At 37.1% G+C, this 72,089-nt stretch overlaps 3 protein-coding genes and 1 long non-coding RNA gene across 7 annotated transcripts; 3 read left to right on the top strand and 1 right to left on the bottom strand.

Annotated features, from left to right (window-relative positions):
* Nucleotides 1-2,604: 2,604 nt before the first annotated feature.
* Nucleotides 2,605-18,504, top strand: LOC127643830 (sodium/hydrogen exchanger 9B2-like). 4 transcript variants are annotated; one of them, XM_052126740.1, is made up of 13 exons: nucleotides 2,605-2,764; nucleotides 5,573-5,751; nucleotides 7,286-7,499; nucleotides 7,644-7,814; nucleotides 9,269-9,411; nucleotides 10,639-10,766; nucleotides 10,854-11,029; nucleotides 11,174-11,280; nucleotides 11,417-11,566; nucleotides 13,069-13,177; nucleotides 13,461-13,597; nucleotides 13,838-14,021; nucleotides 17,505-18,504. In XM_052126740.1, the coding sequence occupies exons 2-13, from the start codon at nucleotides 5,659-5,661 to the stop codon at nucleotides 17,564-17,566; spliced, it is 1,674 nt and encodes a 557-aa protein (XP_051982700.1). In that variant the 5' UTR covers nucleotides 2,605-2,764; nucleotides 5,573-5,658; the 3' UTR covers nucleotides 17,567-18,504. The 4 variants fall into 4 exon arrangements, with proteins under 4 accessions (XP_051982700.1, XP_051982698.1, XP_051982701.1 ...); XM_052126738.1 differs by having other exon boundaries at nucleotides 2,605-2,777; XM_052126741.1 differs by lacking the exon at nucleotides 2,605-2,764 and adding an exon at nucleotides 4,478-4,890.
* Nucleotides 18,505-19,890: 1,386 nt separating this feature from the next.
* Nucleotides 19,891-24,398, bottom strand: LOC127643847 (CDGSH iron-sulfur domain-containing protein 2B-like). The gene is made up of 3 exons (XM_052126763.1): nucleotides 24,247-24,398; nucleotides 20,988-21,202; nucleotides 19,891-20,265 (listed from the first exon to the last, which is right to left on the bottom strand). Exons 1-3 carry the CDS (start codon nucleotides 24,347-24,349, stop codon nucleotides 20,176-20,178), a joined length of 408 nt encoding a protein of 135 aa, XP_051982723.1. The 5' UTR covers nucleotides 24,350-24,398; the 3' UTR covers nucleotides 19,891-20,175.
* A 1,902-nt stretch (nucleotides 24,399-26,300) lies between these two features.
* On the top strand, nucleotides 26,301-68,442 carry LOC127643838 (succinate--CoA ligase [ADP/GDP-forming] subunit alpha, mitochondrial). The gene is made up of 9 exons (XM_052126749.1): nucleotides 26,301-26,394; nucleotides 33,824-33,924; nucleotides 45,760-45,876; nucleotides 46,243-46,455; nucleotides 50,196-50,253; nucleotides 52,385-52,468; nucleotides 52,554-52,705; nucleotides 61,826-62,014; nucleotides 68,062-68,442. Exons 1-9 carry the CDS (start codon nucleotides 26,361-26,363, stop codon nucleotides 68,086-68,088), a joined length of 975 nt encoding a protein of 324 aa, XP_051982709.1. The 5' UTR covers nucleotides 26,301-26,360; the 3' UTR covers nucleotides 68,089-68,442.
* LOC127643851 (uncharacterized) lies at nucleotides 27,851-28,418 on the top strand. Its single transcript, XR_007970578.1, has 3 exons — nucleotides 27,851-27,969; nucleotides 28,056-28,186; nucleotides 28,354-28,418. It is a non-coding gene; the product is annotated as an uncharacterized LOC127643851 (long non-coding RNA).
* Nucleotides 68,443-72,089: the final 3,647 nt, after the last annotated feature.

Raw genomic sequence — 72,089 nt, 5'->3', positions numbered from 1 at the left:
TATTAAGTCAGTAAGTGAAATACTGTCTCCATACTACAAGATCAGAGATGAAGTCTCAGTCAAGAATAACTACATCCTGAGAGGTTCAAGGCTCATTGCACCACTCTCCCTACGACCCACTCTGATCACACTCGCACACGAGAGTCACCAAGGGGTCGTCCGCACAAAGCAATGCCTGCGAGACCTGTACTGGTGGCCAAAAATGGACTTGCAAGTACAGTCTTGCATAGCTTCATGTGTACTTTGTCAGTCTAATGATAAAACGGCCAGAACTCACCCTGCTCCTCTACAACCTGTTCCACTGCCTGATGGGCCATGGAAGAAACTTGGCCTTGATATTGCTGGACCCTTCAACACAGCTGTTCCTGTCTGCAGGTATGCCATTCCTCTGACTGATTACTATTCCAAGTGGCCTGAGCTTGCTTTTTCACATACTGCCACTACTGCAGACGTTATTCAGTTCCTGACCTCTGTCTTCAGTTGTCATGGTAACCCAGAGAACACTGTCACAGACAATGGTGCACAGTTCACTTCTGCAGCTTTTGCAGTGTTTCTTCAGGACCGAGGTATATCTCACAGCAAAACATCAGTCTACTATCCAGCTGCTAATGGAGCTGTTGAGAAATTCCATCGCGTCCTCAGAAGTTGCATTCAAACCGCAATTCAACAGTCACTGCCGTGGAAAGAGACTGTATTGAACTGGCTTCAGGTGTACCGTGCAACACCACATGCAGCAACTTCCACCTCACCTCATGAACTCCTTTACGGAAGGAAAATGCGAACCAAACTGCATGTTCATCCCTTGCAGTCTGCCACATCACCATTGGCTGCTTTTGCTCATGATGCAGTCCAGAGACAACAGCATATAATGAAGCGTTACACTGATGCTAAACGTGGTGCATGCCACTGACGTGCGGTCTGGGTAGGCAAACTAGGCACTGCCTACCCTGCCAAAATTCAAAAATAAAATGTTTATTAAATAATAAACTTGTATTTATATTTTTACTTTTTATTCTTGTGATTTATATATGCAATATGTGTGTTATTCCAATTGTTTAGACGTTATGATGACAAATGTAGCAGTTACGCATAATCAACTAAAAACAAATGGTAGAATAAGCAGTGCTTTTACGGTCCATTCATTGCAGATGACAAGCGGAAAACCCATGTTGCACATGCGCACTTCGATCCTGTATTCTTTAACATGTACGGCAAAAAGCACAAATCTGCTGTGCCTTTTGACGTAAATGTTATGCCCGTAATCATCGCCGTTACGTATCAGACATGGACCAATTAAAATCGAGATATTCCTGGACATTTGCGTAGCTAACGTCATTACACCACAGCTAGCCAAATTCAAAATCAAAATGACAGCACCGGCCATAATCAGGGAATTAAGAAATTTTTCCAAGCTCGATTTTAATTCCAAATATGAGTTAATTGCAAGAGGGAGGTCTACGCCAGCCTTAGATGGACTAGTACAGCAAAAGGGCCCAAAAATTATCCGATCAACTGATTGGTATGTAAGAAAAGATTGGCTATGTGGCTGTGCGCTTGTGTGTGAGAGTGAGAGAGAGAGAGAGAGAGAGAGAGAGAGAGAGAGAGAGAGTACACGATATACATCCTGATTTGTACATTTCTTGATATGCCGCGCTTGTGCGTAACGTTCACTGTTTACGCGCTTGTGTGTGTGTGTGTGTGTGAGAGAGAGAGAGTGTACACTATATACATCCTGATTTGTACATTTCTTGATATGCCGCGCTTGTGCGTAACGTTCACTGTTATTACGTATTATTAGCTTAAACAATAAATCAGGTAATCTGGCTTTCATAACTCAGTGCCTAGCCTCTTTAAGACACCACCGCACGTCACTGGTGCATGCACACCTTCTTTCAAACCAGGAGAGAAAGTGAAAATAAGAAAACCTCAGCATGTACCTAAAGCACACCCCAGATTCACTCACCCAGTAATTGTGAGAACGAGAGTGGGGCCAAACTCTTTCTTACTAAGTGATGGGAAGATTTGGAATGCATCTCACCTTGCTCGCTTTTCCTCTGTGGCTGAACAAGAATGTGACACATCTAGTCTGCCACACTCTGACAACCTAGTCATTCCTGACCTCTCTAAAGAACAGCCACGTGTTAAATACAAGCCTAAGTGGTATAAGGACTATGTCATGCTGTAACTTGAAAATGAGAAACTGAGATGGTTGATTGTTATAGTTAAGAGTATTACTGATTATGCCCAAGACACCTTTAATATGTTAAGCGACGGATAATTCTTATGTTTACACTTAGGTGCGCTGTTACATGTTTAATGTGCCTTATGTAATGTTACTTTATAAACAATGTTCTGTTTTAATGCTACCTAGGAAATATGGGTATAATTTTGTTTAGTTCTACAGTATAAGACAACTAAAGTCTTGCCTTATTTTGATCTGCTCTTTACCGCTAACACTTATTTTATGAGTGTGTAAACTCATTACATACGTTTATGGGAGATGTTGTGTTCTATCTCTATATGCATGCTACATTCTACCACTAGGCGGCACTGTCGTACCGTAGGGATGAGTGAAGAGAGTAAGAGATGAAGAGAGGATGACGACTGAATGTACCAAGTTGCTACGATGTGTTGGTTAATAAGAACTGTTGTAATAATGTAAATGCTCCCTGTTGAATTAAACAGCCCTTGTTGAACTTTCTGGCGTTCTTCAACACTACAGTATCATCAACATCTCCTTGGATTAGAACAGAACTCAGGACAGGTAAATATCAATGGTAAGTATATCATTTCTTCAGAAGCAGGGATAAATGAATATCTCAAATGAGGAATGCAACTCAAACAGAAATGCATACTCAGGCTAGGTATAAACTCAGTCTCTTTACCCACAACAAGTGAATATTCTAGGAACAATTGAGAAATAACAGTCAGGAATCAAATAAGGAAAGTCTCTTTTTCAATATTAACAGAAATCGTAGAAAACACTTATCTGAAGTCCAATCTGAGACACAAACAACATCCAGGGAAACATAAGAAGAAGAGTCCTTCCATGAGTGCACAGAGAGGATGTATTACAACATTCAAGGCCAGACAAAGAATGATTGTCAATGCAGTGATTAGAAAGCACACCAAACGCTCCACTAACGAGCATCTGGTGTGGCTCTTTAATGCTCTGGGAAGCCCAAGCAGGCAAACGATGTAGATGAGTAATGGTGCGTTCACATACAATGCAAAGTAAACTTTTAGCGTGGCACGATTACATAAAAAGTCAATGCAATGATGCGAATAGGCGTGAAAGAAGCAAATGACGGGACACTAACACGCGAAATTGCTTCATTCGAGCGAGTTTTTTCAACTCGAGCAAGAAATTCGCATGTCTATCAGCATTGAGATTGTCCAGATGTCACTGATGTACTGACTTATTAGCAGAAGAAATATGGATGAATAAATTGTTGTAGCGGTTTGTGGGCACCCGGAATTGTATGACACAACCGAACGAAAAAACACATCACTTGTAGGAAAGTGAGCGAGTAAGTTGGACTACCTGGTAAGTTCTGAATATATGCGCGTGAACTTGATTCCAGCTACTGGTTGTACTTTACTATGAACCAAGTCGTAGAAGTCCCGCCTCCTGTCCTTTTCCAGAAGAAAAGGGGGAATACTGGTGGGTTCGCATTACTTAAGCGAACGTGAGTTCAAACACAAATTTATAATCTAGTGGTCAAACTCGTGTAAGCAATGCGAAAATTTTATTCACATTGAATGTGAACGCACCATAAGCCTAAATGTTTCCAATTTATGCAAGGAATACAAAAACCCCAACAAAAAGTGGATAGATTTAGTAGAAAGATGTATAGAGAGAAAAAAATTACCCCTCAAAAAAGTCAGTAAGAAGCTTTCTCTTCCCGACTGTGGGTGGAGGTTTATTATTTTCCATTTTTTAGCAAAAGTTAGCTTCACCGGAGCAGCGCCAAGCAAGCACTTGTCAACGAATTAATGCGATTAGAGGTCTTTAGATGTTGGGTTGGGCGTTACATTTTAAAGAGACATGACAATCTTAGCCTAATAACAATCTTAATATAAATTATTGTAAATAATTAATTGATGAAATGTACCGTATCCACTGCATGAATTAGTGCGTTACACGCATTAATCAGATTTGTCACTATTATTTTTACTAAAATATAAGTATCTTGGGGACCCCCCTAAGTCTATGCATTGCTTCTTATGGAGGTCCTTAATGCCTTATGGGGGGTGCTGGATCCCCCCAGCCCCCATCCCAATTCGAGCACTGCAGTCAGAGACACATCACTATACCTCAAATCACTTACGTTAATAAATGCGTTAACGTAACGCAACGTAATTGCACTTAGAACATTTCAAAGGAAATTTTCAATGCCTTTATATGCACTTACATGTATACAATTTTTAACCTTTTTTGCATAACCAATAATACAAAAAAAAATAAATAAATAAATAAATAATAATGAACGAGACAGCCTCGATGACGTATGCGACATCCGGAGCACACACAGCCTTCCAAACGAGACGCAGCCGTTGACTCGATGTTCATTTCAAACCCGAAAAATCCCTAAATTAGCCCTTTTCCTCTTGAAATTAAAAATAAAGAATGTTGACATTGCGTGAAAGACATATATACCTTTTAACATCTCAAAAAATGTGTTGCATTGTTTCATGACCCTTTAAGACAATTCTCTTGAAGACATCTTGTGATTGGTCGGTTACTGTGAAATCTAGCCAATCCTGCCTCAGAAGGCGGAGCTTCATCAGAAAACGCATCCGGTTGGACGATTTCTAAGTTTAAGGGTGGGACTTACGGTAAAACACCGCCTTCCATTTGTCATTTAAACTTCCGGGTTCCTCCAGCTGGTAAAACATTAACCTTTTAAAGAAATCTACAAATTAAGTGCGAATATTTTCAGTGTAATATTCTATTAAGATATTGAGATTTTCTATGCGCAGTCACTCTCAAGTGCTCCGAACTATAGATATGTCCGCATGAGATTTGATTTAATGACAGGTATGGACAGTTTCATTATAATTTTAATTACATCGCGATTTATCATCACAATTCTATTCTCGGATGTAATCTCAGAGAAAGACAATAGCAGCGGGAAAGAGATTCAAAGCATAGTGAGATTCATCATGAATAAATCACGTTATTACACATATTAACAAGTTGTTTATATGACGTTTTACTGTGTAAGTATGACGACACGATATCGTAATGTCAGTAATGATCGGTGTAGTTACAAGCAATCACCCTGTGTTTTTAAATGTTCAGGTGACACGTAAGAATGAGTGATTTACTACAGTCTTACAAACAGATACCATATGGCACGCCGCAAAAGTCAGATAAACCACCATATGGCCAAAGCGTCTCATTTAGTCCTTACACAATCCGATTAACCTGTTGAACAAACGACTCCGTTTCTTTCCCAGTACTCGTGTTTTTCTTACTCTAAATGGCATGAAGTTTATTGATAACACATTTTCAAGCTTGTATCGATAAACAGAAGCTTTAATAGAGACTAATATTTCCACATGTGAGATTTTGATGGAAAGCAGTCAAGAGTGGGCATGGGTATGTGCCATGGCTAGAAGAGTCCAGCGAAGATAGAGCAGAACTGCAGTGCCATGGAGGATGCCCAGTCCAGACCCCATTCATCTCACTCCATATTCTCACAGAGGACTGAGGATGGAGCCTCCACCCTTGGAAATCATGCTGAGGTAGGTTCAATAGTTGAACTTCCCCACTGTACTTTTGTTTTTCAGGCACTTCTTAATGAACATTGATGAAATAAATGTGGTTGTTCACTTTATTGAAGTCATAGAGGTGAAATGTTTAGCCTTTATGGGCAATATGAATCATATGCATCAATAAGTGATTAACAACAGTAATGCTGAACAGAGCAGTGGTTCATTAAAACAAGAATATATAAATACAAAACTGAAGATATTGTGATATTTCATAGTTAACATTTGCTTACTATTTGATACGTTTATGAATTATAATAATAATTAAATAGAGCAGAGATTTCCAACCTTTACAGACCAGGCAATCCAGAGACCTAGTATTAAATTTTTTTTATTATTTATTATTAAATTCTTTTTACAGTAAAACTACTTATAATACTGTTAAAGTTATTAGGCCTATATCATGTGCTTAAAGGGATAGTTCACTAAAAAATGAAAATTCGCTCATCATTTATTAACCCTTATGCCATCCCAGATATGTATGACTTTCCTTCTGCTAAACACAAAAAAAAAGATTTTTAGAAGAATATCTCAACTTTGTAGGTCCTTTCAATGCAAGTGCATGGTGTCTAGAAGTTGAAGGTCCAAAAAGCACATAAAAGGAATCAATAAGAATCCAGTGGTTAAATCCATGTCTGCAGAAGTGATATGATCGGTGTGGGTGTGAAAAAGATCAATATTTAAGTCATTTTTTTTTACTATTAATCTCCACCTTTGACCAGCCTTGACCTGTAGATGGTGATAAGATTGAAGAATGTGAACTGCCAAAAACAAAAGAAGGTGAAAGTGAAAGAGGAGATGATTAGTAAAAAATTGCTTCAATATTGAGCAGTTTCTCACCAACACTTATCATATCCCTTCTGAAGACATGGATTTAACCACTGGAGTGTTTTGATTTTTTTTTAATGCAACCTTTGTATGCTATTTGGACCTTCAAAGTTTTGGTCCCATTCACTTGCATTGTTTGGACCTACAGAGCTGAAATATTATTAAAAAATGATTTGCGTTCCGAAGAAAGAAAGTCATACAATTCTGGGATGGCATGAGGGTGAGTGGGTAATCTATCAATTTAACAGATTTTTTATGTATCACATTTAGAAATACATTTTTGCTTCAGTCCACAGACCCCCTGTTTAAAAAGCCTGGAAATAGTGTCATGATATAATGTTAGTATAAAGTGTTTTTATTAGGTCTGATTCATGGTTATTTTGCTGATAGATGGTTCTCTAGGCATTTGGTTATAAATAGAGGCTCAGTGTATAAAATTAATTTTTCAATCATAAGTTTTTTTTTAAATGTCAAATTTGTTGTAGCTTAGTATTTTAAGATTTAAAGTTATTAACTGAAGGAGCAAGCCACAAACATTTACCATATGCCCTTGAAAAAGAAACTTGTTCAAAACTGATGCTATGTAAAAAGTGTACTGTAAGCTGCATCCGATATAAATGTTAGCAAATTCTGGTTTTAGTTCACTTATTCTCTCTTTACTCTTCATTTCCTCTTACAGCATCACCTCACTATCAGTCAGACAGTTCTGGTGGTTGCCAAGCGCTCAGAAAGCCCCAGCCAGAGTTTGGCCGAAGAGACAATCCACATTCCTCAACCAGTGTCTTCGGTAGATGCGTGCACCAACACAGAACCTCCATACGAATGCTGTCCATGGCTGCGCAGAGTATGCCCGTGCCCACCCCGAGGCCTGTTGGCCACAATAATCACCAAAGGTTTTAATTGAGTCAATAATCTTCTAAATCTTCCTTATGCTTTAACCTAACTGGAAAAATATTTGCTAACCTGATGGTAAAGATTGTATTTCTGTACATGTACTTTGATGTACAAATGTTTGATAGTTCTTGTCCCCTTTGCAGTGACCATGGCTGCAGTGCTCTTTGGGGTGGTGTTGTCCATTACAGAGAAGGAATGCCTACCGGGTGGGAACCTCTTTGGCATTGTGACTCTGTTCATCTGTTCTGTGGCTGGAGGAAAGCTGTTTGGACGCATCCAATTCCCAAACCTGCCACCCTTACCTCCTCTTCTTGGTATGGGCCATTTGTGTATAGACTGTAGTAAGAAAATAATGACTATGTTTGGAATAGAAAATTAGCCTTCTGGTTATAGAATAAGGCACATTATAAAATGAATGCTGGTTACAATTTTATACTAAAAGTATGTGAAGTTGATAAAAAAAAAAAAGTGTCGCAAGTTCAAATCCAGGGTGTGCTGAGGGACTCCAGTCAGGCTTCCTAAGCAACCAATTGGCCCGGTTGCTAGGGTGGGTAGAGTCACGTTGGGTTAACCTCCTTGTGGTCGCTATAATGTGGTTCTCGCTCTCAGTGGGGCGTGTGGTGAATTGTGCTTGGATGCTGCAGAGAATTATGTGAGCCTCCACATGCACTACGTCTCCTTGGTAATGCGCTCAACAAGACACGTGATAAGATGTGCTTATTGACGCTGAAGCAACTGAGATTCATCCTCCGCCACCCGGATTGATGCTAGTCACTATGTAAACTGTAATTTTCTCTCGCGCAGTCAGAGCAAATCAGTCTCGTGCTTCATACGGACATCTGATCCCTCGCGCTGAAAAGGCACATCTTTCTCCCGCTGCTGGTTTCACTTTCAGTTTCTGCATTTTCAGACATAAACTCATTGTACAACAGCTGTGGCTGCTAGTTTGCAATGGTATTTTCCTTGAGTCCAATGAAGCGAAGCTAAAAAAAAAAAAGTCATACGTCAATGATATATTGTTTACCTGCTACTAAGGGCCTCATACAAACATACCTTGGATTACGGTAGAAAACAAAATTTTTCTAGCTTGTCTAGCTAATGCGCATGCGCGTTCTTGAGTCGATTGACAGGCTCTGCATGTTTGTAAAAGGTAATTGTCTCTTTTACCTGTAAGGCAGGACTTCCTTTCTACATCCGTTGACCATTCTAATTTCTCCCAATCGTTTTATTAGAAGAGGCCCATCTCTTCTAAATAGTCTCTGAATTTGTATAGCACCACAGAGACACGGTGATTACAGTTTTCAAGAAAATGAAACTATAAGTTAAAATAGGAGAAAGTATTTTAATACTGAAAAAGTTACACACTTCCGTTTTAATAGGTTGAGATGTTTTTTTCTTAATGATTAACTAGCTAATATCTGCTTGGGTGTTTTAAGTTTGTATTGACTTGAATGCTCTCTTACCAAAACAGCAAAATTACCTTAGCTGTAGAGAGTTCCCCAAACCACAATTAAAAAAAGTGACTGTGGTTTATACAATAGCCAATGTTAAACAGAATTGAAACTAATATTTAACTTTATTTTCACCACAGCTTAAAGATAAAATGTGTTGTTAGAGGTGTTAATGTGTGTTAATTCAGTGTTTTTTTGTAACTGTAGAGTGGTATGTTTCACCATCAGTGTGAGAAAAGTGTAATGTATAACCTTGGGATTTCTGTTTTCTGTTATTTCTGTTATTCAATTCTGTTATTTTTCTTGTGTGTCTGCAGGCATGCTGCTGGCAGGCTTTATTCTCAGAAACATCCCTGTGGTGACAGATGCGATTTACATTGATGTTAGATGGTCTGCCTCTCTGAGGAACATCGCCCTGGCTGTCATTCTGGTTAAAGCTGGGCTGGAATTAGACGGCAAGGTATGCAAAATGCTGGACCCCTTTAGAGTTATATCAAACACATATAGTGGTCCCAAAACTTAAGCCAAACTTAAAGGGATTGCTCATCAAAAAAAGAAAATTCTCTAATAATCAACTCACCCTCATGCCATCCCAGATGTGTATGACTTACTTTCTTCTGCTGAACACATACGAAGATTTTTAGAAGAATATCTCAGCTCTGTAGGTCCATACAATACAAGTGAATGATGGCCAGAATTTCGAAGGCCCAAAATGTGGGTGAGAAACAGATAAATATTTAAGTATTTTTTTTACTATAAATTCTCCACCCTGCTCAGTAGTAGGCTATATGCACAAAGAATGCAAATCGGCAAAAACAAAAGATGAAGAATGCAAACTGAAAAATTACTTCTGAAGATATGGATTTAACCACTTGAGTCATACGGATTATGCTGCCTTTATGTGCTTTTTGGACCTTCAAAGTTCTGGTCCCCATTCACTTGCATTGTATGGACTTACAGAGCAGATTTTTGTAAAAACTTGTTTGTGTTCAGCAGAAGAAGAAAGTCATACACACCTGGGATGCCATGAGGGTGCACAAATGATAAGAAATTTAAAATTTTTGGTTGAACTTCCTGTTAACATTACATGAAATATCAGTGCATTAAATAACAAAGTATCAAAATAAGTGTTTTTTTTTTTTATTTATATTTTTAATAGCACACTTTTCAAGCAAAACATTTCATAAGAAGATTGCTAAATTATAAAAATAATATAAATATGATATAGGAAAACATAATATCCATAGTTAATGTGATGAACTACACTTGTGCTTACTGTGTACTGTGAGAACTGACTTCATACATTCGCTAAAATGGCCATGGGACTATTTGATTAAAAGTAATTGCGTAAAAGGAAAGTGAGGTCAGTTCTGAGAAATAGTTTTGCATAATTTGTTTGCAGAAGTGACTTGGTTTCATTATTTAATACAATGACATTTATACATTTTTAAGTGAAGCTTAAATGTCCAAATACTATTTTGGGGCACTGTAGCAGCTGACCTGATGTGCTTTGATACCCCTTAGAATTATCTTTCAGCTAAAAGTCATATTGGTCTTTTGTTGTCCACTTTCATTTAATGAAGACTTTTGTAAAAAAAAAAAATTGGTCTCAATGGAATGCTTTTGTCTCAATATAATAGTTATTTTACTCAGCCGATGTTGCATTTTGTTTTTGTGTATGTTTCAGGCCCTGAGGAAGCTGAAAGCAGTGTGTTTACGTTTGTCCATATTGCCTCTCACCTTTGAGGCAACCACAATGGCCGTAGTCTCCTATTTATTATTGGGTCTTCCATGGGCCTGGGGCTTCATTCTAGGGTAAACCAATGTTTCTAATAATACAAGAAGCATCTTTGAAACGTCTACTGCCGCCATCCTAATTGCACACCTTTTCTACTCTACTAGTTTTGTTCTTGGGGCCGTCTCTCCTGCAGTAGTGGTTCCATCCATGCTGCTTCTACAGAAGCAAGGATATGGAGCAGAACAGGGTATACCTACTCTTCTCATGGCAGCATGCAGCACTGATGACATCGTTGCCATTACCTGCTTTACCACCTGCTTAGGTGTAGCTTTCGCCACAGGTAAGCCAAAAGGCTAAATGCATGTAGTGTATCCCTAAAAACACTGATAAAGTCCAGGTGTTTGTGCACTGTCTAGACCACAATATATGTCGTCAGCTGTATGGTGTTATCAGTACCGTTTGATATGTTCTATGTCCTCTGTAGGCACAGTGTGGTTAAATGTGCTGAGAGGACCACTGGAGGTGTTAGGTGGTTTGGTTGCTGGTGTGGCCTTAGGATACTTTCTGCGTTACTTCCCCAGCAGAGATCAGGTAATATAACTATGTGATTGAGAAATATTGTTGATGTTGAATGTTTGCAGGCCAGAAATGTACTGTATATAAAATAGTTTTTCTACAATGTCTGGTATGTTTGCTGTTGATAAACTGTGTCTTTCATGCAATGCAGGGAAACCTGGTGTTAAAGCGATCCTTCCTGGTGCTGGGGCTGTCTGTGTTCGCTTTGTTTGGCAGTAATGTGGCGGGGATTCCTGGCGCAGGAGGACTCTGTACACTGCTGCTGGCATTTGTGGCTGGAATAGGCTGGGGAAAAGATAAGGTTTGAATCTTCTTCCAAACACCCACACTCTGTAGAATCAAAAGGAGCTGTAAAGTGGCCTCTGACTCTTTATTTCTTTCTTTTTTTTTGTTCTTACACTACAGTCTCTTACACTTTTTCACACACTCATGGTTTCTGGCAACATCAAATAATAACGTTTAGAGACCAAGTCTTTCAGTGTAATAAATCTGTTGCCCTATTTCCTGAGGTTGCATGTTTAGTGTATTCTGCATCACGAGACATACAGCGTGACCAGTGTAGTTTGATTCCTGAATGAATGACTCTTGTGAGTTGGTACTTTTGAATCTACAGCATGAAAACTTCAGTGTTGTCCTTTTCCCAAATTAATGAATCCTATTAACCAGTTCTTTTGAATGTACAGCGCAAAACACACAGTGTGACAAGTAAAGTCTGATTCCTGAATGAATGACTCTTATGAGTTGGTTCATTTGAATCTACAGCTTGAAACATACAGCGTGACCAGTGTAGTCCGGTTCCCGAACTAATGAAGCCTATTAGCCAGTTTGTTTGAATGAACAGCGCAAAACAACAGCGTGACCAGTGTAGTCCGAATCCTCAACTAATGACTCTGCCGAGTCGTTTCTTTTGAATCTACAAGTTGAAACACACAGCAGGACCAGTGTAGTCTGATTCCCGAACTAATGAATCCTATTAGCCAGTTCCTTTTGAGTCTAGAGCACGACCAGTGTAGTCAGAATCCTGAATGAAGGACTCTTATGAGTTGTTTTATTTTTATCTACAGTGCGAAACATATAGGGTAACCACCAGTGTAGTCTGATTCCTGAACTAATTAATCATATTAGCCGGTTCATTTGAATCTACAGCGTGAAACACTGCGCGACCAGTGTAGTCCAATTTCTGAATTAATTAATCATATTAGCCAGTTCATTTGAATGTACAGTGCAAAACATACTGCTTGACCAGTGTGGTTTGAATCCTAAATGAATGACTCGTATGAGTCGGCTGTTTTTAATTTACAGTATGAAACAATCAGTGTGACCAGTTTATTCCTATTCCTAACCAAATGAGTCTTGTAAGGGGTTCTTTTGAATCTACACCGTAAACAGCACTACCTCTCGAACAAATTAACAGCTGGTTCTTTTTAGTGAATAAGATTAAACTTACTGAACCTTAATTTTGTCATGTCTGCCTCGAAATGAACCTAGAACTGTTACTGTATTATGTGTACTTAAGGCTTATGAGACTTAAAATCAGAGTAGTTACTGGATGAATGTTGACATTGCATTTTGTTGTAATTAGGGGTATTTTATAAAATTATTGATTTAATAATTGTTAATAACACAATAACACTTTTTGCACAAATCTGTTCTGTTAAAATATTAAATCCAATAAGAATCGCATTTCTTATTTCCAAATATTTCTACCTCAAAAACATTAAAAGAGTCATTAATTGTAATGAGGAATCCGAACCATCCTTAAGCATGTACAACACTAGATTCCTCTGTATCTATATGTTCCAGGATCCGGTGGTGGAGATAGTGGAAAGGTTCTGGGATGTGTTCCAGCCTCTTCTCTTTGGTCTCATCGGTGCTGAGATTGTCATTAGTGCTTTGGAGATCACCACTGTATGTGAGTATCAGATACACTCTCTGTCCTGCTTGTGCGTGTTATTGTCTGGACACATGAGTGAATAAATGGTGGATGGATGGATGGATGAATAAATGAAGTATGATGCCTTTTCTCAGAGACTCAAATAGTGTGGGGCATTGGCTAAAGCTCTGGGCTGAGAAATGGTATCCCCTGGCTGTCATTCAACAAAATGAATGGATTCCATGTGAGGCCTGATACTGTAAGTAATTTGAGGCATGTCTCAAACATGCATTTAATCATCTCCTCTCTAATGTGTCCTCAGCTCTAGGTATAGCATGTCTGTTCATGGCTCTCACTGTACGGCTGCTCATCACTTTTGCTGTGGTTCTGCGTGCTGGCTTCAACCTGAAAGAAAAAGTCTTTATCGCACTTGCTTGGATGCCTAAAGCCACAGTACAGGTAAACCTCTCCAGAACTACAATTAGAAACATATATAATACCCCCTTTGTCCCCCGTATTGTATCCTGTTGCATGTAAGTGAATAAGCTTGGATACATTCAACTTAATTGAATATAGGCTTTATTGGCTTGTTATTAAAGATGCTCAGTTTACTTGTGATTGGTGTTTTAGTCTTGTGATCAAAGAACTGGACTGATAACTGAAAAGTTCCTAACAGAGAACACTATGTGATTGGTTAAGGCTGCTATAGGTTCTACAGCTCTGGATATGGCCCGTTCTAAGAATGACCTTGAGCTGCAGAAATATGGTATGGATGTTCTCACCGTGGCTGTCCTGTCCATTCTCATCACCGCTCCTATTGGAGCCCTTGTTATCGGCCTGCTCGGACCTCGAATGCTGCAGAAACCAAAGAACCCTGAGTGGGGTAAGACATTTGCCCACACATACACACACATATTCATATGCAAAAAATTATTCTGCCTTTGCAGATACCCTGTTTTGAATAAAAAGCAGGGTTTAAAGGTAAGATATGCATGTAGATAGTGAAGTTCAACCACAATTTGGAGAATTTGCATGCTGGTATGGTACTCTTTGTCCTGGAGTTTGCTTCATTGTTTGTACAATGCTGACTCTTGTGCTAATGTGTAAGACTATTTAAAGTTAGGGGTGCACCGATATGGAATTTCTGGGCCGATGCTGATAACCTATAATTCACGGGTCACTGTGGCCGATACCGATAACTGATAATAAAAAATTAAGGAAGCTTTATTTTTAATCTTTGCACCTGGAACTGCTAGCTAATTAATTAAAAGCTACTCGTTTGAAAAGATGATGTCATTTAAATGTTTGGAAACTCTTAACTGCTGCTATTTAAGCTTTCCGATGAACCAAAAATGTGCCTATATTCAGTGGTGGTTCTGGCTTACTTGGTGCCCTAGGCGAGATCCGACGTGGCACCCCCCTTAACTTCCCAACCCCTGTCGATTATGGTTATCTTATGTTTGTTCAAAATGTAAGAATTAGGGATGCACCGAAATTTCGGCCGAAAGAAAAAAAGGCCAAAAATATATACACTCCTCGCCCCGCCCCTCAGTGCTCTGATTTCAATCTGGATCGATCTAGCCCTTATCACGGCGCTACCAAACAAAGGCCGATCATGTCAGCGGTGTGGAAATTCTTCAAAGTTTCTGATAAGGACATCAAATTTGGGATCTGCAGTGTTTATTCAGCAGAAATGTCAAGATATATATATATACACAGAGTACAGCAAGAGATTCTACAGGAAAGCGCCCCGATCCACAGCAGTGCCACAACTAGCGCAGCTACACCACAACTTGAGATGTATCTAGCTGAACCATTGCCAGAAGCGGCAATCCCCTTGACTACGGTCGCATAAACAAAGACCGCTTTCCTTTCGCGCGGATTGCGCACAGGTATTATCTGCCCAAGCACCAGCACAGAGAGTGAGAGACTGTTCAGTGCAGCATCTCATGTTCTTGATGAGTTTTCTGACAGGAGAGACTGTCAGAAAGTTTAGCAACTTTTGTTCTTGAAGAGAAACCGGTCACTTGTAGTTAAATAGAAAGCGGTCCAAATCTGATGTGTATAGCAATTACATTACACTTGTTCTTCACTTGAAGATACATCTGTCGTTTACAGTTGAGGTTGGATTTAGTTCAATTACTGCTGTTTTGCACTGTTGTTTTGCACAATAATGTTCACTTAAAGTGTACATACGTTTACATAAACAGAATAGAGCACTGATCTATATATATAATTATATATTATAGTTATATATATAGATCAGTGGAATAGAGGCCCTCTGCCATTCTGTGTTCTGCCTTTTGTTTCAATTAAAGTTACTCTTGCATATTTAAACGTTTTGAAAGATGCTAGCTAAGTTCATTACTTGACTGTTGTTTTGCATATAATAGTTTTCTAAAACTTTACATTATTTGGATAATTGTTAATAAAATCTGTAAAATTAGATTTTTACAGAACTGAATGAAGAATAATATTTAATAATGTTTTAATATATTTTTTGTCCAATATTGCTGTTACTTTCAATAAAAGTGTGATTTATTTTATTGGTTTGTAGTTTTTCAATTCAGATTCATAAAATTCATGAAATTAATGAAAAAGTATAATGTTAAAACATTTATACACAAATTATTATATATTTTGTTTCTTAAATAGGTGTAAAAAAAAAAAAAATGTACATTTTGGTTTCGGTTTTCGGCCAAGTGCATCCTGGATTTTCGGTTTCGGTTTTGGTCCAGAATTTTAATTTCGGTGCATCCCTAGTAAGAATGCATTATGAACATCTATAATCCTAACCATTTCGAGCCTTTTAGGCTGAGTAGCCTGTCAGGAACAACTTGGGGCACCTTTCCCCATCATGATCTTGTGAGCTCTGTGCGGGGGCTGGGTGGCACAATTTGGGGAAACTTTTCACCCATCGCGAGTCAGGGGCGGAGTGACACAATTCGTGGCACCTTTCTCCCATCGCGATCTTGCAAGCTCTGTGCAGGGGCGATCGATCAGTAACCCTGTCGTGCCGCCCCAGAGAGCATTGCCGGCTGTGGCTCAGTTGGTAGAGCGGGTTGGTGGTTCGATTCCCGGCCCACATCGACTCCACACGCCGAAGTGTCTCTGGGCAAGACACTGAACCCCAAGTTGATCCCAATGGCAGGCTAGCACCTTGCATGGCAGCTCTGCCGTCATTGGTGTGTGTGTGTGTGTGTGTGTGTGTGTGTGTGTGTGTGTGTGTGTGTGTGTGGGTGAATGGGTGAATGAGTCACAGTGTAAAGCGCTTTGAAAACCACTAAAGTTTTAAAAGCGCTATATAAATGCAGACCATTTTAGGTGCCTGCCTATATCTCATATGCCAGGATCCGCTACTGCCTATATTGCAGATGTATGCTGATTTGAATGAGAAATCATTGACAAAACACTTGCATAAATTGAGTCTTTACGATCCTGATGAATCACTTAGAGACAAAATAATAAACTTCTAAGAGACGTAGTAATCCATTAAAACAAAACAAGGCGATTAACAGCATGTAACTAAATATTTACGCTAGCGCTGGTTTGTGTGGTTTATGCATGTATGTGCTTAATGTGGACACGCATGTGTCATTCAAAGATGCTTATTAAGCACTCATCTGTGGCAGTTTCCTTGTGGAAACATCGAAAATCGATCAAGTTATATCTTTAGATAAAAGTGTACATCCGATGGACACTCAGAATCAGAATGCATTGTGGTTAAGAATGAGTGAATGAATGTAGGGAACAAGTAGCTCACTCAGTAGTTCACTCAGAATATCTGGCTATTATTACAAAATAGACGGCACCCAAAATAGTGCACTACATAGTGAATAGGGGTCGATTTCAGACACAGCAACATGCTGTGTGAGTGTAAGGCATGCACACTGCTGCTTAAGGCCACCCGAGTCTCTTGCTGAAGGAAAGAAGCCACAGGCAGTCAGATATTCTCAGCCACAGGCAAATAAACGTTAACAAATTATCTGCGAAGATATCTGCAGTTATTCCATTATTGGCCAATTATCAGCCAATAATATATGACATAAATCTCATGTGATGCATGTATGTAAACTGTTGGATATTGTTAGTAGGCAAATTAAAGAACAAAAAAACAACACTAGTGAAAGTTTGTCAAATGTTTTGATGAGACTTTACTTTCTAGAAATCCACAGTGCTAAAAGTGCCCAAAGTTGAAGAAACCCCCATGAATGGATGTAATATATAGTAGCTTACACATTCATTTAAAACTGATATCTCTGATATCTCTAACACTTGCTCAGCATTAACTTCTTTATTAGAATGCTCATTGAATGTGTGTTAAACTATTTGTACATTGTTTTAATTTTTATTTTCTTAATTGTAGCTGTCAGTCAAGGTGCTTTATCGGCATCGGGCACACCGGCGACATATGAGAGTGCTTTGTGATCCATGATAGAAGCTTTTGGATAGTTTTGGAATTGGGTTTCCAGGATCTTCGAAGGAATTGACACCCAATGTCTGAGGCTGCCCATAAACCAGTTTATCTTCTCAGTCATCTTTGTTACAACCCTCTGAAGTCAAAGTTCTGATATGGCAGATGTACTATTCAGAGCTGGATGGAAACAAGCATATCACTCACAGTATTTCTTGTACTTATTAAGATACAGACAATGATTGTACACTAAGTTATTATTCTCCTCCAAAACATTTACAGAGATTGTTTTAGTGCTGCTAAGTATATAATTTAAATAGTTGTTTCTGAAGATTTTTTTTTATGTCAGGCTGCTGATTTGATAGTATTTCTTACATTAGGCATCTTATAAATCAGTCTATAGACTGCATTTCCATGTTACAAAAAAAAACTAAAAAGACATCAGTGTCATCTCAACCTCCTGCATTCTTACATTTTGCATCAAGAGTTCCTGCACGTATCTTGTCAGCCCCTGTAGACATACAGCTAAATACTTCATACTTCTATAAATACAGTACAAGAAAATCTGCAAAATATGTTTTGTGTTTACAGTAGAAGTAATTTTAGGATGTAATGAAAGTTGATCATTATTATTTAGCGGTTTAATAATGCAAGCCATTATTGTCCAGTATCTTATCAACTATCTATTTAAATCCACATTTAAATTATGTCAGCATTGCAGAGCTAACGTGTTACTTTCCAAAGTACAAGTAATATTTATTTATCAGTTATTTGGGAGTTATTTTTTTAAAACTATTTTTAATCTGTTATCATACAAGGTCATGTGAATGGTTTAGATATTTTTTTTCTTCTAGTGAAATGAGTTTACTGCTTGGTTGTGTATTGTGGTTGCAGTCATTGTTAATTTTCAAAGTAATAAAATTACTATTGTTATTAATACTTTATGAATATGTAAGTATGTACCAACTTTTAAATTAAATGACTGATGTATATGTTCGGAATATTTCTATGGTAGAGATATTTTGCAGTACAACACAAATTGCATGCCATTTGCCTTGTTAGTAAACGAAAGGCAAAACACCCCATTCATTTGAAAACATATCATAGTTTATTATCTAAGGCAAAGCAGATGTAAATAAGCAACTGATCATTTTCAGCACACATCACACATTCATTCTCAGTCCCTGTTTGGAGACCAGACATGTTAACAGCATTAAGAATAAAAATATACACTCATCAAGAACTTTACTAAGAAAAATATGGTCCTAATAAAGAGCCTGACGTGGTGATATAGCCTATCCGCTATACAGAGAGGTTATTTGAGTCACTGTAGCTTTTCTGTCAGTTCGAACCAGTCTTGCCATTCTCTGTTGACATCTCTCATCAACAAGGCGTTTCTGTCCACAGAACTGCCACTCACTTGATGTTTTTGGCACCATTCAACGTAAACTCTAGTGACTGTTGTGTGTGAAAATCCCAGGAGATCAGCAGTTACAGAAATAATCAAACCAGCCTGTCTGGCACCAACAATCATGCCACAGTTGAAATCACTGAGATCAAATTTTTTCCCCATTCTGATAGTTGATGAGCTTCAGTAAATATTCACCTGACCTGAATCTGCTTGATACACATGATTGTATGATACAATATGTAACTTTAATGAAAATAAACATCTATGATATTTAGATCAATAACACCTACAGCTATCAGATACAAAACCAGTTGGTACCAGAAATTTTAGCGAGAACCAATGGATTGTCAGTGTGTGCAGTATTTTAACCGTTTTGAATGTAACCTAATGCATACATAATATGAATTGAAATCTTACAGCATTTTGGTTCAGATGGAAAGTTAAAGGAGGGTGCATGTTTTTTATGTTATTTTGATAAATCATGAAATAATGTGTAACAGTGTTGACCAAGGAATTTGTTACAACCTAATGCAACATGAAACGTCTATAGGTATGCAAACACTATAGTAATTTAGTATACAGCAGTTGAAAAATGTACAATTTAGCGAAAATTCTGTTGAAAACAGCAAACAAAAAAGTAAAAATAATTATCTTAATGTACTTCACTTAGAAAGGTTAACAAAAAGTACGTGACTTTTAATGTGATTTCACAAAATGTTGAATGCAAGTCTTTTACATTGGCCTGAAGCAGCACGATGTACAGAAAATCGTAAAAGGCAACTATAAAACCAGATATTAAGAATAATAATGAAAAAAAAGACACTTTTGTGGCCACAAACGGTGACAGGTGATGACAACAGCCATCTTCCCTTGTGGACTGGTTATATTCCAAACTACATTTACTAAATATATATATATATATATATATATATATATATATATATATATATATAAATTATTAAACACACCAGAACAATGTAACAATGTAAATGTAATCGATATAAATAATCTCTTTAGATGAACCACAATATTCAGATCATTACAGTCACAATTTTAAGGTGGAAATGGTTTTGGGTAAGTAAGTAAGTGCAACAAACTAAATTTAAGTTGTTTTTTCAATGGAGAAAAACGACAATCTATTTAAAAGTGTTGTGAGTGGTCTTCAATGCACTGGATATTCCTCTTCCTCAATGGGCCAAAAACAAAGTTGGGCTACAGAGTCTTCTTCTTAATAATAAGTGGACCGACGTTGTCCCCTGTCAGCTCGTTATGCTTTATGTGCGATTTATCACAAACAGGAAACTGCAAGATAAGAGACAACTATTTAAGTGATGATAATGACAGTGGTTTTAGGGTAAAAACTGACGCGTACAAAAAGGAAGCATCGAAACACACATGCTTTTTCTTACTTTCAGTACCACTGTTTTTAAGAGGGTCATATCATACTTTATTCATTTTCCTCCAAGCTCAACTTATAATGTTAGTCAGTGTTTTTTCCCCAAAGATTATTCATAATTTGCTTTCTTATGACCATTTTCTTTCCTATTTCTGATCCTTAAAATAAAAACAAACAAACAACTTAGTTCAAAATATAAAAAGGAGTTTGATTTCTCATGACATGACCCCTTTAAAGGTGCACCCAGTTATTTTCTCCTCATTAAAAAAAAGTTTGAATGGTAATTTTGTCATATATGTCTAAAATCATGAGCACTCACGTGAAATGAAGACACCAGTCATATCAGTAACCTTATAAAAGCTTTCTAAATCTACATGGAGAGGGTCCCCTCATGGGGCAGCCATGTTAGGATCACATGACCAGCCAAATACTTAATCTCAGTAATCAGTCAGATTGTGAATAGTGAATTTCTACAATGGCATCTATAACTGAAAACTATTGTGTTTGAATGATGCTGCATCTAGGCCACCAAGTGTCGACATATTCAAAATATTACGGAGTGCACCTTTAAATCAGATAGTGATTTCCCAATTGTACTGCTTTTTCTCTCAGGTATCTATCTTCTTACCGTTTTAGATCGCCAGCACCGGCAGTAGCAAACGTTTGTACACTTCAGGTCCTCTATATGGATCTCGTTCTCCACTTTACGTTTTTCCTTTTGGATTTTCAGGTTGATTAGACTGTCCCTTTGCTTCTTTTTCTTGGGCAGGAAGGGTCGGATGGTCAGATAACCCAACAGTGCCAAAATGCCCAACAACGGCAGGAGCCGCAACCACTCTAAAACTAAGACACAGTCAAGTGTTAAAACTCATCATCAACTCATTTTATTATTATTATTAATTGTACACTTGTTTATCACTCATTCTTCATAGTGGGCTTTTTATTTAGCTTAATATGAATAATAATAATAATAATACTAATATATATATATAGACAAACACACACACATATTTGACACTTTTTGGTTTTTGCTGCAGTGGGTGTAAACTGACTTCCTCCTCCTTGACAACATTTGAACTCAGGGCTTCATAAAGCTAAACATTTCTCTCATCATTTACTCACACTCATGCCATCCCAGATGTGTATGACGTTCTTTCTTCTGTGGAACACAAACAAAGATTTTAGAAGAATATTTAAGCTCCGTAGGTCCATACAAGTGAATGGTGACCAGAACTTTCAAGCTCCAAAATGTTCATAAAAGGCAGCATAAAAGTAATCCAGTGGTTACATGGATATCTTAAGAAGCGATATGATAGGTGTGGGTGAGAAACAGAACAATATTTAAGCCCTTTTTTTTTAAATCTCCAATTTTACTTCTACTTTTATTTTGGAAATTCATATTCTTCGTGCATATCGCCACCTACTGAGGAGGGAGGATAATTTATAGTAAAAAAACGACCCCAAAATGTATCTGTTTCTCACCCACACCCACATAACGCTTTAGTAGATATGGATTAAACCACTGGTGTCATATGGATTTTTATTATGCTGCCTTTAAATGCTTTTTGGAACTTCAGATTTCTGGCCACTATTCACTTGCATCGTATGGACCCACAGCTCTGAAATCTCTGTTTGTGTTCAGCAGAAGAAAGTAAGTAATACACATCTGGGGTGGCATGAGGGTGAGAAAATGATGAGAGAATGTACATTTTTTGCTTACATTTCTTTAATTTAATTTAGTTCCCTTTAAGTATGGTATAAATACTTAAATAATCACAACAAGATTTTACTGTTTAGGAAGGAAACTGGTACTTGAAATCAACAAATTGGCATTCAGTTGATCACAAAGTATAGTCAGGACATTACTGATGTATAAAACAGCACCATTACTGGTTAAAAATTTAATTTTTGATCAAATCTAGTCAGGCCCCATTTCCAACAGCCATCACGCCAACACCTTATCCTTGAGTAATCTTGCTAAATTGATAATTTGATACTAGAAAATCACTTGCCATTATATCAAACACAGCTGAAAGCTATTTGGTTAATTAAATTAAACTTAACATTGTTTTTGAGTTGCCACAGTATGCAATATACTGGCATGTCTTAAGGTCAATATTAGGTAAAAAAAAAAAACTCGTCAGTCAATCATTTTTTTTACGGAATGAAGGCTACACAATGAAGACTTCATACAAAGGTGTACACTACAGTCTTCAAAGACAAAGGACAACTGGCTCTAACAAGGACAGAAAGAGATGTGGAAGGCCAAATGTACAACTAAACAAGAGGATAAGTTTGATAAATAGACACCTCACATGTCAGCTGACAGCTTCATTGAATTCTACCTGCTCAACACCAGTTTCATGTACAACAGTAAAGAGGAGACTCAGGGGTGCAGGCCTTATGGGAAGAATTGCAAAGAAAAAGCCACTTTTGAAACAGAAAACCAAAAAGAAAATGTTAGATTAGGCAAAGAAACACAGAATTTGGACAACAGATAATTGGAAAAGAGTGTTATTAGTGGGATCAGCTAGAATGTAAGGTGTGTGAGAAGTGCCCGACAAGACATTTACATGTTTACTTCCTGCGCTACAGGAAGCGTGGGGTGACATGTCACCCGAGTATCTGGAAAAACTGATAGCTAGAATGACAAGGATCTGCAAAGCTGTCATTGCTGCATGTTATTTTTCACGTTATTACTGTCCTGACTAAACATTGCGATCAGTTGGATGTTACTGTGGTGAATAAAAGTACTAATTTCTATCCATAAGCGCAAAATCGGTACATTATTCCAAAATTTTGGCCGCCAGTGTATATAAAGTACATTAAGATACATGATGGCAAAACAACAAAGGGTGGAATGACAGTTTCTGGACATTTACTGACTGTGAGGATCTGTTGTAGGCAGGGCTTGAGTTGAGGGGGGATGCGAGAGGATGCCTTCCCCCTTGTTTCAAGAAATACAAAAAAAGCATCCCCCTTGTAAATCCACCATCACCCCTTGCCATCCCCTTAGGTTCAGTGTTGTCATGCATTACTTAGAACTAATCATGCAAGTAAAATATTACATTTTCCATGTTTAGTTACAACATGGCCTTCATGTTTTTAATTAAAAAAAAATTCAGGGTTTCACCCATAAAACACTTTTATGTGTAGTAAAAAAAAATTACACCACTGTGTAAGCATCCTTCGTAGAAACAGCCCAAACTTCCTTTACTAGTTTGGTTATTGGAGTAGAGAAAACATTTTCATGCGAAATGGAGCTCATTTTTGTCCTGATCTATAAAATTAAAAATACATTTACATTACCTTTAGACTATCAAGACTGAGCGTGAAGGTTTAAAAAACATCTGATATTTATTTTGACATTTTTATGAAAAGGCACATTTTGTCATATGGTGTAACCCTGAGAAAACTTCCTGTAATTTTTGACTCAAATTCATAATATTTATAAATATAGCGCGCGCCTCACACACACACACACACACACACACACACATATATATATATATATATATATATATATATATATATATATATATATATATATATGTGTATTTATTTATTTTTTACCTTGAAAAATATGTTTGAAAACTTTTTGGGAATGAATATTAATCAAATGTAATGTTAAATAAATAATTCCATTGGGCTTAATACATTATAAAGATGGAGTACTTCTAATGTATCATCACCAGCAATTATATTCATTTTGTAGAAGTTCATTAAGACCTTTTTCCTAATCAGAGAGATAATAATTTTGCTATTACAGTTTGTTTAACAGACATAAAACAAAAAGGCAGTTCCATCACTCTTTCTATGCAGACATGCATGCGAAAATACTAACTTTACACCTACGCTCGTGACATTTTGCGGGATAAAACGCATACCTGTGAGTCTCGCAAAGCCTCCGATAGTTTCTGGCAGAGGCAGCTTCTTGAGGTAGGTTGGAAGTTGTGTCTTAATAATCCAGGAGAGAGTTTCTAACACCATCTTGAATGACTTTGTGCGCCTCTAATTGAGAGCCTGCGAAAGATTTCCTGGGACGGTCTACGTCATCGCGTTAGTGCTGTTGCGTAGTTTTTTCTGTTTGGGCTGGAAGATTATACGTAATTTTAATAATGAATAAGCGTAAGAACATGCCGCGGTTTAAAAGTGTCAACCAATCACCGTCTGCAAAGTTGGTTGAGTGCGATTGGCTCCTTTCTTTTGAATGTATGTTGAAATTACATAGAATTGTTTTTTAACGTTTTAATTGTTCAATAAAAAAAATAAAAACAACAACAACAACAACACATATTTTAACTTTACAAACAAACCACAAACTCACTAATTCTGGAACATTTGATTAGAACTCTACTTGTATTGTCCTGAAAATCACATTGGAAATGCAGGAATTAAAATAAATAAATACATTTATTTTTAAATATAGGGACATTGCATTTGTTCTATTGGAAACTAGTTTTGAAAACAATCTAATTTGTGTGTGTGTGTGTGTGTGTGTGTGTGTGTGTGTGTGTGTGTTTTACTAAAATCCTTATAGAAGATTCCTATTAGGATCCTTTATTGTTGGTTCCAATCTGTGGTAGAAATTCCAAAAGTATTTGTGATTAGGAATGAATCCAGTAAATTTTTGCTCTAAATTTGTAATTTTCATAGACATAATGATTTGTATACTGTACAAACTATATATTCTACCCCTAAACCTAACACAACCCCTAAACCTAACCCTCACAAAAACTTTCTGGATTTTTACATTTTCAAAAAACATAATTTAGTATGATTTATAAGCTGTTTGCCTCATGGGGACTGACAAAATGTCCCCACAAGGTTTTACTATTCTTATGGGGACATTTGGCACACACACACACACACACACACACACACACACACACACACACACACACACACACACACACATGTTGTGTTTCCATGTTTTATGGGGACTTTCCATAGACATAATGGTTTTTATACTGTACAAACTTTATATTCTATCCCCTAAACCTAACCCTACCCCTAAACCTAACCCTCACAGAAAACTTTCTGCATTTTTACATTTTCAAAAAACATAATTTAGTATGATTTATAAGCTGTTTTCCTCATGGGGACCGACAAAATGTCCCCACAAGGTCAAAAATTTCGGGTTTTACTATCCTTATGGGGACATTTGGTCCCCACAAAGTGATAAATACACGCTCACACACACACACACACACACACACACACACACACACACACACACACACACACACACACACACACACACACACACACACATTCTATCCAAAAATACTAGTCGATGTGAAACTGGTAAACCAGCATATAAATTAGCTTAGATATAATTTGTTCCTACATAAATAATAAACATAAAATAATAATAATAATAATAATAATAATAATAATAATAATAATAATAATATAGTCTGAAACTTTTATACAAAAAAAAGTGTTAATTTTCCAAAACATTATAGATTGGATGGTCACCTTCACATTGTTTTCTTTCTACTATTTTTTTCTTTTATTTGTTCCTTCTAGTTTTTAAAGGCGATAGTATTTACGAGTAATTTAAAGAAAACATGGATTAAAAAACTTGATTTTTATTTTCCAAGATTTTACTAATTACAGCACGAAACTTCTTAATTTAATGAATAAATTATATGTAGAGCCACTATTTAAAAAAACATGATGTACAAGAGAATAAAGTGTATACAAGTTATATGATTGACAGCTTATTACATTATTCAATTATTAACTTAGTTTCTCATAATAGTCATTAAAGGACACTATTTCCTTGCGCTGTTAGGTAATTTCAAATAATTCCTTTTTGTGGATCAGTTAAAAAAAAAAGGCTAATAAATTACATCTGCAATTTTATGGCTATTTTAAAGTGTTTTATTATTATTATTATTATTTTTTTTTTTTTTTCTATAGGCATCTAAAAGGACTACTAAGTGCGCTGACGTAAGGTCCATGTCTGTCCGGTGTCATTGGTGAATGACCGAAGATGTCTCAAAGCAGGTTTTTTGCTCGGTTGCTCTGTAAGTAAAACCGATATGAGTGTTGTTGCAGTTTAAACCCAATGCTGTCTTTGTAATGACGTTGTTACAGCAGTGAATGTAAACGTGATGATAATTTGTCTCTCTCTATTTGGGTTGTACACACACAGTCAGCTAATGCTAAGGCTGTTGTGCTGGGATCAGAGATTGCTATTCTGATCACAAGTTTAACATTTGTGACAGTGAACTTTTGTACCGTTAACTGGTTATTGTTTTTAATTTAAACCTTATTGAGAGGTCACGTTATTAAAATCTGATAGATAAATGCTAGTGAGACTGTCTTGACTGAGAAAGAAGCATACTGACAGCTTAGAAATATGATATAAAATAACGTTTTGCTTATTTTTATAAGCCTGTGTGTTTACTACTGTTTTGCTGATATCATCGACTAGGATGTCCTTTCTCTTTATGATTCTGCAGAACACATGGTGACAGGTAGTAGCATGCGAGGACTTGTGTGTCATGTTAGTATGTGTGGTCACATGTGTTTCACTGTCCATAGTGCATTACGTTTTAAATTAGGGTTGCTTGCTTCTATGGCAAACTTGGGATATGTTAGTTTCTTTAAAAAAATAAATAATGTACTGTCAAAATAAACAACATTTTAAGGGTGTAGCCACTTTTGACACTCTTGTCTCTCTGGTAACTCTTCCAATCTTGTGCAATTTAAGTGTCTGTCAATAGTGGAATTTTCACTTAAGCTGAACTGAAAGCAGTGTTCGAAATGAAATATTAATATTTATCGAAAGGCCTAATATTACAGGTCAAGCTATGCTGAACACTTTAAACCATGCCCTTTCAAACAGTAACTTTTAATTGTAAACTTGAGTTAATTACAATGTAATTCCATATGTTATTATTTTTCTGCTGCAGGAAGCAAACACAAAGGCTTTTTTAATTGGAGTGAAATGTTGCAAGTCTACATATGATTGTATATCAGTAATTTAAAGTGAACTTTAACCTATATAAATGTGGACAGACTCTCTGATCCTGTCTAATGTGATTAATACTTGTCAAAACTCTTCAGTACAGCAGTTTTATTCATCAATATTGGATTTCTGAGGTTTAAAGGGCTATTACACAATTATCACTTTCTGTGCTGTTATTTAATTCAGGAGTCAAAATGGTGCTCTCGTCACAAATAAACACATTGAATACTTTGAAAAATATCTTTGGTCAAAGCTTAGTGCTTTGCGCTTCGCTTATCTGTGCCACTCCTGTCTTGTTTGAGTTATTTGAGGTCAAGTCAGCATGACCTTTGATCACAGACCCTATAAATCCTAGTGGACACTACACGACTCAAGCTCGTCTCCTTTGATGTTTTGAGTCAACAACTTGTCTGCGACGAGAAGTCTCGGATCTCACGATGAAAGTGATCTACTAATGATCTCATGATGAAAAACTTGTTTTGTGCGCATTACAGCGACAAGTCTCAGATGCCACTACTGTTTTCAAAACTGCCTGATATCTAGACATCTTGTGTGAGCACTGTCCCGACGAGCGAGAAATGACAATGAGCCTCAGTCAATGAAATAGAGAGCGCAAGAGCAGGGCAAGGTATTAGCAAGCAGAAGACAAAAATAATTAGAATATAATAAAATTTAACTTCACCCAAATCTTCCTATACCCTCTGTTTTTATTAGTTTAACCCACTGATCTATATATATAACTGGATAGCTCATGACGTCACAACAGTGAAGCTACTGCGCCGCCATCTTGGTATTCCCTAACATTCTGTACTCCTATGTGTCTCAATGGGAAATCGTCTGTTTTGGTGAGTAATTTGTACCCATCCAGTCACATTAAAACACATTTCTTATGTCTGCATACACTGTATCACAATGCAATCTTCCTAAATATGTAATTCATTATTTATTTTGACTTTAATTTCCCCCCCCGCTTATTCTAAATGTGAGCGTGTTATGTTACTCTTTATTGCAGCAGCATTACGTTCAGCGGTGCACGTGCGCACGTGTTTCAATAGAAACAAGTTTAAGAAACTGAGTTAAGATATCAGTAGACATTTTCAAACATATTTTTTGCAGGCTTTAAAGTTTTTATTCTGAATACATAATTATGTTTTGTAGCTTTTGTTTACGTTGAACGTGCATTGTGGTTATTTTCTTAGGATAGATGAATATTAGCTATGCAGCTAACGTTAACTTAGTGAGTTTGTTATTCTTTGTGGTTATTTTCCTAAGTCAGCTTTTTTGGTCAAGTTGAATATCTAATTGCAGATCAACACCGGTTACATATGATAACTATAATGTGGGTTTTCATTAATTCTCTGTGTGATTTGTACTTTTTGCAGTGCAGGCCTGAATACGGTCCAGCTCACGGGCATCATTTATAAAGTGATCAATTGGAATAGACGAGGAGCAGGGCAGGACTGGTAATCTGGACTACCGGACATTTTTCCGGTGGACCGACAAACTTTGGGGCCGATCAGGGTGGACTGGCCATCGGGAGAACCGAGCGGGTCGCTGTGTCGGCCGCGATAATCTAAAACGAGCCGCGCGTTAGCGAACACTACCCCCAACAACTTTTTGACAGTTATGTCAAATCCGGGCCGATTTCTCTTTCCAGTCCAGCCCTGAAAAGGTGCACATGGATATTGTTGAAGTTAAACAAGGTAAATTTGCCGTTTGGATTTCAATAAACATCGCACTGAATGCTAGATAAAACTGGAATTGGTTTGCAACAGGAGGAAAAGCTGTATGAGAAGTCAGCCTGGCTTCACTGAAGAGCTGTTTTAACAGAGTAAAAAATATTATACTGTCTGTTTTTATTTGCAATGAAGATACTTTTGCAACATGCAGTATAAGTCTCATAAAATTACTGTGTTTCAGATAGTTATAACATTTAATATTAATAGAAAAGTTGACCCAAATATGTAAATTCTGTCATCATATACTCAACCTCATGTCCTTCCAAATCCATGTGACTCTTTTGCAGAACCCCCAAAAATGTATTTTGTATTCCATATAATGAAAGTAAATGGTGAGCAAAATAGCTTGTTTTAGTCACCAGTGGCTTTCATTATATGAACAAAAACATTTTTTTAAATGTCATCTTTTGTGTTCCACAGAAAAAGTCATACAGGTTTGGAAGGACATGAGGTTGAGTAAATAGCTGTGCGTAAGGTCTTAAGTTGGGGTATAAAGTTCAAGGCTTCAGTAACTACTAGTTAGTTTGCAACTAAGTTGGTGCTTAATTTGGTTGCTCCACCTGTTGTTTAAGTCAATTTTTTTATGTACTTGGAAGCTTTTGTTATTGAACAAATAAATATGTATGATTTCCTTGAGTGTGCATATGTCAATAAACCTATTTCTGATTATGATTTAAAATATCAGGGATTGTTGAAATAATTAAATGCTCACAAGCTGGTATGTACATGTTCCAGAAATGAATGCAAATGGATAATTCCATTAAGTAAAGGTAAATTAATGTGTGTGTGTGTGTGTGTGTGTGTGTGTGTGTGTGTGTGTATATATATATATACACACACACACACATACTACATATGAACTTGTGTGTGTATACTATGCTACATTTTTTTGGTTCTGGATTTATTCTAAGAGGTACTGTCTAGTTACAATATCAACACAAAGCTAGTCGTTTTTATTAACTTTAAAATTTGTTGATGTGCATGCACCCCTAAATTAGTTCACATTTACTATATAATCTAGTCAAAAATGGTTAATAATGTTGGCAAATTATGCAGATGTATAATTTGTCAACATTATGAACTAATGAGCATCAACAGATTTAAACTATGAAGGCAAAGAAACATTGCATCCTGTAACAATCTGCAGATGGATAACTTTGCTTTAAAAAGGGGTATTAATACACTTTGGTGTTGTATTTTTACTGTTGATTATTAAAGATTATGATCGTTATGGACACTCTACATGGGGATAACGACTAATGTGTGCTTAATATGTACATAGTCATAAATTACAACCTGTGGGCACTTTAGCCGCATCCTTAAGTGAGTGTTGTTTCGCGGTTAAACGCTGCACATGCCGCGATGCCCTCTGTCGGTAGGGAATAGTAAGATGGCCGCCAGAGCACTTCCGGTAGCTTCACCTACTGCTGGCAGTTTAGAATTCTATGAGCTATCCAGTTATATATATAGATCAGTGGTTTAACCTGTTTTTGTCATATTTGTTTAAAGAGGAGAGCAAGATTTGGGTAGCCGGAGACAAAAAATAATTATAAAATAAAACCTCACCCACATCTCCCTACCTGCTGTTTGTATAATTATCAGATGTTTTTATATTTGTTTTCCTTTGCAAATGATGCCAATAAAGCAGGAAAATGGGCAAGAGCCGTTTTTTGTTACATGTATCAAGAATAAACTGTGCGAGTTTGTGAATTAATTTCGTTATCTTAATTTTAAGATGCATTTCTGGCTATCCGTTTGAAATGAGACGACGCTTCGGGCAGCTGTAACGGCCGCTTTTTTGCCTGTTCCGTGTGGTTTCAAGTGAATAAGCGTACGATGACTCTCTCCTCGAAATCCGACCACAAGTGGTCAAAAGAGACAACCAGGTGTAACTTTGATATCTCTCTTGTACTTTTGTGATCGGATCAGCCAAAGCTCATCTTAATACCAGGTGTACACTTGGTCTCAGTTGGGGACGAATGGTCGTGCAATTGATACACTACAATCGTGGCCCAAAATATTGGCAGTGACATAAATTTTGTGTTTTGCAAAGTTTGCTGCTTCAGTATTTGTAGATTATTTTTTCACATGTTTCTAAGGTATACTGGAAAACAATGATAAGCGTTTCATAAGTTTTAAAGGCTTTTATTGGCAAACACACTCAATTTATGCAAAGAGTCTATATTTACAGTGTTGATGCTGGATATCAGTTTCTGGGCCAAATCCTGACTGATGGCGATCCATTCTAGCCTTATTAGTGCTTGGATTTGATCACAATTTGTGGGCTCCTGTTTGTCCACTCGCCTTTTGAGGATTGACCACAGGATCTCTATGGGATTAAGATCCAGAGAGTTTCCTACCCAAAATTTCAATGTAATGATCTCAGTGCCACTTCATTACCACTCTTGCCTTGTGACATGGTGCTCCATCATGGTGGAAAATGCACATATAATCACCAAATTGCTCCTGGGTCATTGGGAGAAGTTTTGCAGGACGTTTTGATACCATTCTTTATTCATTGCAGTGTTTTTGGGCAGAATTGTGAGATCCCACTCCCTTGTATGAATAGCAACCCCATACATGGATGGTCTCAGGATGCTTCACTGTTGGCACAACACAGGACTCATGGTAGCATTCACCTTTTCTTCTCCGGACTATCGATTTTCCAGATGTCCCAAACAGTGGGAAAGGGGCTTCATCAGTGAGAATATCTTTGCACCAGTCTTCTGCTGTTCAATCCTTGTACTTCCTGCAGAATGTCAGTCTATCCTTGATGTTTTTCTTGGAGAGAAGTGGCTTCTTTGCTGCCCTTCTTGATACCAGGCCATTGTCCAAAAGTCTTCGCCTCACTGTGCGTGCAGATGCAATTACACCAACTTGTTGCCAATATTGAGCAAGCTCTGCACTGATAGTGAAATTATTCCATAGCTGACTCCTCAGGAGGAGACGGTCCTGGCACATGCTGGACACTCTGGGATGTCCTGAAGCCTTCTTCACTGCAGTTAAACCTATCTCCTTGAAGTTCTTGATGATCCAGCAAATGGTTCTTTCAGGTGCAATATTCTTTGCAGCAATTTCCTTGCATGTTTGGCCATTTTGATGCAAAGAAATGATGGCTGCACGTCTTTCTTTAGAGGTAACCATTGCTAACAAGAACACAATGATTTTAAGCACTTCTTCCCTCCTTTTATAGCAAACAGTCTGCTCTTATAGTCAGAGTGATTTCACTTGGCTGTACTCATTCACACTTTTTGCTTTTTGCAATTATTTAAAATGCATCTGGTCACAGTGAATGTGACTGTTGATCAATGTGAATCAACACCACAACAACTAAAGCAGAAAAATTTGCAAAACACAAAATGTATATCACTGCCAATACTTTTGGCCAGGGCTGTATAGTCCTGAAGTGTTCGCACCAGCACAATGAATAACTGGACTGTGAGTCACAGGACGCCATCTTCAAGTCGTGTAGTGTATACTTGGCTTAATAAATAAGAGTTATAGGCCTGTCAAAATAAATTCAAAATTCGAATTTAAGAAACAAATGCACATTTGAAATTTAGATGGGTGCCAAGAACTGACGATGACTTCAGATCGATCACATTCTTGCGCTAAAAAAGGCTAGACACAGCACAACAAATACGGTTTATCAGAAAGCTGGTGTTTCAAGATGCTTTTTAAAGTTATATTTAATTAGACACAGCATCTAATAAAACAACACCCTGCATGAGATGCTGAATAAACAAAAACAAAGCGAAACAATGACGTTCATCTAGCATGAGTTTACATAGAAAAACAAATGTATGGTTGCAAAAGTGTTCAGTGTGGACAGCCTCTTACAGTACGTGGAGGTCTTTGGCCATTGCATCTTGCTCTCTTAATATTTCTCAGATTAAGCAATGAGTTGTTTAAATGCTTTGTAAGGGGATCTGTCTCGAGATCATTGCGTTCAGTTCCATTCTGTTGTGTTCCATCTGTTTGAACAGCCCCTGGCCTGGGCGTATAGTCTGAGTCGCTTCACCACCAAGTTCAGCCGAATACCTCTGCTATCTGGGAATTTTGCTACCCTACATACAACTGTTATGAACAAAAAACAATGTGGTATTTCACTGTTATTATTGCTTGTGTCTGGGTAGTATATTGTACTGTGGCATCAGTGCAAGTGTAACAACTGTCTATTAAAGCACCCCCCCTGCCCCCACACACTTTACTTTTGACTTAACATTTGAGAATATGGACAGACTAAAATGTTTTATTTATTTTGTGCATATTAGCTGAAAATGAGGAATGTTCAGCCAGGAATGTTCTTTGCAATAATATAATGGTGCTGTGTGGTTTATGTATTTATTGCGCCCTCTTGTGTAGTAAAGAAACAACGTCAGTTTTAGAATCTGCTGACTTTAAGATTAGAATATTTTTGGAATTATTCAAATATTTAAGGTAAAAATTTTAATTTAGTTTCTCTGCTCAATTTACACCCCTACTAATGTGATAGAAAAGCCAACATCTTAGTCATAGAACAATTTTACTAATATATTGTAGATGATTCCAAAACCTGCAGGTTTATTCTGGACTTTCCCGATTTCATGTTTTCATAACCCCATAGGTCTTAACTTTGTATTTAGAGTGATAGCTGATAAATAAATCAGCTTAAAATGTTGAATAAACTATTTTTTGGCAAAAATGTGTTCCTATTGATTTGTGGTTCTAATTCCACCACTGTTGTTTTGTCTGTGTTTGCAGTGCAGCAGGCTGGAGTGAGACAATGTCATACAGGCACTAGGAAGAACCTTTACATCAACAAGAACACTAAGGTCATTTGTCAAGGCTTCACAGGAAAACAGGTGTGTAGCCACAGTGCGTGTCCCACACAGCACCCTTTAACCCTGTGTTGCAAGGTCTGGATTCAGCACAGTTTCATTTAGACAGTGATTGATGTGCAGTCTCATTTAGTTGCGACCTACCTGAATGACATGAAACTGGCTAAATGATAGCAGTAAATTGCAATGCATTTTAAACTTAATCATCTATTTACCATCATTTAGATGTTTATCTCTGTCAAGTTACATCTTTTAACTAAAGTCCTTAAAGCTGCACTACAGAACTATGGTCACTCTAGCGACATCTGTGGTTATAACTTAAAATTGGAAGTAACTTGCGCAAGAACACCTTACGTGAGTTGGTTTTTGGCACTGATCTTCTGCGTGGACGAATCTCATGGTTTGGGGTTACCTAATCTGCTTGTGATCACTTGGAGATCTTCACCTGCAGAGCTGGAGTCATCATGACATGCAATTGTCATGTTGATATTATGTTATTTGTTTAAACATTTATAACAGAGATGTTACTTGACTTGTGGAAGATAAGCAACAGTCTTATTAGCATATTTAAAAGTATTATTCATCCACTACTACACGTTTGAATTTTGCATTGTACTACACATATGAATTTAAGAGGTGAAACTCGTGAAATGGCACGAACATTACTCTTTGGTTTACAGATCGCGATGTTTAAAAGGCTATACTATCCAGTGAAGTTACTGTAGCATGTTATATCACATATAATAACAACAAAATAAACACATTTTGCTTATGAGCTGGGTTTCAAATAAACCACACTATGTTAGTCTAGGTGGTGCTAAGGGACATTTTTTGTACCATAATTTAGTGTAAAGAAAGTGAGAGATATTATGGTTAACACTGTTAATATCATTTTTTTGTATTGTAATTGTATTGCATTCTAAGATGCTAGAATTTTTCAATAAATGGAAACTGCTGCTTCATAGCTATTGCTTAATTGTACCATCTTCCTTAAAATCAAAAAGAAACTAAATTTTGAACATTCATAATTTGTTTTGTTAGCCCAAATAAAAACAACAATAAATGCATTAAATCAATGGTGGCATTATTCTGTGTTATAATTAAACCGGCTAATCTGTAGTGGTACACTAACATAATGTGGTTCAATTGAAACCCAGCTCATAAATGAAACTGAAATGCATTTATTTTGTTGTTATTATATTTGATATGCCTTTAAAGTTAAAGAGGGTGGTGTGGAGTAGACAATAGTTCTATGACACCTGCCAAGGCAATGCAAATTTATTTATATAGCACATTTCATACACAATGGCAATTCAAAGTTCTTACATAAAAATGATAACGAAAATACAAGATACATAAAAATAAATACATTTGAAAACAAATTAAGAACATGAAATAAAAAATAAAAAGTAATAGAATGATTAAATGATTAAAATGATAAAAGAAAAATAAATAAAAAAATAAAAATAATACAGAAACTAAAATGATGCAGTGTAATCAGTAAGTGCAGCAGAGTGCTCAGTGAGTAAATGCACTGCGAAACAGATGTGTTTTCTGTCTGGATTTGAATGTGGCTACTGTTGGGGCACACTTGACATCTTCTGGAATCTCGTTCCAGCTGCGGGTGGTATTATAACTAAACACAGTCTCACATTGTTTTGAGTGAACCCTTGGTATTTCTAACTGATTTAATCCTAATGATCTGAGAGGTCTGTTAGGTTTATATCAAACAAGCATATCTGCAATGTATTTAGGTCCATTGACATTGTGTGATTTATTAATGAGTAATAGTACTTTAAAATACATACTAAATGCATCTGGAAGCCGGTGTATAGACATGAGGACTGGAGTAATATGCTCTGATTTCTGGTAAGAATCCTGGCAGCAGCATTCTGAATGAGCTGTGTCTTTTTGGGAAGGGCGTGAGAAGTTAATTGCAGTAGTCCGCCCTACACGTGAGTCTTGACTGGATACAAAACATCAAATCTCACTATATTTTATAGATGATAGTAGGCTGATTTAGTCATTGCTTTGATGTGACTACTGAAACTAAGGTCTGAATCCAAAATGACAACCAAGATTCCTTACTTGATTTTTTGTCTTTAGACCCCTGGAGTGGTATGAGTTCACCTTGGGAATTTTGTCTTTGTTGCCAAAAACAATGACCTCTGTCTTGACGTTGTTTAACTAAAGGACTTTTCAGCACATCCAACTGTTGATTTCATCAATGCACTTGCACAGTGTCTATGGGGCTGTAGTCAGTTGGCGATAAGGCTAGGTAAATCTGGGTATTGTCTTCATAGCTATGGTTCTTTTTCATGAAAATGATATATCCAAGCCACTCAGACTTAACTATACAATTTAAGAAAGTCTATATTAAACCATGGCCAAAATAATTAAAAACCACGAACCGTCGCATTGCGGCTAGAAAGCCTTCATCAGGGTGTGGGGGGAAGAAAACAATGAGAGTCCTTAAATAATGTGACAATTTATTTTTAGGATTTTGTGAAAAGAAGTTTGTATTTTCTGACTCTAACTTGTATTTAGAGAAGATATTGTGGTGGGGTAGATTCATTGATGATATTATACTTATTTGGTATGGGTCAGGGGCAGAGTTATTGACTTTTCACTCATATTTGAACAATACCAATACTAATTTGAAACTACCAGTTTAGATTTTTCATGTACTGAGATTAACTTCCTCGATTTAAAGATCTTCATGTATAGTAATGGTTTTACATAAAAAAACAACAACAGATAGAAATACTATCTTAAGGGCAGACAGTTTTCATCCCCCCTGGCTAATAGAAAACATTCCTTTTGGACAGTTTCAGAGGTTGAAATGAATCTGCGATAAGGAGGAAGATTTTGACATATATTTGACAGATATTTTCCTGATAAACTGGTGAAAAGCCATCTCCCTCCTTTAAAACTAAATACCTGGTTAAGCCCTAAGGTTGGAAATCACAGATGTGGTAATTGCAATCATTGCACTAATTTTGTTAATACAAATACCTTTACAGATGTAACATCAGGCCGTAAATTTGACAAAGTCATTCATTAATTGTAATACATCATTTGTAGTGTATAGGTTAGAATGTCCATGTGGTTGTTTTTATATAGAGAGGACAAAGTGTAAATTGAAAACCAGATTAGCAGAACATAAATATGCCATTTGAATCCGCAATCCTCAATATCCAATGGCCTTACATTACAGAGATGCAGATCATGGCGGCCCCAGTACACTGAAAATATCTGGGATTGAATATATCCCTAGCTCAATAAGTGGAGGAGATAGGTTAAAAAAGTTATTGCAGAGGGAATCTATTTGGATCTATACATTGAAAGCTACTCAATTCCCAAGTTTAAATGGAGAATTAGATTTTCACCATACAGTACTTGTAAATGGTTTGGTTGTATTTTAATATGTTAATTAAAATGTTTATATTGAGCTGTACTTGCGTATATTGTGATGTTTACAGATTCTTATGAAATTACTGACTTTTTGTTGGTACTGATGTTTGCCATTTTGTGTGTAGCTTTTCAAGTGTTGTATTTCCCACTTAGAAGGTGTCACTGTCAGGTGATTAGACATGTCATGTGGTCCTATCATGTGACAATGTCACATGACACAAATTAGTCACATTATTTAAGGACGCTGTTCATAAACCAGCACTGATATTTTGCCTGAATCAGTATTTAGCTGAATATCATATTTAGTATTTTTATAAGCGCCATCTCTGTGCTGTGATGTGGTCGGAAACCAGACTGTAAATTCTCCAAGTAGCCATTCGAGTTTAAGCTCCATTTGTTCAGCTGATTAAAAACAGCCTTTTCAATGATCTTGCCTATGAAAGTAAGATTTGACATTGGTCTATAGATGTTTAATATAGAGTTATCCAGATTGCTCTTTTTTTAGAAGGTGCTTGATAACTGCAGTTTCAGGTACTTCGGAAACGTGCCTGAAAGGAGTGAGGCATTGACTATTTTTAACAGATCTTTTTCCAGACAGTTAATCACATTTTTGAATAATTATGTTGGGAGTATGTTAAGATAGCAGGTCAGGTGATGGTCTGGGTTTTGCCATCAATTGCCTCAAAATCAGACATAGTGGCTAATATCTGTAGTTTTTGTGGTGTGTTCTGTTTGACTTCAGTGCAACATGAAGACGAGATGATCACCATTTTAATTTAATTTATCTTCCTCGTGAAAGATTACGCAAATTTATTACATTTGCTGTCAGACAACATTTCACAGGGAACCTGTGTTGGGGGGTTTGTTAGTCTCTCTATAGTAGCAAAAAGAGTGCGGGTGTTGTTTATATTGCTGTTTATAATGTTTGAGAAGAAAGTCTGCCTAGCTGTACCTAGTTCCAAATTGAAAGCATGAAGGCTGTCTTTATAGCTATTATTATGGTCTTCAAGTTGTGTTTTCTGCCACATTCATTCTGCTTTCCTGCATTTTCTATGTTTTCTATGGTGCTTTATGCCTGCCAGTAATCTTCCTGACCTTTAAAGGAGCAATGCCATCAATAGCATTTTTAACTCTTGAGTTAAAGTTATCAAGGAGAACATCAACACAGTCCACAGATATACATGGTGTCATAGATACAGCTTTCATAAATTGCACACTAGTATTCTCATTTATGTACATATTTTTGACAGAGACAGATGTAACTTCAGTGGCTGGATAAATCAATATTTCAAAGAAAATACAGAAATGGTCAGATAACACTATGTCCTTCATGAGAGTGGATGAAATGTCCAGACCCTTACTAATGAGCAGATCCAGAGTGTGTCCACGATTGTGTGTTGGAACATGTACATGCTGAGTCAGATCAAGTGTGTTTAGAACTGTTGTGAGTTCTTTAACAGTGTTGTGTTCAGGACTATCTATATGAATGTTAAAATCCCCAGCAATAACAAAACAGTCAAATTCAGAGCAAGTTGCTGATAACACTCCTTTAAATCATTAACAAAGGCTGTAGAGTATTTTGGAGGCCTATAAGTAATTATAAATAGAATGCATTAGTACAATACTTAGATATTCAAAGGTCAAGTAATCACCAAGTGACACTTGCTTGCACTGAAAGACATCTTTAAATATTGCAGCTTATCTTCCACCTCTCCTAACATCTCTACAGACAATCATAAAAGTAAAGTTTGGAGGGGCTGATTCATTGAGGACTGTTGCACTGCAGCTGTTATTTAACCAAGTGTCATTTAGAAACATAAACTCCAGGTTGTTTGTGGTGATGAGGTCATTGACTAAAAATTACTTGTTAAGTGAGCGGATGTTTAAAAGTACTAACTTGACAGTATCTGTTTTTGGCCCCACATCAATCTCAGATTGCATTTCACATCAATCTCAGATAGATGTTTAATAGACATCAGATTAAATAGATTTGCCAAACGTCTTGAGAAGGCCTTAGTCTTTCTATCACCTATAACAGATATAGGAAAATCTACAGGCACATCGGTTTTCTGTTTGTTCTGTAAACATTTGTAAATGTTGCCTTCACCGTAGCGGGGACCTAAAACATATCACTGAGAGCTGTTATCAGTTTTTTGTTGTTCATCGAGAGCATAAAAAGGATGGCATTGTGGCAGTGGCCGTAGAGCTCTCTCTGTGGTAGTGGGTGGGTGAGCTTGGCCACAGGCTTTGGTGGTAGAGGGGCCCTCAGATTTTTGGTTGGTATCTGGGGGCTCGCAGCAATGGAGTGGGAGAGCTTTCTTCCAGCATACACTAGTTCCTCCATTTTCTCTCAGAAACTCAGAAGTGGGGATGTTGGTGAGAGGGAGACAGTGTTTGATGAGAGGGGCTGTTGCTCTAGTGTCTCTGGACAACAGTCCAACTATAGTATGCTCTGTGAGTGGGTCTCTGTCTGGATAGTGTCCCTGAGCATTGATTGTTGTGGCTGCACTTTGTTATTGTGGGATTTGTCGATCAAATGTCCATCCAGGATCAGAAATGCAATCCTCTGGTCATCCAACACTGCGGATGTGTATGTGTGCCATCCAAGTTTAGTTGTTTTGTGCACGTTGCAGATAGATTAAGGAGAGAAAATTAGATATTGTCCTTCAGCACTTTTGTACTAAGTTTGTTTGGGTGGAGGCCATCTGATTTAAACAGTTCTCTTTGACTCCAGAAAAGATTGAAGTTATCAATGTAGTTCAGTCCTCTCATGTTGATGGTTTTGTGCAGCCAAGTGTTTAGACTGAGCAAACAAGAAAACATATTTGTATCTTGGGCTGGGAGTGGTCCATTGATGAATGACTGAACTTTCAATCTCTCAAGCATTTCAAAGAGTCCATTGAAATCCCTCTTGAGTTGTGACTGCTCCATCCAAATTTCATTTTTCCCCACATGTATAATAACCCGATTTACAGTCTCATGATTCATCAGAATGTTCCGAATTTCCTCATTCACATTATAAACAGTTGCTCAAGGAATCCACTATCAGTCACCCACTTTCAGAGTGCTGTCCTCGGCTGTGATCTCAGCTCGGCCTCCACCAGATACAAAGTCATGATGTTGTGAGAAAGAGCTCTGAGGCATTAAGCTCTGGCCTTTTAAAAATCTATGGTTATTGCACCCCTTAGAGGTAAAGATTTATCTCCACAGAAACTGTGATGGTACTAGGCCTATTCTGGTTGACTACATTTTGTAGGGTCGTGGGGGGTGCCTGGGCTCAGCTGTCTGGGGCCGAAGGCAGGGAAACATCTTGGACAGCCAGTCCATTTCAGGGCTAATACATAAAGACAAACATATTCACACTCTCACTTACATCTATGGTCAAATTAGAGTCTCCAATTCACTTGACCTGTATACCTTTGGATTGTGGGGGGACACCGGAGAACCTGGAGGAAAGCAAAGCAAACTTCGGTAGAACACGCAAACTCAACACAGAAAGAATTGTGAGCCTGAACTCGAACCGGGGATCTTCAGGCTGTGAGGTGACAGTGCTACCCACTGAGCCTCAGTGATGTGTCATTAAAGCATGACAAACTAATATAAGGTACAGTACATCAACCCCACCAGAAAGCATATCCAAGCATTATTGCATGAAAACAACTTCAAAAGAATCCATCCAGTGACTGATGTCCTCCCGCTGCTGTCCTAAACAGTGTTTGACCATACTTCAGCCGACACATGTGACTCAGTCGGTCATCCTTTTCTGAGCTTACGGACATGACGTAAACAAGCAAGGACCAAAGAACCTAACCCTTTCATGCCAAATCCGACACGACAGTTCTAAAAAAAAATAAAAATAATAATATTATTGTAGGCTTACAATAGTGAATTTGGGTAAGACAAGGACAGGGTTTTGAAAGTGGATTTTTTTATGTACTCACTTAATTAACTTTTGTTGTAACCAAAACTGTTTATTACCACTGAAATGTATGCATACGGTCATGTAAAGGCAATAAACCACAATCCTTTATCGCCGTAAAGGCCATAAATGGCTTATGAATAACCCGATCAACACAGATTTTTGGCCATTAAACCGATTTCTTGTGGGATGTAAACACCATACCCGATGTTCTTACCGGCTCTCCCAATGTGCGCACATGTTGAGCGCCTGCCTCTTCACGGTTTGATGTTAAAAGTAGAGAATAAAGTGATTGTTACAAATGTCATGTAAACCCGGATTTCTTGCCTTGTTAGATTTTTTAAATAAGCTGATTTTGGAGAGTAATCAGCGTATTGCTGTGCATGTAAACAGGTTCAATGTTGCTGCGGTTGGACTGCTCAAACAAATATTTTAATAGCGCCTCAGTGTTTACCCTTTTTTTGGGGAAATTAACCTAAAATGTGTAATAGTTGTCTTGAAGTATTTTGCCATTGAAACGTAAAGCTTAAGTGCTTTATAACTTACCTTCAGCATTAATACACTTAAAAATAATTATACTTTAATGATTAGTTTGAGCTGTACAGTCTAAACTGTTCTCACTTAGATTAATAATTTTAAACCATGACTTTAACTATACATAAGTCATATTTACATTATATTCATGATGTTAGCCAGAGGGGAACTGGCCCCCACAGTGAGTCTGGTTTCGCCCAAGGATATTTTTCTCCATTAATCAACATCTTATGGAGTTTTGCATTCCTTGCCACAGTCGCTTTCAGCTTGCTCACTGGGGTTATTAATACAATTATTATTTAATTACGTATTTTTAAACACGATAAACAATCATATTTTATCTAATTACACAATGATGATTCATTGACATTATAGACATTAATTTCATCGTCTGTTAATGCCTGATCTTCTGTAAAGCTGCTTTGAAATGATGTGTGTTGTGAAAGGCGTTATACAAATAAAATTGACTTGACTTCTTTTGAAGTTGGACTACTTTTCTAGGAGGATGAACTTCTGGTTAAGCATTATGGTTAAATAGTGTGACATTTTACATTTATTCTCAGTAATGTAAATTTGCTCTATAGGCTTTAATTGTAATTGCACCACTGTACACATTTTTCGACAGATGAGCTAAAGCTTAAATAATAAATATATAAACCATGTGGAAATAGATGCAAACAGTGAGTGCTGGAGAACACTGATGTATCTGATGAGGTGTGTGTAAAGCCACACATGGTATTAAATCTAGATTTATAATGTTGGCACATCATTGTGAACATCAGTAGACTGCAGTGGTCATGATTTGTCTGTCTTGTATGTAACAATTCTAACAACAGCTATTGCTGGACCACAACATTTCATAATTCTGAAAAGAACAAAGTGGATTTAGCTTCTTTTTTTAATACATTCTAGAATTATATATTCTGCCAATAAACTGATTTTAAAAAGGAGTTGCGTTTATATTACGTTATATGCGTGTGTTTTAATGTAAGCAGTTAGGTTTAAGCTAAAGGTTGTTCTCCATGACAGTTCAGTTTTAGATGAGAATAGACAGATACAAATGTTCTAAAAAGGGCCTTACTATGAGAAATCCAATTTTCCTTGATCTTTTGAGATAAACAAGCTTGATGTTCAATGAAAACATCCTCAAAAGCATCCTCCCAAGCCCAACAACACCATTCTGCAAAAACGTATCTTTCTAAACTTCTGCATATTTCTGACTTCGGATAGAGGAATACATCACATGGATGGCAGCTTTTACACGTCAGTGGTGCCTTTTGGGTAGGGCTGGGCGATGGGACTATGTATTCAGATATTGACGATATCTGACACATATCCTTATATCGACACTCGTTGACATGATGTTTGATGATATTGTGAAATAATAAAAACCATGTAGCTGGAAAGGTACCAAAAATATTAAATAGTAGGCCGCCAAAGTTAGAAATATGCACCTGCGACCTGCCAAATGCGGGTTATTTCATGCGCAGTTGTGGGTAATTTTGCTCGTTTACTCGCCGCTGTGGTGGGCAACCTGGAAGGCATCTCGGAGTGACACAAGGCAAGAAATGTTAGAAACAATGACATGCACTTGAAGAAACACTCTTTATTATATTATGAAGAACAGACAAAAGAAAATCCATTGATGTGCTTGTCTGATTCGCTGTTTGTTCAGAGATGTGCAACGCAACCATGTCTTGTGGAACCCATTCATGTAAAGAGTTCTCAGTCTTTCTTCTCTGTTTCAGTCATGTTTCAGTTTACACAAATTGTGTCATCTGTGAGAATGCTGCAAATGACCTAAGACGTCTCAGGAGGTGCTCAGAGTTAAGTTCGCTTTATTTCACGGAGCAGATTTCGCTTAACGTGCATAGTGAACGCATCTCTGCAGGTGTTTGTGTGTGTATATATATATTCTATATCAGGGTGGAACATTTTCATAGAAGCTAAATTATTACCTTTTTGCTGCAAAAAACTTTGTGGAACTCAAAAGAAAACAAGAATTATAATAAAAAACATTATATGACATGACCCCTTCAAATGCTGCCCACAGGCCTTTACACTAAAATTGCTGGCTATAGTATCCAATAACCTTACTTTTCTCACCACTCTGATTTATATCCTATCTCTCATTGTATTTCTCTCGCTCTCCTTCACCCTCTTTCTAATGGCTCTTTACTATAATAAAGTGTTATTAGATGAAGTTTTAATGAACACTCATTATAATTAGAAGGGTATGAGGAATGACTAGAGTGTCATCACTGCGTATTAACTTTGCTGTTCGGCTACATAAGCAAATCATACCTCAACATAATTGCCCCACTGTTAATGGAGGCAGCGTGCTGGAAAAATGGCAAAGTTAGCACAGCACTTCAGTGTTAATGAAGGCGCTAGTACAAATGATGTTGAAAATATTGGCAAGGGGATGCTGGGAGGTGAGATGGATCGAAAACATGCCAGGTTTGCTCATTCTTCCTAATTATATTTGAAGCGTAACGGTGTTAAGATATTGACGGTACTGGCGACCCTTGCCTTTGGACTTCTCTGCAATGTTTCAAAATAATTTGTAATAATTAACATGGATCTAGCGAGAACAGAAGGTTGAAGTTCACAATTTAACATTTCCAGACCATTCAAATCCCAAGTCCAATCCATTTAGGGTAGGATATATTACTGTTAAACTTACATTTTACAGCTTTGCTTTCATTGATATAAAGTGTGTCACAAAGCTAATTTGTTTTTCATGTCTATGTTTTGGGTCACATGGAGGCAATTTAAGTATGCCCTGTCCTACATTATTCTCTTTAGATCTAGTCATTAATTTAATAACTTAAGATGAATGTGAAGTGACTTTAATTTTTTTAGTCATGCAAACCATGTAATAGTAAGTGATTTTCTGTTTGAGGTGTTCTTTGTGTTTTTGAAATTATTTTAGTGTAATGGCATTGATTGTGTCATGTCAATGCTGTAGATGCAATGAAGAATATCATAGATGCAAAGGTTAACTGAGTCTGCTCAAGTGACAAAGTCCTCTTTTAGTATTTTTTCATAAGTAGACTGTATTGCAGCACCAATGTATTGTACACATTAAGACCACGAAAATGCATAAAGCAAATGGTGTTAATTTTTATTTCACTTTGACGTTAATGTTATTAGAAGTTTGCTTGCTGAACAGTTATGGAGCTAGAACAATTTAATCTAAATTTTGTTCATTTGAGTTCTTGACCTGTAGCAATTTAAAAACAAAAATTTTAATGAAAATTTTTCTTGTGGTGTATTTTATAAATGAGCCTTATTTTAGTTTTGAAAGTGGAATTAGCTGTAAATATTAAGATTATTAGAGTACAGGTAAAAATTTGTTGATTTAAAATAAGAACTACAAATACAAATCTCTAAAATTCAGATCATGGCCAAAGTTGTAGCTTTCCTGTTCCACAGGGAAACGTTATCAGACTACTCGAACTTGGCATTTTGTCCAATTACATAGTTACCAGAATTATCTTGCACGTTTCGATTTAGACATGAACTACAATGAAACAAACGGTTACAGCATTTTTTTAATTTGAGACAATGTTAATATCTTAATATACTCATACATTCTAACATTGAAATCATACATACACTCACTGAGCACTTATTATGGTCCAAAAAAGTGACTGATGTGGTCTTCTGCAGTTGTAGTCCATCCGCCACAAGGTTCGAAGTGTTGTGCATTTTGAGATGCTATTCTGTTTACTACAATTGCACAGAGTGGTTATACGAGATACCGTTGCCTTTCTGTCATCTCGAATCAGTATGGCCATTCTCCATTGACCTCTTTCATCAATAAGACCTCTAAAAAAGTCTAATCAAAACAAAACATCTTGTTTAAAATACACATTTATAAATTATGCCACAAAATCTTATTTTTGTCAATTGCCACATGTCTTCAATTCAAATTCAAATACTTCAGTCAATGTTTAAGCTCTCTCTGATCCCTTCTCTCTTTCTAGGGCACCTTTCACAGTCAGCAGGCTCTGGACTATGGCTCTCAGTTAGTAGGAGGAGTGTCCCCAGGCAAGGGGGGCAAAACACACCTGGGTCTGCCAGTCTTCAACTCTGTGAAGGAGGTAATGGCCTGTTTAACTGAGCTGACAATATCCTGTGAGTCACAAAGATTATACAGGCAGCTGCTTTCATTCTCTGAGGGTACTAAGGGAGGCATATTTTTTGGAGACATATTTAGGACAAGTGATGACAAAAGTATAAGAAGTGTTAAAGGCCAGAAGCCATGTCCCAGATCTGTTTAAAGGCCTGTTCACATACAATCCTTTGCAACTAAATGACTGAAAAGTATCAAATAATTGCAAACTAGTCAAAAGTCCAATGCAAAATCTTTATCATTATCTGAAATAAATCTAAATGGTTTGTTGGGCCAGAAATTTAGACTTGTGAAAGTTTTTAGACTTGATACTGATTCTTTGCTGGTTTTGCAGGCTAAGGATGGCACAGGTGCCGAAGCCACCGTGATCTATGTGCCCCCTCCTTTCGCAGCAGCCGCTATAACTGAGGCAATTGACGCAGAGATTCCCCTGGTGGTCTGCATCACAGAGGGAATCCCCCAGCAGGACATGGTGCGTGTCAAACACAAGCTGCTTCGCCAGAGCAAGACACGCCTTGTTGGTCCCAACTGTCCCGGTGTCATCAACGTAAGAGCTACACAAAATGAACATGTCAATCTCTTCATCAATAGTTAATGCTTGAATAATTCTCCCATAAACTAGGGCTGACTGTCAACAATCATTAAGTGGGACACCATTTATGGATTTCAAATATGGAAACCAAGATTTTCTTTTTTTATTTATTTCTTTTTACACTTTTGAAACAAAAAGAGCTGTACTATTTAGTTTCCTATTCAGTATTCAGCAACTTGGTGGGGGTGTTGCTCATTGCACCAGTGATGAGGTTAGCCATTCAAATAAGACATAATTTACATATAGAAGTCTTATGGTGGGTTGCGGCAATAAATATTAAATTATGTAGAGTTTAGAGCTAATCCAGGGTTTGTTGATCTAAGTTTTATTTTAATTTGAGTTGTGTTGCACCACTTAATTTTAAATATGGTTTAACAAATCAGAGAGTAATCTTTTAAACTGTGATTAAAAACATTCATCTGAGATTAATTGAGTCTACCATGATGGATTCTGGGCCTAGCTGTAGATTGTTAGTACACATGGCCAATCAAGCAGGTTAAGAAAATGTCACAGCAGCTTGTACAATGACACAAGCTTTAAAATATGGCATCATAATTTAAGAAAAAAGGAACACACAGGTCTCTGATCGACCGCCTCCCCTCGTCAGCCCGACTATTGTGGCCAGAAATAAACAGCCCTAAACAGGCAATAACTATCACCTGTTGATAGTTACTGCTCTCGTTAAATGGAAGCAGGTAATCGCGCCACCACACTTGCTCCCCGAATTTGAAAGCACATATCGTGGCTAAAGGCCCAAGATTTCGGACCATAATAAACATAAATAATATATTAGACGTCTCTCAGAGGGCTGGCGAAACATCCACTGCTCGTTTACCTAGTCATTCATGTTTAATTTTAGGTCTGTTTTTTTATTTAAACCACCTCAGCTGCAAGTTTAAAGTTAATCCCTAACTGAGATTTAAATAAGAGTTTAAAGTATTGGAGCAACAGGATTAAAGTTATTTCAGATTAAATCAGGATCAAAATCGATGGTTAAAATGTAACCCTAATTATTTTTAAACAGGGCTTAAAGTTTAGTGCAAAAAATTATCAGATAAACCTTATTTAATCAAAATGTAAGATTAATCCTGGTTGGTGCAACCCAACATGAAAGGTTTGATAGCAAAAATAGCCTTTTTTGACTAACATTGCAAGTGAATTTCAGGGGAAAAATAAATGCTAGAATATGAGTTTTTTGTGTGTGTTTAAGTTACATAGAAAAGTCAGCCTTTGCATATTGTGTCTCTCTCTCAAAATGAAACCACATTTACTTCCATAATGTGCCGCATTTCCTGGTGAAACAGGAAAATCAACGAGAAATAAAATAGTAGGACTTGGTTTTATCCATCAGGAATTAATCGATTTGTGACAAATGGTCTCAATATGACATTTGAAAAATAAGTGAACACGATGACTGGTGATGTCAGCCAAAAGAATGTTGTTTCAGAGATGGAGCAAGTAATTACATTTTGATAAAAGATTACAAAGACAATTTTCTTTTTGTCTTTTGAATAATGTGCACCAAGCAAGAACAAACCTCCTGAGCTGTGTGCATTTTCCATTTCCATTTGTTAATTTGTAACTAGTAGCACCTAATAAACATGCAATATACACTCACCTAAAGGATTATTAGGAACACCATACTAATACTGTGTTTGACCCCCTTTCGCCTTCAGAACTGCCTTAATTCTACGTGGCATTGATTCAACAAGGTGCTGAAAGTATTCTTTAGAAATGTTGGCCCATATTGATAGGATAGCATCTTGCAGTTGATGGAGATTTGTGGGATGCACATCCAGGGCACGAAGCTCCCGTTCCACCACATCCCAAAGATGCTCTATTGGGTTGAGATCTGGTGACTGTGGGGGCCATTTTAGTACAGTGAACTCATTGTCATGTTCAAGAAACCAATGTGAAATGATTCGAGCTTTGTGACATGGTGCATTATCCTGCTGGAAGTAGCCATCAGAGGATGGGTACATGGTATCCATAAAGGGATGGACATGGTCAGAAACAATGCTCAGGTAGGCCGTGGCATTTAAACGATGCCCAATTGGCACTAAGGGGCCTAAAGTGTGCCAAGAAAACATCCCCCACACCATTACACCACCACCACCAGCCTGCACAGTGGTAACAAGGCATGATGGATCCATGTTCTCATTCTGTTTACGCCAAATTCTGACTCTACCATCTGAATGTCTCAACAGAAATCGAGACTCATCAGACCAGGCAACATTTTTCCAGTCTTCAACTGTCCAATTTTGGTGAGCTCTTGCAAATTGTAGTCTCTTTTTCGTATTTGTAGTGGAGATGAGTGGTACCCGGTGGGGTCTTCTGCTGTTGTAGCCCATCCGCCTCAAGGTTGTGCGTGTTGTGGCTTCACAAATGCTTTGCTGCATACCTCGGTTGTAACGAGTTATTTCAGGCAAAGTTGCTCTTCTATCAGCTTGAATCAGTCGGCCCATTCTCCTCTGACCTCTAGCATCAACAAGGAATTTTCGCCCACAGGACTGCCGCATACTGGATGTTTTTCCCTTTTCACACCATTCTTTGTAAACCCTAGAAATGGTTGTGCGTGAAAATCCCAGTAACTGAGCAGATTGTGAAATACTCAGACCGGCCCGTCTGGCACCAACAACCATGCCACGCTCAAAATTGCTTAAATCACCTTTCTTTCCCATTCTGACATTCAGTTTGGAGTTCAGGAGATTGTCTTGACCAGGACCACACCCCTAAATGCATTGAAGCAACTGCCATGTGATTGGTTGATTAGATAATTGCATTAATGAGAAATTGAACAGGTGTTCCTAATAATCCTTTAGGTGAGTGTATATCAAATTGTTTATGTTTCCAGGAGTGTTTATTTTGTATTTTTTTATATATTTTTTTTGTAGATGTTACAGATATTACATCAGAAATTAGCATAATTAAATTCTGATTCAATGTAATGGACAGCATCATCCAATCACTGTTAAAATGTAAAAAAAAAAAATAGAAAAATTATCAATTCTGAATCTGAATCAAACATCATCTGCAATCTGAAACTGAACTTTTGGTCGGATTTTAGAAGTGAATGAACTTGAATGAACTTTCCTGCACAAGAAAGCAATAGAATGCTCCCTATGTAGTGAATGACCTTACCTTCAGTGTGCTGTGTGGTCTCAGAACAGTTTGAAATGCACCTTATTGTCATGCTAACTTCACAAAAAGCCTCTATAAGAAACATTATTCAGCTTAGTTGAACCCATTGATTCTCATTGTGAGAGTAAATCTAGGATTTCTAAGGGAATAATGCGCTTAAGTACACATTAGTGTACATTTGAGTTTAGCAGCGATAGCAGTGTCATTTTGCGAATTTCAAAAAATTTCAACATTTTTATTTCGCCGCCATATTGTTTTGTCACATGACTCCCTACGTCAAAGGTTTAACACTTAACTGCCAGCACAGAACCTCCTGGACTGAGATCAGTCGGTTTAAATGAATTTAAATTATACGTTGCTTATACCGAAGCCAAAATACAACTTCCACGCTTGTGTACACTGGGTTGCATGAGTTTAAGAAAGTAAAAAGTGTGAATTCTGATTTCATGCTGATATCACCCATAATGCTTATACATTTTAATTGCCTACAGTCAAATGTTTAATTGAAACTAAATCAGATTTCTAATGGTGTTTTCTCCAACATCTGTTTGTAGCCTGGCGAATGCAAAATTGGGATCATGCCTGGACACATCCACAAGAAAGGAAGAATTGGTAACATTTCCACTGGATAACACCTCTGTTATTCAATCTCTAATGCTCAGTATAGTCATCCTTCAGGCAGGGTTTGTCTTTACATTTGATTGTGGAGCAGCTCAGGGCATGATATCAAATGCTGCTTGAATGATAGAATAAAATGAGCCTTGAAAATGTCTTCACAATCATCAGAGAAGCATCAAAAAGGCAGAGATCGAGGAGATTCAATTTAAGACAGACCTTTTTTTTATTGTGATTTGTCAGTTTCTCACCATGTTGTTCTTGATGAGATGTCTCTGTAGACTAAGGGACCTTGAACTCAAATGCAGGCAGTATTTAGATCTTCATGCATTTTCAGATTGCTGATAGCTACTCATCACTGTGCACTCAAGCCATATGCAGACACTCTCTATCATTTTAACAGGGTTCGTACAAGGTGCTTGAAGTGCTTGAAGTACTTGAATCTGGCTTTATCAAATTTAAATCCTGGATAACCCTTGAAAATAGCCATTTTTCTCCAAGAGGTGTAGAAAAAGTTCTTGAATTATAGAAAATCTTAAAATACGTTGCTTAAATAATTTAATAACTGAAATGTATTTATTTATTTTCGGAAATACACGGACAGACCACTAGACCACAGCTGAAGCAGGCATAGCGCCTGCACCATAGCACCTGTTACTTTTGGCAGCGCTGTTCAAAATTGGCCAATCAGAATCAAGTGTTTCTGGAGGATTTAAAAAATATATAATTTATAGATAATATCTATATATAAATAAATAAATATAGAATGAAAGCATTAGTGCAGGGCCGAACAAGTGTGCAAAAAAGCAAAACAAAATGATTAGTAATAATTTAAATAATGAAAAAAATAATGTTTGTCCCTTGATTTCATGTTATTGGTTTGATCAATTTTAAAACAATCTTTTTTATATTTTTACATTTTTGAAATACAAAAAGTTGTATAAAATAATTTTAAGGTTTAAGTTCAGAGGCTGCTTAAATATGCAAAGAGTGATTTTCCCCAGCATGTTAAAAAGTTATTCACATTTTGACACAAAAATATTTGTAATATTTGGAACCCCCAAAATGTGATGTTGTAACCCTTTTAACCCTCGTTAGTGTGTTAACTTTAACAAAATTAAATAATAAAAGAAAAAAGAACAGCCAAATTGTCCTTTTATGAATAAAAATGAATGTCAACATGTTACAAAATGTTTACCCTCAGCCTTTATAGGCAAAAACTGAACTAAATGGAAAATTTCAATATTTTGTAAGTTGGAAAGTCAAATTTTTTTGAGAATGACCAGTTTGCCGTTTGGGTCAGTTCCTCACAGAAATCTTTTGTGTGACTAAACATGGAACACAGCACATGAGTCATATGGACTACTGTTTACGGACCCAGTTATTCAATTTTATTGGAAAGCGAAGTGTGTTTTAAGGGAGCACACTACAATTGCACATCAATTTCGTCATGAATGAACCAAGAATTGTTACTGTGTGAATATGTAGTTAAAGATGCTCATTGTTGTACTTGTGATAAGTGGTGAACTGAATGGTTAAAATATTTTTATTTTAAATTAATAAAATTTGCAATTTAATGACATCATTTCAAGCACATTTTTATTTGTTCTCAAAGTCCTTGAATTTAACTTTAAAGCATCTGTACGAACCCTGTTTTAATCAGCAAGGCTTTGCTGTCATAAGACCCATGCATGCCCGATCAGTAGATAGGCGTTTTTGAAGAGCTCTGAAGAATAGTACTCTGACATGATCTCTGTGTCTGCTTCTGCTGTAAAAAGATATGACCTCATGAAATGTCTTTCTCTGGTAGTGCAAGGCTGTTCAGCAGAGGTTGGTGCACCCTTTCCAGTGCCATTACATTTGACATTTGCAAAGTAATATGTCTGTATGCCAGCTAGTTGCCCCCTGGTTGCATTGTGCAACCATGAAAATAGAACTGAGAGCAGCAGAAATGCTTTTAAATGTACATGTTTGCTATCTAGAATATTGTACAGACAGGAAGTTTTAGAACACTTATCGCTTGTAATTTTGGAAGGATAGGAAAGTAAATAGACACTTACACTTGGATGTTGTATTAAATGATAATCTTACAATTGAATTTTCATGTCGCTGTGTTCTTTTCTCCCAGGCATTGTATCTAGGTCAGGCACCCTTACATATGAAGCTGTACATCAGACCACGCAAGTGGGTCTGGGACAGTCATTGTGCATTGGTATGACAAACTAATGATCTGTAATTTTCTAACATTGCTTAGTCTAGAAAACAGTTCTTTGAAGAAAGTGTCTTTTGTCTTTTAGGTATTGGTGGTGACCCGTTTAACGGCACTAACTTCATTGACTGTCTGGAGGTGTTCCTGCAGGACCCCAAAACAGAGGGCATAATTCTGATTGGAGAGATTGGCGGAGATGCAGAGGAGAATGCGGCAGCGTACCTAAAACAGCACAACTCTGTAAGATGCTTGTCAGAATTACTTAACAAAACCTTTTAAATTGTCCAAAAAATGCCAGATGAGTTTTTCTGCTAAACGTACTGTACCATATCTGCTATTCACAAAAGCAATAGAGCACAATAATCTGGTTCTGGAAATAAAAATCCCATTCTTTTTCCCATAGAGGAATTGACTATTATGACAACTTAAAAACCTAATAGACAGTATTTGCTTCTGCTGAAGCTATCAGTCTTTGTCATTGATTGCTGCCTTTTTGTCCAATTTTCAAATACTTTTTCACTTTTTAATACATTTTTAGAATGTTATGATTCACCTCAAGGTTTTAGATTTCTTTCATGAAGTATTTTATGAAATCTCTATGGAAACAAATAATGGGAAAAATACTTGCAGAAACTAAGACTGCTGAAAAAGTGGGCGGGCATTCTTGCGATCTTTAGGCTATGCAAATCTACCTTTCACACAGGACCACCAAAATGCTGTCAAAACATTCTGCTTTCTCATAATGTCCACAATGTTTGGCAATGTTTATGTTTGCTTTATTTTCTTGGTGAATATTTACATTTATGCAGTTGCTCGTGACCAAACGTGTCTACCGGTAAACTGAGTGGAGTAGCACTCTTACTTAAAGGAATATTCCGGGTTCAATACAAGTTAAGCTCAATCGAAAGCATTTGTGGCATAATGTTGATTACCACCAAAAAAAAAATTCGACTCGTCCCTTCTTTTCTTTGAAAAAGAAAAAAAACAAAGTTACATTGATGGACTCGCAATGGACGTGAATGGGACCAAATGGTGGAGGGTTTAAAGGCAGAAATGTGAAGCTTAAAAGCACTTATATTAATTCTTATGTTAAAATTCATGTATAATTTGATCTGTAAAGTTTTTTAAATTGTCATTTTTAGGTTTTTAAGGTTTGTTGACATTACATCGTCATGGCAAGAAGTTGTAAAACTGGTTATAACTATACACAGAAAAAGTTACTAAGTGATTTTGTCACACTTTGACACATATTGTTTATGACTTGTGGCTATACCTTTGAAACAGTGAGAATTTATTGTTTACAGATTGGCCCCATTCACTTCCATTGTAAGTGCCTCACTGGAACTCAGATATATATGTATTTTTTTAAGAAAAGTAGGGGCAATAAAAAAACATGTTTTGTGGTAATCAACATTATGCCACATATGTTGTAGATTTAGTTTAATGTTATTGAACTGGGAATATTCCTTTCAGAGTATCCTTGTTCATGCTCAAACCTTTAATTTCACAAATTGGGAGCTTTTCTGACAATATTGCTTTTCCTGCTCGACAATGGTTCCTGCTTATACATAAGCTCGATTTTCGGTCTTCCATTGATCAGGAAAGGATATGTTATGCAGAATGTTAGGGAGTGAGAGCCTTAGTTACCCTTCACCTTTACCCATCTTTTTTCCATACAATAAAAGTGAATGGTGACTGAGACTGAACATTCTGTATAACATCTGCTTTTGTTTTTCACAGAACAAAGTAAAGTAATACAGGTTTTTAACAAGATGAAGTGAGTAAATGGTGACAGAATTGTCATTTTTGGGTGAACTATCCCTTTAAAAACATGTTGAACCACGTGTGCAGGATTTCAGACTGTAAGGAGGTAAAGGTAATGTGTAGAACTCTAGCTCTCTTCTACACACCCTACACACACAAAGGATACGGATTGCTGTTATTCATTCATGAATCGCTTGTTTGCCCATGAATACGTTTTTCTTAGCCCTTGAGATGTATGCAGTGTTTTTCTTCTTGATCTTTTGGATATCAGCAATGTTCCTCAATAAACAGGAACCCTCAAAACACATGGAGCTTCTCTTTCATAGCTGGCACCCAAGAGATGAGATACAAGCCAGAAGACAAGTGCACAAGCACACATTGTGTTTGTGAATGAGCAAATGGCCTCCAGCTGCACTTTGATCTGTTTTGGTTGTGAAGGAAAATCTGTAGGGCTTTCAGTGTGATCTTTGGATCAGCCAGCCTGTATTTCACTCACCGTCAAAGACCCCCCACACACTTTTAACACAGTTTGTGTCATCATTAACTATGTCATATTTATTCCTCCAGTCTGGATTTTTTAAGAGAGATGATGTATTAACATATCTCTTGCTCGGGGAGAATTTTTCATTCTGTGATAATATAAAAAAATAAAGCCTTGGCTCTGTGAATCGTACCCACTCACTCCTGCAGGAAATGCACTTAACGAGCCATTAGAAAGTGCTGATATTCCGACTCATGGAATAGTTACAGCTGTGTTTATTGAGGCAAATTGTGTACAGCTAACTGACACATGAAAGTACATTTTCTCAAGAGGCCCTCAGGCATCCAGAGCCAGACAAGGGTGAGACTGAGCTAAGGTCTGAGAGTGCAACAGTTGTGGGCTGCAGTAACCCAGTATAGTTCAATTAATTTGCCTGAATGCGTCAGCTGTATGCACAAGTGCCTCATTTTAGTGCCACATTATTGATGTACTAAGAATCGTCAAATAGAACCGGCTAAATGACTCATTTCTATTGTTGCCACAAATGAGTTGAACAGAAATAGCAAACTGTCATCCTGCAATATTCATAACTGTTGAGAAGTTGCTGAAATCATTGTGTTGAGCATGCATTTGCCAGACATTTTCTTTTCTTGGCTGGTCAATTAATTTCCTCAATACCTGGTTGCAAATTGTATGAAATTACTCCTTTCAGGTAAACTTTTCTCAAAACCTCAGTGAGGTAGTTTTTAGTGAATGCTCTAAAGATGGCCTTGGTCATGAATAATGGAGATTGATCGATCATCGGTCATGCTACATTTAATTTGCAGGATTCAGCCTAGGAAGAAATATTTGGCGGTTATGACATTTTTTCGTCTGTGCAGCTGTTAACAAGACCTGAATTGATCAGACTGTAAAACGCATCGTGACCTGATTAAGGACTGCAGACAGGGATGATACATCAGCATTGAGGTTCTTGGCAGTATTGTAGGTGGCAATCCATACAGGGGCTGGTAAACTAGTGGCTTTAGAAAATTTAATGTCAGATTTATGTTGCTCTTTGAAACATTTTTGTGAGCTTTTCAACTCTTTGTTTTGACTGAAACAAAATGGCCTTGGAAACGGTTCTCTACTTTCGTTTGGAATGATAGTTGTGACAATTGCTTCTGGTCCAATCCTGTATATCAAATTGTTGCATGCATGCATCATTTTCTGTTAGACAGGTGTCTGGTGCTTGCTTGTATACAAGCATGCAATCACTTTTCCCTCTTTGCTTCTAGTTTAGCAACTCCCAGCATGCATACCCAAGTAAGATCTTGTAGTAACAGAATTGCCTAGGCAAACTGTAAAATTGCCTTTCTGCAAATTCAGCATTTTGATATCAATATTCTTAAGTGCTTGTCAGTGACACACTTGTTCTTACTTATTGGTAACCTTTGCTACCAAGGGAACATTGTCCCTTAAAGGAATAGTTAAAAAAAAAAAAATTGCTGATAATTTACCCATCCAAGATGTATCTTAGTGTATCTCATCAAAAAATCCTCCACATGCAGCAATGACAGCTTTGCCGATACTTGGCATCCTAGCTGTTGGTTTGTCCAGATACTAAGGTGACATTTCACCCCACTCTTCCTTTAGCACTTGCCATATATGTGGCTGTCTTGTCGGTCATTCTCATGCACCTTACAGTCTAACTGATCCCAAAAAAGCTCAATGGGGTTAAGATCCGTAACACTCTTTTCCAATTATCTGTTGTCAAATGTCTGTGATTCTTTGCCCACTCTTACATTTTCTTTTAGTTTTTCTGTTTAAAAAGTGTCTTTTTCTTTGCAATTCTTCCCATAAGGCGTGCACCCATGAGTCTTCTCTTTACTGTTGTAAATGAAACTGGTGTTGAGCAGGTAGAATTCAATGAAACTGTCAGCAGAGGACATTTCTCAAACTAGAGACTCTGATGTACTTATCCTCTTATTTAGTTGTACATTTGGCCTTCCACATCTCTTTTTGTCCTTGTTAGAGCCAGTTGTCTTTTGTTTTTGAAGACTATAGTGTACACCTTTGTATGAAATCTTCAGTTTTTGGCAATTTCAAGCATTGTATAGCCTTCATTCCTCAAATAATGATTGACTGATGAATTTCTAGAGAAAGCCGTTTCTTTTTTGCCATTTTTGACCTTAAGACATGCAGTCCACTGCATACTGTGGCAACTCAAAAACAAACACAAAGACAATGTTAAGCTATATCTAACGAACCAAATACCTTTCAACTGTGATAAAAACTGGTTTTGATATAATGCAAGTGATTCTCTAGTACCAAATTAAGCGTGATTACTAGGGCTGTAATGATTATTCGACATTATCGACAACGTCGACAATAAAAAATTGTCAACACATTTTTATTGTCCAAAATTCGTCTGATTTCATTTAACACAACATGAGATCTTTTGAAACGATGATGACGCGGGAAAACAGCACTTCAGCTCGTTCTTGATTGAGGAGAGGAAGAATGAACAGCTCACAGTCTAGATGCACTCCAAGCTTTCCAAACAGATTAAGGTGATGTAGATTGCAGAGTATTATAATACAAAAGCAAAATAATTAAATACAGAAGCAGTGTGGTCGTGAAATAAAGCGGAGCCGTACCTGGTGTTCCGCTTGAGCAAAACTTGCCTGTCTGAGCGTCTAAAAAGGAAACACTGCGCCATTATATACTGTATTTAATGCATCCTTTATTAATGTTCAAATAATAAGGAAGTGGGCTGTATGCATGAGCACAAACTCCGAAACTGGGATTTGTACGGTCTGTGCCGTTTATATGAGTCGCGTGAAAAAACAGCGCGAGGGAGTTTCAAACTTCTCCAGGCTGATACATTGTCTTGTGTGGAGACGCTCATCACTGGCGCACGCTTGCTGCAGCTAGATTTTGTTTAAAGTGATTGCTCGTGACATAGTGAATTATAATATGACTGTCATGGTGAGTATCTTATGGTGAAGAAAATCTATAAAGAAGCAGCTCTATAAAGAATTAAGAGTTTGTTTTTGTGAGTTAAAGATGGATCAAAAAAGTTAGTCTATTATACAATGCAACTTTTTTTTTTTTTTTTTTTTTTTATTTCTAATATAAATATTCCTTATGTACATTTACTTTAGCGGATATACTGCAGAATATCTTTTCTTTACTGTGCAAGTGAAAAAATACACTTTTCAAAATACACTTATATTTAAGATACATTCTCTTAAAGCAAGTATCTTATATGTTGCTTCTCAAGTAAATGTATCTTGTTTTAAGGCTTTTTAGACAATGTTAAATGGAAAACAAGACAATAATCTTTTTGCACTTCATCTTTTATCAATTTAACTAAAAATCCAAGTAGTTTTTCCCCTTTAATTCAGTGAATGTCATTTAGATGTATTTTTAAAAGATAATTTTTTCTTCTTTATTGTTAAGAAAGCACATTTTAATACAGCCTTTTAAGTCTAGGCACAAGCTGAATAATCGGTTAAGAGCTAATCATTAATCATTGCAATAATCGCCCGAATACTCAAATGATCATTCTAATAATTGTTAGATTAGTCGATTATAAAAATAATAATTAGTTGCAGCCCTAAAGATTACTCAAGGATAAGGTGTTGGAGTGATGGCTGCTGGAAATGAGGCCTGTCGTCTAGATTTGATAAAAATTACTTTTTTCAAATAGTGATGGTGCTGTTTTTTTACATCAGCAATGTCCTGACTATACTTTATGATCAGTTGAATGTCACCTTGGTGAATTAAAGTACCAATGTCCTTACAAAACAGCAAAATATGTACCTTATTCCAATATTTTGGCCGCCAGTGTAACCTTTATTTTATGCTTTAAGACATATGTAACTCAGTGCAATATAAGTTTCTCAAGGTTGATTGAAGAGTGTCTTAAGGAGAGGTTGTCATTTAACATAAAAGAGAACAAAATGAATGAACAGTTTTCAAATCAAGCGTTCTCTCTTGTCTTTGTGCTGAGCACAATATTATTATCTTAATCTTACCAGATTAAGCTTTAGTCTGCAGTCAGCTGCGTGGGTATGAACAGCTTGAGCAGAGATTGAGCTTTGAACCAAAGACTGCTCCTGTGGAGCATTATAATATTTGCATGTAGTGTAAGATTATCAAGCATTAAGCCGGATTGTCTTTGACTAACGGTCACATTCACTTCATCTTCTCTACCTGAAGTCTGCAATCCCATTTAAAATTCAGTAGAATCAAGAATTGCTAGTGAAGTTTAGTAATAACCTTCTCTCCTCTGAGATTCTAAAGAGCTTGTTTGCATTAGCACTGGGGTCCAGTCCAGGCCTTATCTGAATTAAAATGTGCACCCAGGTGCTACAACCTTCACTCAACCCTTGATGGTAAACCACCCCAAGAGATGCTGCCAAATTGGACAGAAATGTTAAATGGGTGAACTTGATCCAATATTTTATTTTAGACACTTGATCGGGGTCCCACAAAACATGGAAATGTCAGGACATTTTGAAATTGTGCTTTCCAAACCTGGAAAAGAATGCAATCTTAAAAGTAATATAAAATTTATGGAAATTTCTATGGCGAATATACACTCACAGAGCACTTTATTAGGAACACCTGTACACCTACTTATTCAAGTCAAGATTTATTTCTAGAGCACATTTAAAAGCAACAGTGTTGCACCAAAGTACTGTACAGTGAAATATTAAAAGTATCAAGAAAAAACCAGGAGCAAGTACACAAGTGACAATATTAATAAACAACAACGCAGCAGACAAAATATACACTGCAATAAACAGAATACAGTCTGTGTAACTAAACCATAAAACACTTAAGCTAAGAATGATCAAAATATAGAGAATACAGGTAAGATTTAAGAAAAGATTTAAAACTGGCTAGTGAAGGAGCAGACCTCATGTGAAAGGGCTGGCTGTTCCAAAGTTTGGGAGCTGCAGCAGAGAAGGCCCGACCACCCTTACATTTGCAGCGAAAACAAGGGACAGATAAGAGAAGTTGATTACACAATCGAAGTGCTCTTTCAGGAGGGTAAGTAATCAAAAGGTCACTGATGTACTTTGGTGCAACACCAGATAAAGCCTTGTACACATAGACAGCAATTTTAAAATACTATCAATACAATCAATTCTATACTTGACTGGAAGCCAATGTAAAGTTGCTATAATAGAAATATGATCCCTCTTTTTTGTACCGGTAAGAAGTGTACCTGCTGCATTTTGATCAATTTGAAGATTAAAAATAGCAGTTTGAGGCAGACCGATGTACAGAGAATTACAGTAATCCAAACATGATGATAGAGAGCATGGATTATAGTATCCAGATCTTTTGGAGAAATTTAGCGACAATTTTAGATGAAAGAAACGTCCCTTTACCACTGCACTAATTTATAATAAATTAATGACGAATAAAAAATAACCCCAAGACTTCTCATTTGTGATTTAACGCTTGAGGAAAAATAACCATATTGTAAGGCAGATGGAGGCCTGGGGGGGCCTAAAGTCAAAATTTCACTTTTAATTTCGTTTAATTGCAAAAATGATTTGCCATCCAAAATGTAATATCCTCAAAACGGTCACAGAGCACCTCAAAAGGACGACCACTGTCAGTTTTAACTGGTAGATAAAATTGTGTGCCATCTGCGTAGCAATGGTAAGAAATCTTGCATTTCTGAAAAAAAAGCACCCAGGGTATAGAAGCAAGAGCAATTACAGAAAAAAGAGAAGAGGGCCCAAAATGGACCCCTGAGGCACACCGCACAATAAGGGAGCCGACAAAGACGAATACTTCCCAATACTCACTTAGAAAGTTCTGTCTTTGAGGTAGGAGGCCAACCACTGTAGGGCATCACACCGAATGCCCACCACAGTATCAAAACAATGTTACAATTTTATAATCAATTGTATCGAATGCAACAAGACAAGCACAACATGCGATAATTGTTTTTAAAAACAGTAGCAACACCACCACCATGTCCAGAAATCCTCACAAATTGGTCTGAATGATTTGTTAGCAAAAATATTTTTTTTAAATTGGTTCCAGAAATTGCAAACAACTGGAAAAGTCATGCACTTACCCAACTGCTCCCTATCTGCAGTTGCAATTAAGACAAAACCCATACCCCACTCTGGAATTCATGAATGAGAGCAAAACAATCCTGAACTGTTGAACATGATCTATCAACAGTGGAAGTTAACTTGTTATTTCAGCAGTCAACGTCACTCAATCCATTACATGAAAGTGAGATGTATTAAATGACAGACTTGAGCGACTGTTGCTTAATTTGCTTTCTCCCACGCAAGCAATTAGATGCCTTGATCTACCTCCCTTTTAATACCTCCTTTTGAACACGTTTGTGAATAGCAACTTGAGGAAGCAAAATAGACTCTTGAAAAACATCTTGTATCCCATCCTTGGTGCTGATATGACCCTGGTTAATGGGAAATACAGACATCATAATTGTTGAATGAACCGTTGAATTAAACTTTTCTTATTTTGCAGTACATTGTATTTTCATTTGAATAATAATTCTCAAATAATGTCTCAAATGATGACTTATGTCTTTCCTCTGTTAAACACAAATTAAGATTTTTTTTGAAGGGTATATGATATGTGTTTGTCCATACAATGCAAGTCAGTGGGGTCCAAAACTTTCAAGCTCCAAAAAGAGCATAAAGGCATATGATCAGCTTTGTAAGAAACAGATCAAAACTCCTTTTTCACTATAAATCTTGATATTTTAATTCTCCTTTGCACAATCATGATTTGAAGCTCATTCACACTTCCTCATGATTGACTCATGCATGAAAACCTGTCCTTTTTAAATGTGACCACATTGACTTGAATTGTATGGATAAATACACCATACATCCTTCAAAATATCTTTGTTTTTGTTCTGCAGAAGAAAGTAAGTCCTTTGAGTTTGAGATAGCGTAATTGTGAGTAAATGATGAGAGAATTAAAATTTTTGGGTGAACTATTCCTTTAATGTTTTCAAAATCCTAAAGCTTTACCAGATTAACCGTATGAACTCACATTTTTGCACCCCACTGTTTATTTAAAGTCCATTCATCTTTTATCTTTGTTGTTTACTCTATCTTTAGGGTGCCAGTGCTAAGCCAGTGGTGTCATTCATTGCCGGCCTGACGGCCCCTCCTGGAAGGAGAATGGGGCACGCAGGAGCCATCATCGCCGGAGGCAAAGGAGGTGCCAAAGAGAAGATTGCCGCCCTCCAGTCTGCTGGAGTCGTCGTCAGCATGTCTCCAGCGCAGCTGGGCAGTACCATGTTCAAGGTGAGATCGATTTTTCTCAGTGTAAGCCATAACCGAGAGGCAGAGTCACTAATATCACACAGAGCCGCCCACCTCAGCATTTTACAACCTTACAATCTAATTGCACAACACACTGTTTTTGGCTTCTTGAGGTCCGCCTGCAAACACAAACATGCTGAGAGCAACCATTAAAGGCTGTTTCTTTAGAAATTCTATGTATTTTTTATTTTCTTCTAAATAGTTAGGAGTCACACAATGATATCTTCTTGCTGAGCTCTTTTTTAAAAGTAGATTTATCAGCATGCAAGGCATTAGCCAAACTGGCTCTCCAAAATTCACGGTTTTGTGGGCCAAACCGGTGACAAATATTAAGGGCCCTGTGAGGAAATCACAGCAGTCTTTACCGTAAGATATTCAATAGAAAGCTGCAGCGCAAGAGAGGAAATTAACAAAGCTCCATTTGTATTGGTGAGTTAGCAGCTCTGCCTCATTATCTCAATTTATCACAGCCAGCACTTTTAACAAGATGTATAAAAAGTGAAAGTGTGTATTACACTCATTCATCATTTTATCCCTTTCATTATCAGCACTCACAAATGCTCCTTCCTCTGCATCAATACCATTTTCCTGCCTCTTCCACCACACCCTTGCAATTTGTAATCATTGGGAGTAATGATGAAAAACGCTCGGGCTGGTTGTTAATTTTTCAGCCCATTGTGTTCATACATCTGTGTTGATCTCACTGGCCGATTTAATGATGATGGCACAAACATGCGACTGACAGTTGATTGTGTTTGCTCGGTTTTCCTTCCTCTCTCCCTTTATTGTGTGTTTTGGGCTAGGCTATGTAGCTGAATGTATATTTTTCAGCTTTTTGACAATATTCAAACATATCTCTATATTATGTTATTTCTCTGAAATGTTCAGTTGAAGCATCTTTTCGACCATACATCCATTGTAGCCAATAAGATTAAAATTTTTTATTGCAAGTTAAATAAATTAAATCTAGTTAGAATATGTAAAATACCATGCAATTTTGAGTGATGACAATACATGGAAAATCGCCACTACTGAAATTTTGAAACTTCTGACAAATGGCGGCAGGCAAGAAAAGGTCACGTTATTGGTCTGACATGGAAACATATTGGACAAAGTAAAAGCACAATAAAGTCATCACAATATTCACAATGCTGCTTAACTTTATATCGTCTAAAAAATCTTTGCAAATATATTGTGAATATTCAATATATTTGACCAGTCCTTTTGTGTATTGCCAGACACAAACACTGGGAAGATAATAATCACATTCATTCTCTCCCCCTTTCTCTCTGTAATAATCATGCAACCATAAAAAAACTGTAATATTTTGTTTCTTACTGAAGAGTAGACCATCTCCAATAATCCTGATTATTGCATTTGACGCTAAAGTCATGGCACAGATTGACCACTAGATGGCAATAGAACTTTAAATATTTTCTTCAAAGAACCTTTGCATTTCTATTCTGGCATGCTCTTTATTTCTGACTCATAACATTTGCATAAGGGAATTCTCTCAAAAATACACAATTCTGTCACCCTTGTTGGGGAAAATGGTTTTCAAAAGCACAATGTATCACCCTGCAGCTGTTAGCCTCAGTAAATTAACCATGTAAATAGCTGTACCTCCCTGAAACAATCTATATTCATCTTGCAGGTATTGTGCTTCTCCTTTAGTCATACAGTCTATTTTTTTACATTGTATATGTTTACCCATGGATTCTGGAAATGTTTTTATGTGCGTGTTGCACTGTGAGATGAGCTTTGCATGCATCCTTACTTCTTGAGATTCACACAAAGCTTACTGATACAGTCGTTTCCTGTTTAATGCAGTGGGCTTTCCAGCTTTTTGGATTTGAGAGAATAAAACTTACCTTTTCTTCCACTGCATAAAAGAAAGGGCTGCAACTATCTATTTTAATTTTGGATTAATCATCGCTTCAAAATAATTGAATATTTCACATCTTGCCCAGTGGTCTTCTTCAGACGATGTGCAAATTGAAGTCTGTTCAATGTATGCTTTACATTTGTATTCAAAATGAAACACTGAAATCAATCGAGTAGTTTAAAGGGATAGTTTACCTAAAAATTAAAACTCTCTACCCAGGTGTGTAGGACTTCCTTTCTTTTGCAGAACACAAACAAAGATTTTTAGAAAATATCTCAGCTAAGTATACAAAGTCAGCATAAATGTAATCCAAATGACTCCAGTGGTTAAATCCATATCTTCAGAAGCGATATGATGAGAAACAGATATCGATATTTAAGTCCTTTTAACTATTAATTCTCCTCCCTGCCTGGTTGGTGGTGATATGCACGATGAATGCGAATCACCAAAACAAAAGAAAGAAGTGAAAGTGAAGATTTATATTAAAAAGGGACTTAAATATCGATTTGTTTCTCACCCACACCTATCATATCGCTCCTGAAGACATGAATTAAACCACTGGAGTCTTATGGATTACTTTTTTGCTGCCTTTATGTGCTTTTTGGACCTTCAAAGTTTCTTTCACCATTTTCTAGAATTGTATGAAACAACAGAGCTGGGATATTCTTCTAAAAATCTTTGTGTTCAGCAGAAGAAAATAAATCATAAATATCTGGCATGGCATGAGGGTGAGTAAATGATGAGAGAATTTGAATTTTTGGATCAAATATTCCTTTACGTACGGAAGCTCAAAGAGGCCTTGTGTTATTATTATTTTTCTGTCTCGTTTTCTCGTGATCTCGACATAACTAAGGTTGTTTTCTCGTGATCATGACTTAATTTTCTCGTGATCTCGGCATAACAAAAAGTTGTTTTCTCGTGATCTCAACATAACAAAAAGTAGTTTTTTTCGAGATCTCGACGTCTCTCTGTCATTGACAACTTCCAGATTAGTGTCAGACACCTTAGAAGAAGACTATCATGTCTACAACTTTGTCGTAGAAAATACAGTGACCCTGAACGTTTGGTCAATTTCATTGCCAGTCAACTTGAGGGACCGGGACGTCTGCATGACTTTGGTCAAGCCAGAGCCATATAAAGAGAGAGTTGCGACAACGGAAGTTCTAAATGCTTGATCGTCACGTGATTCACGTAGACTTCAGATAGTTCCAGGAAGTGCTTTTGCGGTCATTTCAAACTGTTAGAGTAGAGTGACAGAACTGCGATTTCTGGTAATTAGTAGTCAATAAATGCATTTATTTTATATATTTATGTAACACACCGACATATGTATGTAGCATGAGTATGTTGTTACAGCGATGTTGTTTTTTAAAGATCAAATCAGCTAATATTTGAGGATTAGTGTTCGCTTACCGTTATTTGCCTCAACTTATTTCAGGCTAGGGTTTCTGTTGCCTTTTTATGGTACCTCATGTTCATTGTTTTCACTAATCTCATGGTAACTAATGTCATATTTATGACTTTTCAGATAGTACAGAGACAGGCTTGTGACAGGTGATTTCCAGCTCGCACCGCACAATGGGTAATGAACTATTAACTATTAGCAGCAGTTATGTAAATTTAAAATTTAGTGAAATGAAGCTTATTGTTTACAATTCTTACAATTCTATATATAGTAATATAATTATTTATGTATTATAAATATTATATATCTAATGTATAATTCTTACAATACTTATTCATATACACAATATATTCAGCTTTAAAACAACTTAAGCATACTCGTATATAAACTGCCGTTCAAAAGTAATGAGGCTGAAAATTCAGCTTGGCATCACAGGAGTAAATTACATTTTAAAATACATTAAAATAGAATACAGTTATTTTAAATTGTAATAATATATTACTGATATTACTTTTTTTTTGTATTTTTATTCAAATAAATGCAATAACTATTTACAGCAATTCATGAATACATTTCTAATAAATTAAATAGCATGCCAAGCATTTTGTATGTGTCCTTTCTTTCATGTTGTCGTTGCATAGTCTTCACCATGGTTTGCTGTGCTGCATGGGGATGCTCCAATCAGCTCAGAGAAAGGTGTGCTGAATGTATGGCTTCCCCACTGACATGGAGAGGAGAAAAAAATGGTTGGCTCAAGTCAGCAGGAGCAATCTAAATATAAATAAAAATTACAACAACAAAAAATGTGTGAGGTATTTGCAAAGATTTTACAATTAATAGGGTGTTCGTTACTAACTTTATCCAGCTCCAATCCTTGCCTAATCTGTTAGTTATCTGATAACATCCCTTATCTCCTAATTTAATGAGTAATACTCAACTATAAGGTTTTAATTTACAAGTTATTTTTATTTAGATGTACTGATAATATACAGAATAAGATAATATTATTCTTTAAACGTCTCACCTTTTAAAAGTGCGTCGTAAACGGTTTGTTCTGATGCTACGGTGTTTGCTGCTACTTCCGGGAACTATTGAGAGGCTCCACGAGCCGCCATTGCTGTAAAAAAAACGTTCCATTGGAGTCAATGGAGTTGTCGCAACTCTCTCTTTATATGGCTCTGGGTCAAGCCAGCCGCAATTTAGATCCGAGTGCGCGCATATTGCAGTTATAACGGTACTTTGCGGAAAGCGCAGAAAGACGTGCTTCTTGACTCCTGTTGAGTGCAGAAGAAGTCTTTCTCTATTGATGAAAAAACGTTTATTAAGTGTTTGTGACGTGCTGCCTGGTGTTTATTAATATTTTTGATTTAGCCTATGTGAATGGTGACTGGTTAGAATACTCTTGGATAGGGCAGGTGAATATTTTATAACCAAAGTGTAATTAATTAACATAACTTTACATTTACATATAATAAATTGTACTTTTCTGCCAAGGATCTCTCATTGTCCATCATACCTTGTAATAAACTTTTAATTGTAAATCCTGTATGTCAATTAAAAACTATATAGAAAATTAAAGGCAAAAACAACTTTTTGTTATGTCGAGATCACGAGAAAACAACCTTAGTTATGTCGAGATCACAAGAAAACGAGACAGAAAAATAATAATAACGTAATTAATAACTGAAGTATAATTTAAATCAAAAGTTAGTAATATAATATAAACTGGTTAGATGTTCTGCAGGAACTTGCACAGATTTTCTTCATTGAACATAATTACATGTAACCATATTTTCCTGTTATGAAGTAATGTAAGGGACTACTCTTTTTCGGTCACTTGCAAAGCATACATGATTTAATGTATGGTTAATTTAAAACCTAAATTTGAGTATTGTTTTTAGGGATGCACCAGTGTATCGGCCAAACATCGGTATCGGCCGATATTCGCCTTGTTGACTGACATCGGCCTATCGGCAAATACGATGTCATTCACCGATGGCAGTGGCCGATGTTTATCTGTTTATATGTCTTTGTTATTTTTTGTCGACTTGGACAACAGTTGCCTACCCAGCTTCTATGATTGAATTTGTGCTCATTCAAAGATAGTGTGATGTAGGGCTGAAAGACTTAAAACAGCTCATTTGTTTTTTATAATAAAGATTTCTTTATTTCACTGGCACAAAAAACAAACCAAAAAAAAAAAATTCGGCATCGGCCAATTTTTTTTAAAACATCGGTATTGGCCCACAATTTCACAATCGGTGCATCCTTAGTATTCTTATCAAACTGGTCACACTCCGATTGATTCTCAGTATTTTAACTTTAACTTTAACTGTGACTGAGACATTTAATTGCCCACCTAGTGCAAAATAGAAATGCTTGCGTTGTAATAATATAACAGTTCCTGACGAACACCATCTCAATGCATTGCATAGCACAATCACTCTGTTAAAAGACAAAACGCAACAACCTGGCCAATTAGTTTTACTACACTTGTTTTCTCCTGCAAAGTGGCATTACTAATGAAGCTTCTCCATGCAAAGCGCAAAGAAATTAACATTCATTGTTGATTATAATTCTGTTATAAATTATATTTATATTGAATTAGATTTTATTGATTAGTTGTTGCAGCCCTAATAACAGCCCCCTGCTACGCATGCATCTGTGCAGCAATCCCTGTTACAATCCTTGCCAATCACTTTTATTTGAACCATGTTTACTCTTCCCTCTTCTCTGCAGGAGTTTGAGAAGAGGAAGATGTTGTAACTTGTTAGAGACAAGTACAGACAGACTGCCCTGCCTGCCTAAGGACCTTCATCCTTGCTGGAGTCCATCACCTCCCTCCAGGCTCAACAGTGCGCACACCTTTGTGTTTTCATCAGATTCTATGAGTTCATGCTCCGTATTTGCACCAGAGGAAATAAAAAAAAAAACATTTAAAAGTCTATCACAGTCTCCTTGTTAGAAGTGTACAGCACATCCACTAGACCCTTGTATTTCAGCTACACTTCGAGCAAAGTCTGCCCTGTGTTGCTTTTTGTGATATCCCAGTGCTGTATGAATTCCATCTCTTATGTTCTCTCTCCCTCTGAAATGGCAAATATATCTCTTATGCTCTGACTTAACCTTGTAGTAGTTAATTTTTACATTTAGCTCTTGTCCATGCTCCATTTACTTACAACGACACGGTGCATGTCTCTGGTGATGGGGGGACTTTGGCAGCCTTAATGAATGCATAGCCCCATGGTGAGAGGTAATGTTTGATTTTTTTCTTTAATCTGAATCGCTCTGAGGCAATATGCTTTCTCTCTCCTACACTCACGTTGACTGCATAACTCATTTGCGCAATTGAAAGGCATCAACTTCCCTTCACATTCCCAGAGTTCCCTTCCCAACAGCCTGTACATTCATGCAGACTCTGCGCGACCTTCTTACTCCCCAACTCTTTGAGGGCATTAAATTTCATCTTTCTTTGCCTTTTGAAAACAAAGGCAATTTTACCCTGTATTTTTTTAGCATATGTCTTAAATTGAATGGCAGGTGCAATTAAGAATTGAAGATGGTCAGACAGGAAATGGCCATGTACAATTGTGGTCAAATATATTGGCACCCTTGGTAAATATGAGCAGGATAAGGAGGTTGTGAAAAACATTGTTTATCCTTTTGATCTTTCATTCAAAAATGTTTCAGTCAAAAATATTATAATACATAATAATAATACAAAATGTTATTATTTTTTTTTAGCCCATTTTCTCCCAATTTGGAATACCCAATTTCCACTACTTAGTAGGTCCTCATGGTGGCATGGTTGCTCACCTCAATCTGGGTGACAGAGGACAAGTCTCAGTTGCCTCCAGTTCCGAGACGTCAGTCCGTGCATCTTATTATGTGGCTCATTATGCATGGCACCGCAGAGACTCACAGCATGTGGAGGCTCATGCTACCCTCCGCAATCCATGCACAATTTACCATGCACCCCAATGAGAGTGAAAACCACTAATCACCATGTGCCTCTACCCTCCCTAGCAACCGTGTCAATTTGGCTGCTTAGGAGACCAGGCTGGAGTGACTCAGCACTCCCTGGATTCAAACTCACGACTCCAGGGGTGGTAGTCAGCGTCAATACTTGCTGAGCTACCCAGGCCCCCCCAAAATCTAACCTTTAATTGAAGTAAACTAATTGAAGGGGGGTGTCTCATAATTAAATACATAGTTTTCTCCAAAACACATTTGCCACAATTATTGGCACCCCTACAAATTCTTATGAGTACAATATATCTGAATATATGTTCCCACATTTTTTTTAGAACACCTGGGTGACAAGGAACATGAAATTGTTCAGCCATGACTTCCTGTATCTAATGGGTATAAATATGAGGTAACACAAAAGCCACATTCCCTTAGTCATCCATCACAATGAGTAAGACCAAAGAATAAAGTTATGATGTGTAGCAAAAGGTTGTTGAGCTTCCCAAAATGAGAATTGGCTATAAGAAAATAGTCAAAGCATTGAAAATGCCCATTTCCACCACCGTGACAATATTTAAGAAGTGCCAATAAACTGGAGATCTTAAAATTCTGCCTGGAAAAGGACATGTGTCAGTATTGTCTCGACCCATGGTGAGGAGGATGGTTCGAGTGGCCAAAACTTCTCTAAGGAGAATTGCAGGATTTATTTTAGTCTTGGGGTCAAGAAGTCTCCAAAACTACAATCAGAAATGTATGGAGGAATGGTCTCAGATCCATTGCCAGGTGTTCTCCAACCTCATTAGGCATTCTAGGAGAAGACTCAGAACTGTTATGTTGGAAAACGGAGGTTGCAAAAGTATTGAATAAAAGGGTGACAATTATTGGTCCACACATATATTTGACAAAACAATTCTTTTTTTAAATACATTATCTGACAATTGACGTAATTTAGTGCTCAGAACCAACTTAAATGTGTTGTCAGTGCGAAATAGGTTATTTAATCTTTTTTACTTTTACTCAAGTGTGACAAATTTGGAGACCCAAATGGACCAAATTACTGAAATCTAGTTCGCAATGAAAAGAATGAAACTACATGTAACCTGTCCCAGGCTTTTAGCAGGTATTTTTATTTGCAGACACTGGTTTATTAATTCTGACATGCCTCACTGGAAGGTAAAATGTGTGTGGGAGGACTTTCTCCTTTCGCCTCTGTAATTGCATCTCTCCTGCCTAATGACATGCATTCGTATTTTACACTGATAAGGAATGAAAATGCTAATTTGTTCTCTTGCCAGGTGTATTTCACAAGTGCTCAGAGTTGGTGAATATTCTTTGTTGGAATCACATATTTATCAGCCCCAATTATATCAGGTTGTCGGTACCAAAAAAATAGGCAAGTTTGCTCAGACTACAATAGTACCAATTGTGGAATGAGTGGGAGGAGGTCAGAATGGAAATTTCATGTATTGTACACTGCAAGACTGCAATGGAAAGAATATGGGATGGGGGGGTGCATTAAAGCTTTTGAACTGACATATATCACAGCTCCGTATCTGCCTTTGTGGCGCAGAGAAATTGGGGCACACACATTGAGAAAATGATCACAGAATGTCTGACTGAGTGTGATATTTGAAGCTGCAGTAAAATAACTGCACAAGGGAAATGTGGATGGATGTCTTGCCAGTGCTTATTAGTAGAGATAAGATTTAAAGGTTTGGGTTTATTAGTGCTCACCAAAATATAACTCAAAGTTTAAAAATAAAAGTTTATATATAAAATAATGTGGTAACACTATACAATAAGGTTGCATTTATAAATATATGTTAACTACATTAGTTAACATGGACTAACAATTAACAATACTTTTACAGCATTCATTAATATTTGCTGATATTAATTTTAACATACATTGTTTTATACATTTTGTGTTTTCTAACATTAGTTAATGCAGTATGAACTAACAATGAACAATTGCATATTTATAATATAACGAACCGATATTAATACATTCTGTAAAAAAGATGATTTATTAGGGGGCCTGAGTAGCTCAGCAAGTAAAGACGCTGACTACCACACCTGGTGTACCAAGTTCGAATCCAGGTTGTGTTGAGTGACTCCAGTCAGGCTTCCTACGCCACCCGGTTGTTAGGGTGTGTAGAGTCACGTTGGATTAACCTCCTCATGGTTGCCATAATGTGGTTCTCGCTCTTGGTGGGACGCGTGGTGAGTTGTGCGTGGATGCTCTGTAGAATTAAGTGAAGTCTCCACATGTCTCTGTGGTAACAGCTCAACAAGCCACATGATAAGATGTGTGGATTGACTGTCTCAGACACGGAGGCAACTGAGATTCATCCTCCATCACCAGGATTGAGGCGATTCACTACGTCACCACGAGGACAAAGAGTGCATTGGGAATGGGGCATCCCAAAAGAGGAGAAATATATTATATATTGTTAATATATCATATACATAATATATATATATATATATGATATATTAACAATATATAATATGTTCATTAACAATAACAGTACTGGCATGGCTCGTGCTCCCCAACCCGTCGAGCTGGTTGATCGGGACCGTCCGACTCGGCTACGCGATTCAGTTCGCCAGGCACCCGCTCAGGTTCAACAGCATCTGCTTCACTGCAGTGAGAGGCGAGAACGCCGTTGCCTTGCGTGCGGAGATCACCCCCTTTCTATGGAAGGGCGCGATAGAACCTGTTCCTCCAGCTGAGATGAAGAAGGGGTTGTACAGCCCCTACTTCATTGTACCCAAAAAAGGCCAATCTTGGACCT

This window comes from Xyrauchen texanus, chromosome 5 (assembly GCF_025860055.1).
Source record: "Xyrauchen texanus isolate HMW12.3.18 chromosome 5, RBS_HiC_50CHRs, whole genome shotgun sequence".
Taxonomy (NCBI): Eukaryota; Metazoa; Chordata; class Actinopteri; order Cypriniformes; family Catostomidae; genus Xyrauchen; species Xyrauchen texanus.
This window is presented reverse-complemented; position numbering and strand designations above follow the sequence as displayed.

Bases quoted from the DNA above. Each gene is read 5' to 3' on its own strand.
- LOC127643830 (XM_052126740.1), top strand. From the start codon at position 5,659: ATGGAGGATGCCCAGTCCAGACCCCATTCATCTCACTCCATATTCTCA. The intron at 7,500-7,643 runs GTTTTAATTGAG...TCCCCTTTGCAG, and splicing joins GGCCACAATAATCACCAAAG to TGACCATGGCTGCAGTGCTC. The intron at 13,178-13,460 runs GTGAGTATCAGA...ATGTGTCCTCAG, and splicing joins TTTGGAGATCACCACTGTAT to CTCTAGGTATAGCATGTCTG.
- LOC127643847 (XM_052126763.1), bottom strand. From the start codon at position 24,349: ATGGTGTTAGAAACTCTCTCCTGGATTATTAAGACACAACTTCCAACC. The intron at 21,203-24,246 runs GTATGCGTTTTA...ACTGTGTCTTAG, and splicing joins AGGCTTTGCGAGACTCACAG to TTTTAGAGTGGTTGCGGCTC. The intron at 20,266-20,987 runs GTAAGAAGATAG...CTTATCTTGCAG, and splicing joins GGTGCTGGCGATCTAAAACG to TTTCCTGTTTGTGATAAATC.
- LOC127643838 (XM_052126749.1), top strand. From the start codon at position 26,361: ATGTCTCAAAGCAGGTTTTTTGCTCGGTTGCTCT. The intron at 45,877-46,242 runs GTAATGGCCTGT...CTGGTTTTGCAG, and splicing joins TCTTCAACTCTGTGAAGGAG to GCTAAGGATGGCACAGGTGC. The intron at 50,254-52,384 runs GTAACATTTCCA...CTTTTCTCCCAG, and splicing joins CCACAAGAAAGGAAGAATTG to GCATTGTATCTAGGTCAGGC.